Here is a 52,501-nt window from a genome sequence, read left to right as displayed (position 1 = left end):
CTATAAGAGAAGGTAAGCTAGAGAGTTTGATTCTATTGTTAATGTAGGATATGCCAAAAGTAGGTTGTTCGGTAAATTAAACTTGTTTTGTAGTGACTTAAATTGCTTAAGTATGTTACCATCAAAGAGGTCACTAAGATACATACAACCATGTTTTCAGATTGAGATCTGGGATTAGAAAATATAGCACCTCTAGTGGAAATCTGGGGATTATTTGATCCTGATGGTCAGGAGTGTTTTACAAAGTACTCCCATGCCTTGAGAAATATTGCGTAGGCAGGGGGTTTGCATTTTAATAGATTACTAACTTAAATAAATAAGGTTCAAAACTAGAATTTTCTCTTCCAGTTAAGTTATCTCACCAATGTTTTGAAGTTTCTAAATTAGCCGCAGGATAATGTTCAATAACAGGGAAACCTAGACCTAGTTGTCTAGGTAAAAATATGCAAATTGTGGCGCTATTGCAGGCTTTTTACCTACCTTAATTCCTTGAAAATGTAGATCTGAAAAATTACATGAATTGGAATATGGGATAGTCCTAAAAAGGTATATGTTTGGGATTATAAACATTTTTAGTGCAGCTATTCTGCCTGAGCAAGAGTATAGATTTGTTCATAGACATGCATTCTATCTTAATTTTGGATAGTAAGGGGACAAAATTAATTTTAAAGAGGTCGGCTGATCGTTGGGCTAGTTTAGTTTAATGCCCAGATAAGGAACTGATGAGTTTGTCCGTGAGAAGGGATAATTAGAAATATGATTTTGTAGGGAATCAGATGTTTAAACAAAGATTTTTTTGCATTAAGTTTGTAGTATGAGGCCTGGGAGAAATTTTCAATATCTTGTAATACATGGTCTAGAGATGTAGAAAAATCTGATAGAGAACAAAAGTTGGTCAGAAACTCAACTAAAATAGTGAAACTAATATAAGAAAGACTTTTTACATGCAAGGCAAGATCTTTCAAGCCTTTAAATTTGATTATTATGGCTTACATTTTAATGAAAACCCCAAAATTCTAAATAAAACATTAAGGTAGCCATACATTGGTCGATTTGCCATCAAATTCGACCAACAGATAGATCCCTATCTGATCAGAGAGGAATCGTATGGCTACCTTTACTGCAAACAGATTGTAAACCGATTGCATCCTAAAACCGTTCACAATCTGTTGTGCTGGTGCTGCTGCCGCCACTCCCCCCACCGCCGTATACATTACCTGCTCCGCCGGCGCGACTGCCCCCAGTCACCGCTGCTCTGTCTCCGCTCTAGTCTCCAGGTCCGGCATGCTTTACTTCTTCCTGCCCGGCAGGAAGTTTAAACAGCAGAGCGCCCTCTACTGTTTAAACTTCCTGCCGGGCTAGAAGAAGTGAAGCATGCCGGACCCGGAGACCAGACCAGCGCGGAGACGGAGCAGCGGTGACCAGGGGCAATCGTGCCGGTGGAGCAGGTAATGTATGCGGACTATTGCGTCTGTCACTCGAACGCCACTAGCAACGCACTCCCTACCCGCACGCGATCGACGGTAGTTTTCCGCACGATGGGATCGGATGAAATGTATCAATTCAGCGTGTTGCGGGAACGATGTGACAGCTGATTCGATCCCAGTGATCGAATCTGCTGTCGATCTGGCAGGAATCGGCCTAGTGTATGGCCAGCTTTAGACCATTGTTAAAAAGGTTCAATATTCCAGGCTCAAAGTGTCAGACTCTAATCAGCTAATTAATCCAAAACCCCTGTAAATGGTTCCTGAGCCTTTAAGTGGTCTCAGTCTGGTTCAGAATTACTGACAGCAATGAACTTTTTTTTGCAGAATATTCTAATTTTGCGTTTCACCTGTATTAGAGACAGAAAATGAGCTGGATAGCCAGGCAACTTGCATTGCTCAAAGCTCCTTTATCATAAAGCAATGCATTCTTGTGGGGCTATCACATTCATTGCGGTGCAATACGGCAGTTTTAGTCTGAATAATGCATTGTGTTTACAAGATCATGGTATGCACTTACAGTAAAGCATACTTTCATTGGACTGTATACCTTCCTGTATAGATGCACTGCGTGATGCAGCTTTTCAGCTACATGGCAATCAACTTTCTCACTGTGAAAGGAGACTTAAAGTAAATAATCATAGCAGCCTCCATCTCCCTCTCACTTCAGTTGTGCTCTAAACTATTCAAGAAGATACCAGCACTTCCGGTTAAAACTTCTTAATCCAATGTTTTGGAGACACAATGGCCTCAATTCACTAAGCAGTTTAGACTAGTCTACAGATGGTTTTTAGCCTACTGATGTTTGGTGTAATGTTTTAGACCTGGTCTAACATTTAGGCAGGGAACACACTTGACTGTTTTCCTCGCATGTTTTTCTGCATACTTTTTCTGCACACCAAGTGTGTTTCCATGGAGGAAAATGCTCATTTTTTTCACAGCAGCTGATATAATTTATAGAGAAAACTGCCAAAATGTACAGAGTCATCATGCAGAATGTCAGGTTTTTTTCTGCGCGCGAACGAAGTGTGTACTAGCCCATTGATTAACATGAGTTCAGTTTTTCTGCGCAGAGAAACGGGCACGGAAACCGTCAAATATGTTCCCTGCCTTAGTAATTACACAATTCACAAAGGCAAACAAGTAGTAATCACGCCCACTTTTTCTGACAGATTAAACCAGCTGATTTCTGTAGGTAAAAGTACTTTTGTGAGGTATTTTAGATGTGAGGATGGAACCTTTTGAATTAATTATGCAGGAGTTTAATTGTATGCAGAGGAGAGCTCATCAAAAGGAGAAGGATGTCAGTCATAGCTACCTGTTTGTGAATTGCATCTTTTGATCATTTCCCCTGCTTTACCCACCTAATTACCGAATAGTTTAGACCAGGTCTAAAACATTTGGTAATAGTGAATTTGCCTTTGATGCAACTGACCAAACCATCAGTAGACTAGTCTAAACTGCTTTGTGAATGGAGGCCATTAAGTCCCTTTTATAAAAGGTAAGGCTTACCGTATTTTTCAGCATATAAGACACTTTTTCTCCCCCCAAAAATGGGGAGAAAGTCCTTGCGTCTTATATGGCAAAGGCGGGGAATCCCCAACCTCCAACCGCCACCAGTCAGGGATTCCCTGCCTGTGTGCAACCTCCCGTCTCCCCATTTATCCTCCATGTCTGTGCTGCGTGCATGCCTCCCACCACCATGTATTGTCTGCCCCCCCTGCTGTGTGTACAGCTCCCCCTGCATGTTGCCTGCCCCCCCCCCCCGGTGTGTAGCGGCAGCCGCTTACATCCATGTTGCCCACGGAGACTGCAGACCTCTGTCCTCTATGCGCGGTTTCCTCTAGTGCTGGGCTTGTAATGTGTCAATGACGCGTCATTGCAAGCCCGGCACTCGAGGAAGCTGCGTATAGAGGACAGAGGTCTGCAGTCTCCACAGTCATCATGGAGGAGGTACGCAGCTGCCGCTACACACCCGGGGAAGCTGTGCAGACCGGGGGGGGGGCAGGCAACATGCGGGGGGGGGGGAAGACATACACACAGCGGGGGCAGACAACACACGGGGAGAGTCGTACACACAGCGGGGGAGGGGCAATAGGGCAGACAGAACACTGGGGGAGCCGTGCACACAGCAGGGGGCAGACAACACGTGGAGGGAGCAGACAGAGGATACAGGTGGAGGAGACATGAGGGGGACTGCTGGACGAATGGGGGAGACGGTAGGTGGCCTGGGACAGACTGGAGGATGCATAGGGGACACATGGGCCAGACATGGAGGACACAGGAGGTTACCATTAAGGCACTCCTGGAATATGGACATACCAGGTTTAGGTTTTTTTTCCCTGGTTTGTGCCCTCTAAACCTGAGTGCATCTTATATGGTGGAAAATTACAGTTAAAATATACATAACCAAATGCACCTAGCAGTTGTAACCTAAACACCGTGGCTCTACCGCAAACCCATCACCAAAATTGTTATTGAACACTTCTGTGACATCTCAAGGTAACACCAGTAGCCAAACAGGGTTCCCAAACATTACAATGATATAAGGCAGTGACACGCAGGATTCCTCACTATGTTGTTAAGAGCATAACCAATTACACAAGTGTCACCTTTTTCCCCCTAGAGAGCCACTGTATGTGGCGATTGTACCCTGACAACCCTAAGACTTAGAGTAGCAGTCCTCAGGGACCGAATGCAGCCCACTGAGGTTTTTTCACTGCCCCCCCCCCCCCCCACACACACACACACAAAATGTATTATAGATGCGGTCAGCTGCACCTTTATGTATTATATACCACCAATCCGCATAGCAGAAGTCATTTGCTGGCTTCAAATCTAAATTCCACATTAGGTGACACTGCTGTCCAATTGGACGGCAGATTGTCACCTGGGTATGCTTTTCTGTCTGATGTGTAAAGATGTTCTTGAACCACAACTCAGTGGCTGCTACTGGGAGTTTCGGGGGGGGGGGGGGGGGGTGGAATCAATATCTAGATTCGATCTAATGTTTTTGTTTTTTAGAACATTGTATATGTGCTCCAGCCCCCCAGCAGTCTGAAGTATGTTGACCCAGCCCTTGACCAGAGAGTTATGCTACCACTCCCCAAACAAGAATCTGTGTGGTATGGATTTTTTTTTTTGCGCTCGTTTTGTCACCAGGACAATTAGAAACAGGCTCAGGACTTGTAGTAAGCAACTGAGCTGCACTAAAGCCTCTAGCACACTACATGCGATTCCGAATACACACTATTTTTGATTCAGATTAAAGAACGTAGCAGCATGCAGTACTTTATCTGAATCAAAAATCAGGTCGGGGGGGGGGGGGGGGGCATATATATAAGCGGGTAGCACATGTAGTGTGCAAGAGGCCTTACTCAGCAGCAGAAATAATCCGTAAGATACAAATAACTCAGTTTATGCAACTTGAAAATAGACCAATAAAGTTCCAACAACGTTTAAAAATGAGTGGTCTCTCTTTAAAGAGACTGACAAAATTGTAAGCCTTATTTCTTTTATCTTATAAACTCATATACTTCTAATGTGTAGAAGTATATGAGTAATATGTTGGCGCTTTATAAATACAACAAATAAATAATAAATGTGGCCTGTCTTACTGCAGCCTTTCCTACTTGCACTGTCTCTCTAATAAATCTTATCTCCTTTCCTCTGTCGTGTCTGTCGGGCTGAGGCTGGAATGTGTGGGATGTGCAGCACTGCTTGTCATTGGCAGAAGCTTTACACACCCCCTCCAAGCTCTGCATAAGTCACACAGTAAGCTAGTTCTCAGCCTATGATCCTGTGGTTAGAAGCCAGTCTTTTGTTTGTAAACACTGCCTAAAACTGTTCATTACAAGCCAGGATTGCAGCAGGGCGTGGCAGTAACAGCACAGAGGGGCACAGGAGAACATAAGGAATAGAATGGTACGCTTTTTATTGTAAGAATAAAAGCCAACACTATGTCATCTGGAAACCAATGGGCAGTACCACTGACCCAGACAAAGCTACCCAAGGTAAGCAGAAGTATGATCATGCTTTATTCATATACTGTAGCTGTGTATAGTGTCCTATCCTCAATTCCCATAATCTCTTCTACCCTGAAATTTGGTGACATTTACAATTAACTTGAAAAGAAGCTACCATAGACTTCAATGCAAATTACCATTGAAATTTAAAAAAAAAAAATCCAATGAGTTTACCAATTGTAATCATCCCCAGTCCTGATATATTCCACACAATCAAACAAGCTTGAATTTAGCATTGATTTTGAACAACTCGTTAGTGTTTAGCTGCTTTCTAAGGGATGAAAAATTAATTTTGATAATAGTGTGAAACACTCACCCGAAAGACCAGAACCACTAGAAAAGTGCAAAAAAAAAAAAAAAAAAAAAAAAACAAAGACCATCTAGAAGGTATTTGCAATAGTTCCACTTTAAGTGAATAACTGGTTTCCCATAATGCATCACTCCTGAATATGCAAATTTTCTACACCACAGAAAGCAAGATGGCCTATAGAGATTTGGGAGGGATCATGGCAAACCACAGTTGCTCACTTTAAGCTGAATTATCCTAATTACCTTCTGTTTTAATGCAAGATTTAGTATTTTATACATAGGCTACTTTTCCAATACAAAGGAGTGCTGTGGAATTGCTTTGTAAACGGGTCTTCATACTTTACAGCTTTTATGGTTTTCTCAACCGATTCAATTCACAGGTGAAGCTTTTTCAGTGTGTACGTTGGATTATAGAACTTTTCAAAAATCCATCAAAGGACCCAGTCTATAATGAGGACTTTATTGGAGGTACTGTATTAGGTTTGGATTTTAATGCCATTTTAAAAATATTTATACTTACCTAGGTGGCTTCGGAGGCTTCCAGCACTCTCATTCCCCACCACTGTCGCACACAGACCCTCTGAACATAACCAACAGGAGGGAGGTTGTCTGATACCATGTTTCCCCAAAAATAAGACACGGCCTCTTTTTTTTTTTTAATACGCTAGGTCTCATTTTCAGGGAAGTCTTCTATATTTTGTTAGGGCAACAAGATCCCTATTCCAAGAGCCTCGTTCCCCCACCGCCATTTTACCTCCTGATAACCCCTCATCCATAAAGTTGCATCTCTATTCTCTAGTGCCTGACATACTGGTAATTCAAGATGCAGATCAACAGTAAACTGCTGATGATTCCCCCACCACTGCTTTATAACGTGCTGTTCTCTATTGCCGGCTAGCATAATGCAAACCGCATATCAGCGGTAAACTGTGTAGAAGGCAGCTTGTTACACTGTCTTGTAACAAAGAAGCAGGTACATGCCCCTTCTGTCATTCAGCGTCATTTAATATCAAGTGAAGACATGTGTGACATCAAGAAAACATCAGGCAAACATCACCTTGTCACGACGTGGTAGCCAGTGCGGGGGTGGAAGTGGGTGTCGGCTGCAAATGGATCGGGACGGCCGGTTCGCATCCAAAAGGACGCTTGGTCACGCTGCGTTCCACACCTTCACTTCATATTAAATGACGCTGAATGACGGAAGGTGCATGTACCTGCTTCTTTGTTACAAGATTGTCATGAGTCTCTTCCTACATTCCAATTACGGTGCACACGTCAGTAGCCATTGTGAATTCCTGTGTGTAGGAGAATTTATTGTGGGGAAGATGAGGCCAAACAGTATCCACCCACAGATCCTCCATTCATTGTTCATCAGGAGTGTCACACAGATCTTTTCTTCATCAAGCTTGTTACACTAACAGCACTTCCGTGTACAGGAAGTAAACATGTCACTTCCTGTACACAGAAGAGCTGTTACAGGATAATGAGCTGCCTTCACCGGTGATATGTGGTTTGAATTATTGCGGCGGGCAATGGAGAACGGGGCTAGCAGGCAATAAAACAGCGGTGGGGGAAACAGTTTACCGCTGATCTGTGTCTTAAATTACTGGTACGATTTCATTCAAAGAAAGGAAAATATGTGTGGCACATCTCACAACTGCACAGGCTATCCTTGATGGCTGTTGCAGGCTAATAAAGATGGACCCACTGCTTGCACTCTATACCTCTATGTCACTGGACGTGTGCTCCGCGTAAACAGACGTGAAGAAAGTACTACGATTTTCAAAAAAAAGAGCAAAGAAGCGTGCACCTTCCGTCCTATGATTTATTTCCACATTGTGACATATTAGGATGTATTGACACTGAGGTACACAATAAGTATTTCACAGAAACAAAGCCTGCTAGTGACAGAGTGCAAGGGTATCTTACATGTCCTGGAACAAGTGGGTCACATCATTGGAGGTGGGTGGTGGGCATTAGGGTGGCTTGGCGACGGCCGTTTCGCGTCTCCTGACGCTTGGTCACGCTGCGTACCACGTACGTACCCACTTGTTCCAGGACATGTAAGATACCCTTGCACTCTCACTAGCAGGCTTTGTTTCTGTGAAATACTTATTGTGTACCTCAGTGTCAATACATCCTAATATGTCACAATGTGGAAATAAATCATAGGACGGAAGGTGCACGCTTCTTTGCTCTTTTTTTAAATTACTGGTACGTCAGGCCAGAACGGGGATGCGTCTTTATGGGCGAGGGGTCATCAGGAGGTTAAGGGGTGGGGGAAGGTGGGGGGGGCGTACCTCTTGAGGTGGCCATACACTCGTTAGATTAGCAGCAGATCATCAGATTTCTAATCTGAGGATTTTAGGAACATATTTTACTAGGAACAAATTTCCAATAGCTTTCAGTATGAAATCTATTCAAAAAAAAAAAAAAAAAAAAAAAATTCGATCTGATGGCTTTTACCATCAGATTCGCATTAGGTCCAATGCAAAATGATAAGCAATCTCAACAGATCTTCCTAAATTTTCCAGCATGTCAGATTGATTGAAAGCGATCAAAATTGGCCGCAAATTGATTTAATCGGCTCAGTGTATGGGCCCCTTTAAGTATCCATTGTTTTAAAACCTACCTTGCGTTTGCTTTAATATATACACGTGTCAGATCTGTACATTGGATACTTTGGGGGGGGGGGGGGGGGGGGAGGCAGGGAAGTGCAGGCGACCCCTCCAAGCATGGCCGGTGTCGGGAAGAGCCCCTCACACTGCCTCCCTAAAAACAGACACCTACTTTACAACGTCCATGTGTATCATTACACACTACCATATGAGCACAACTTGGGAGCGTCGCATGGGCCACCCCGAGCTTGTGGGGCTCAGGGGTGACTCCCATGCAACACACACGGGGGGTGGGAATATGGCGGTTGGGGGAAGGTAGGACAAACGCAGACAGCTCGCTTTGGGACTCACCATCCCGAGAAAGCCATCCACCACCTTCCTCCAAACAAAATTTGCACGAGCGATGCCTTTTGACTAAGCCAGTTATGCCAAACTTGGCGTTTGATGCACACATTCCTCTGCTGCTGTTTTCTTGGTACTGTATAGCCTATTGAGCAGTTTGTAGTGATGGTCAATAAGATACAAATAATTCTAAATCCCCATCTAGGTGTCTATGTACAGACAAAGCTTACATAGTCAAGCATATGCTTAATTTGCATCTCACCAATCATCCCTAGTACTAGAGCATTAAAAACCCACAAACCTTGTTTTCCGCAAAAGGACAAACATAATTGTCTTCATTCTGTTTTATTATCCACATATATACAGATTATACAGTGATGTAAACAGTGATTGTGCTTGATGCTAGGGAATCCAATCTTTTCCAGCTCCTCCAGTGAATTCCAGATGCCCATGCTGTGTGGTCTCCTTTTCGGTGCCAATCTCCGTTTAGATCTGCTGACCCACAGCTGCTGAACCACCAACCAGAACTAGTAATTTGTTTGCTGCAACTTGTAAATAGTTGGTCATCCACACGGCATCTGTGACACACTTCTGTACTAGAAACACAGGGGGAGCAGGCATCATGGTCTCTGTCCTTTGTACTGAAGTAGCTGCCATCTTGACTAAGCTCTCCATCTATGCCTCTAAAGGCATCACCTGTAGGTAAATCAGAGGTGTTGGCCTTTGTGAATATACATTCATGGTATATTTGTAGAATGCCATCAGGGGTATTTATATCATGTGTCAGGCTAGGTTCACAGTGGTCAGTTGTATAATGCGCACGTTAGAATGACTGAACTGCAATGGAGACTGGACAGACTAATACAAAGCCTGCATGTAGCAAGTTAGACTAACCCCAGTTGCAATGCAGTACTGTGAACAGCCCCATATAAATTTTATGGGCAATGAGCTGACATTAGGAATTATTCTGCAAACAAACTGAGCACTGTGAATGAAGCCCGACACCTAAAACTAGCCAAAAATAAGTTACCAATCTGATTTGTCCACTGCAGTAACAGGTTAATGGGGTCCTGGTCCAATGTGTAATCTGTCATAACTATTCTTTTAGTTCACCACATAGTGATTAAAGGGATTTAGTTGGTGTAAGGCCAATAGGAGCAGCTCAGAATTGGGACCTGGCATGAGATTAAAGCCATATAAGAAATGTATACAATTCCCCACCCCTTTTATTCTGAATGCATGTTTCCATATGGTTTGATGGGCCACCCCAGTATTTTGCTTTTCCTGTTTAGATGGATTGTGGGAGGGGTTAAGGATAGCTAAAGCTTGTGCGCATCTGTAAAGCCTGGTATACACCATGCCATTTCCCGTCAGGTAGATGGGCCAAATAGATAAGTCCATCTTTTTATTTTGGGCAGGCATTGTTGGAAATCTGAGAGAACATCAGGTCCACTCAACCTATCAGCTCTTCCATTGTGAGGGATGCTGAGAGCTCAGATCTTAGAAGACCTGGAACTCAGAACAATTTAACAGTATCTTTAATATTTCTGGAATAGCATTTTAGATTTACAAAGAAAAAAATTAAAAAGAAGTTATAAAATATCTGGTTACCGGCAGTGCCTGTATAGTTTCCAAGAGACAGCTGATAGAAGTCATCCTCCGAGTAAACAGTAAAGTAGCTGTAAGACGCAAATGTTTCTCCTCCATCAAAATCACTAAGCTCAACACGTAGCTGAGACACCTTACTGGTCTGATTTGTCAAGAGGTGAATCTTGTCCAGGCCAAGCCAGTGTTCACCTAGGGGTAAGGAGGAGGGTCACAGCTTAGTATGCCATTTACTACAAACCGTGACAGAAGTAAAAAAAAAAAAAAAAGAAGAAAAAAAAATGAATAAGGATGGAAATAGACTTAAGTGAGTGGTCTGCAGATGGTAGGGTGGCTGTAGGTTTGTCTGCCTTCTGCAATCCACAGCCACGCTACCATCTGCAGACTATCCAAGAATCCTGGTAGAGCAATGGCTGAAAGGGGAGACATAGAAGTTATAATTGCACCTGGACCCAAGGGCCCACGTCTTTCAGCCACTGCATTGGCTCCAAAGCAGTGACAATCAACATTATGAACACTCAATGGTTGGTAATCATTAAATTGTTACTTTGCTGCAGTCCTTCGAATGAAGGTTACAGTAGTGTGGACAATATATTAATACTTTACACATTGGGGTGTGTTAAAGATGTGAGAATATATATACACACACACTTTTAAATTAGTCCTGCAAGCCACTTTCGGTCTACATGCAAACACATACATGAGCACTATAATTGAAGGCAAAAGAAGGGGCACCGCTTCTTAAAATTCCTTTATTCCGGTGGGGGAAGTAGCAGGTACACAGCAGTGGGGGTGGAAAGAGCCTGACAGCTGTTTCGCTGGCTTAAACCAGCTTCTTCAGAGGCAGAGTGTACAACAAATGACATAAAAACGCTTCTTAAATACTAACATATGAGCTGCTAACCCATTCCCCTTCCTCCGTGCGGGCAAAGCCTATCATTGGTTCATAGGGCCTAAAAACTTCCTCCTTACCTATCCACCAGCTGGTCCTCCGGCTTACAGCCAATCGCTGTCCTTCGCTGTGACCTGCCCGGAAGGCTTTGTGTCATCGGAAGCTATATGGTCCAATCACCTCAGAGCGGGGTCGGGTCGCAGCCCCTATGACGTCAAGAGAGTGGAGAGCATTGTAATAGCGTGGAGCGCATGCAACGCGGAAAAACTTCCGCTATGGGCGGCGTCACGGTGACCAAAAGTGAATTCAGGAGAGTCAAGTCTTCAAATTGGTTGCAGAGATTCACTCCCAGTGGAAATCACAGGTGTGGCAACTGCAATCATTGTCACCAATTTAAATCAGGACGCAGTATACAATTGGGGGGTGTAACACTACAGAGATTTTTTACATTGCAGGTCCAATCATGTGGTATACTGTATAGTATGCAGGTGCGGTTCCTTTTATATAGGACATACCACCAGAGCATTGTGCACCCGATTCCAAGAACATATTATTTCTATAAAAACAGGAGTGGGTGCGGGGCGATTAATCAAACATGTGAGGGATGTACATAATGGAAATGCAAGATGTTTACAGTTTTGCGGTATTTTGACGGTTCCACCACCACGTAGAGGAGGTAATCGAGAGGTGATCCTGTTGCAACAGGAGGCTAGAGTCATCTCCCTTACAAAAGCCTGTGGTCCACTGGGCTTGAATGATAGAAATGAGCTCCACTGTTATCTATGTCCATACTGAGACTCCCTCACTATTTTCCGATATGACCCAGGCTACATGATTTCAAATATCGTTATGATGTACTGTTTACTTGTGTATGTCGCTCTTCATATGAATAGGTCTAATTGGTAATATTAGAAGCCACGAAGTAAAGCTTTCTCATCATGTTTTTAATATTACTCAGTCCTAAGTGAGGGAAGACGAGACCGCAGAGGAGGGGGTGTAGCAATTTGTGGCAAAACAACTCTGCAGCTCAGGGCCCTGAATGTTGGCTCAACAAAGTCCTTTGAATGTATAGGTGCCCAGATCTCAGCTGGTAAAGGCTTCAAAATTTTAGTGGTTTATCGTCCCCCCGGAGATGCTGACCCTTTCCTACAGGAATTCCCAGAACTTCTGGCCATGCTGGCTCTGTCTTATCCGAGATGGATCATCCTTGGTGACTTCAACATCCGGGCTGATAACACTCAATCACAAGATGCAAATGAACTAATAAATCTCATGGGTGGACTAGGCTTCACACAAGTTGTAAAATCAGCTACCCACAGAGGAGGGCATACTCTAGACTTACTGTTCCACCTTGGAATGGACATTAGTAACATAACAGTAACCCCAGTGGTATGGTCAGACCATCACATAATACAGTTTACTATTGAACATCACCCTATCAAGCAGCTCCCTAAAGAAACAATCAAAACCCGTCCCCTGAGTAAATTAACACCGGAGAGGATAACTGCCAACCTGGATTTTACAAATCTGCTCCACAGTCAAATGGACCCAAACTCTCTAGTAACCCAGTACAACACCACGATATATGAAACACTTGACAGTATTGCCCCATGGCGCACCAAATCAGCAACCAAAAAGCAGAAAGCTAATTGGTTTGACAAAACCATCATGGATCTAAAAAAGAAAGGGCGCAGACTAGAAAGACAGTGGCGTAAATCAGGGACTGGGGAGCACAAATCTAGCCTAGTTCAACACCTCAGACAATACCAACAAGCAATAACCAAGAAAAAAATAAGACTTTATCTCGCACAAAATATCTACAGCCAACAGAGCTGCTCAACTCTTCCACACAGTGGAATCACTCTGCAATCCTTCCTGCCTAAAAGCCCCAACCACATACTCCAGGGAAAGGTGTGAAGAATTCTCTGCCTTCTTCACAAACAAGGTGTCTACCATCCGTGCCAGCATTACACCAACAACATCAATTGACCACTGGACGTTGCATATGCCTACTACCGTACCACCATGGCAAGTCTTTGACACTCTGAGTGTAGAAGATTTTGGAATTCTCATTCAAAGTCTCCGCCCCACTACCTGCGACCTGGATCCTGGCCCAACTGGATCCTTAATGCAGTGCCCAGCGCTGTTCAGGCCAGCACTTCACAAAATCACTCAGTGCTCCTTGCAAAGTGGACTTTTCCCAGAAGAACTAAAGAAAGCAATCATAAAACCCCTCCTGAAGAAACCATCACTAGATCCTGATTCTGTAACCAACTACAGACCTGTGGCGAACTTACCATTCCTATCAAAAGTTATCGAGAAAGCAGTCGCCAACCAGCTAGAAGCCAGGCTTACAGATAACATCTTTGATACTTTTCAGTCAGGATTCAGGAAAAGGCACAGCACTGAAACAGCATTAGTCCGAGTAATGAATGATCTACTTACTGCAAGGGACAAGGGTGATTGCTCAATTCTGATTCTTCTTGACTTGTCAGCAGCATTTGATACTGTGGACCATGAAATACTAATCCAGCGACTGAAGAATTACTGTGGCCTAAGGGGTACTGTTCTTAGCTGGTTTCAGACCTTCCTATCTGGCAGGACACAGCAAGTATGTCTGGGCACACACTACTCTAATCCAGTGCCACTTGCCTATGGAGTTCCACAGGGTTCTGTACTATCACCATTACTCTTTGCAGTCTACATGCTCCCACTGGGCAAAGTAATCCAGAACTATGGTTTAGGATACCATTGTTATGCAGATGACACACAACTGTATCTGTCCTTCAAGCCTGGCACCCAAGACCCATCAGCATCCATAAATGCGTGTCTAGTGGATTTACAAAATTGGATGAACACCAGCTGGCTGAGGCTGAACTCTGACAAAACAGAGGTGTTGGTGGTAGGTGGTCCACACATGATGGATAAAGTTCAAAACGCTCACCACCTCAAACTAGCAATTGGGGGAGATACTGTACAGTATAAAGACTCTGTGCGAAACCTTGGGGTGATCCTGGATGGAAATCTAAAACTCAGACAGCAGGTATCAGCTGTCGTCAAGTCTTCCTTCTTCCATCTAAGAAATATAGCGAAAATAAAACACCTAATCCCAGCTGAAGACCTACCTGCCCTGGTTCACGCATTTGTATCCTCCCGCCTAGACTACTGCAACGCCCTGTTAATCGGATCTACAGATAAGGTTCTGCGCCCCTTACAGCTAGTACAGAATGCTGCAGCCAGACTCCTAGCCAATGCCAGCCGCAGCTCACACATCACCCCAGTACTGCAAACTCTTCACTGGTTGCCAGTAAAATGGAGAATCAATTTTAAGATCTGCCTGCTGACATTCAAGGCTCTACACCACATGGGACCCAAATACATAGCGGATCTATTGGAACTTTATGCCCCTCCACGCACCCTCCGCTCTGCCAACAAGATGAAGCTGGTTATTCCCAGGATACACTTAACATTTGGTGCTCGGGCCTTTTCCTATGCAGCCCCTACTCTATGGAACTCACTTCCACAATCAGTACGAGAGGCTCCTTCTCTGGACAGCTTTAAAAAAAAAGGCTAAAAACTCACCTCTTTTCCCTAGCCTTTGAGACTGCATAATGCAGGGTCACAGCGCTTTGAGTCCCCAGGGAGAAAAGCGCTATATAAATATTATTGTTATTGTTATTGTTATATATGTCAGTTTTATGAGAGTGAATCTGCATTGTTTACTTTTAGCAGGAAGGCGTGTCTATTTTTGGGCAAGCATGGCCAGTGACCAGTCAGAGTCCTGGGATTTATGATGCGGGGAGACTCGCTGCTCACCATAGGTTAGAGCATCCCATGTGACTCAATGAGGTAGGCTGACGCCACCCATAGTGCAAGTTTTTCTGCGTTGCATGCGCTCCACGCTATTCCAATGCTCTCCACTCTGACGTCATAGGGGCTGCGACCCGACCCCGCTCCGAGGTGATTGGACCATATAGCTTCCGATGACACAAAGCCTTCCGGGCAGGTCACGGCGAAGGACAGCGATTGGCTGAAAGCCGGAGGACCAGCTGGTGGATAGGTAAGGAGAAAGTTTAGGCCCTATGAACCAATGATAGGCTTTGCCCGCACGGAGGAAGGGGATGGGGTTAGAAGCTCATATGTTAGTATTTAAGAAGCGTTTTTATGTCATTTGTTGTACACTCTGCCTCTGAAGAAGCTGGTTTAAGCCAGCGAAACAGCTGTCAGGCTCTTTCCACCCCCACTGCTGTGTACCTGCTACTTCCCCCACCGGAATAAAGGAATTTTAAGAAGCGGTGCCCCTTCTTTTGCCTTCAATTATATTGGATACAACTAACTCGTGGATGTGCACGCTCCTTGGTTCCACGCCCGGTGTGTCTGCCCTGCTGCATTTTGGTGCCAGGTACTGTGCTTTTTTTCTCTCCGAATCTACATACATGAGCACTATTAGTTACAAGTCTTTACTTGCCCAGCTAAAAAAGTACCATAAGTCTTCCCAACAAACAGGCATACAGTATTTCACAAGCCAATAAAATTCTTACCATTAAGACTACCAAATCCCTGCTTATAAGACTCCCATGATCTACTGAAGCAGAGCCCATCTTCTCCATTGTGTCTCTGGATTACCGTCCACCCACCATCACTGGTCATTTTACAGGAAACCTAAACAGAAAGGGTGTTAGGTTTTTGCATTAGACAATACTTAACCACTTGAGGACCAGTCTTTTCGCCCCTTAAAATGAACTTTAAGCCAGAAAAAAAAAAAAAAAAAAAAAAAAAAAAAAAAAAAGTTTTACTCACCTGGGGCTTCTACCAGCTCCCTGCAGCAGTCCTGTGCCCTCGCAGCCACTCACTAATCCTCTGGTCCCCCGCTGCCAGCTAGTTTAGTTTTTGCCGACAGGCCCGTCAGGACTGGCCACATGTAGCTTTTTCCGCATTCCTGACTGTAATTAGCGCTATTGCGGGCCGCAACGCGTACAAAAATACGCGTTGCCGCATATCTATGCATGCGTAATGCGACAATGCGTATTTTTGTATGCGTTGCGGCCCGCAATAGCGCTAATTACAGTCAGTAATGCGGAAAAAGCTACGTGTGGCCAGTCCTGACGGGCCTGTCGGCAAAAACGAAACTAGCTGGCAGCGGGGGACCAGAGGATTAGTGAGTGGCTGCGAGGGCACAGGACTGCTGCAGGGGGCTGGTAGAAGCCCCAGGTGAGTAAAACTTTCTGGCTTAAGTCTCTTTAAGGACCAGAGCCTTTTTTTCCCCATTCAGACCACTGCAGCTTTCACGGTTTATTGCTCTGTCATACAACCTACCACCTAAGAGAATTTTACCTCCTTTTCTTGTCACTAATACAGCCTTCTTTTGGTGCTATTTGATTGCTGCTGCGAGTTTTAGTTATATTCATCAAAAAAAAAAAAAAAAATTAACTCTGTTGTGACATTTTTCAAATAAAAGTAAAATTTCCTATACATTTGAGCGCAAAGGTTATTCTGCTACAAGTCTGATGGAAAAAAAAAAAAAAAAAATTACATTCAGTGTATATTTATTGGATTGGGTAAAAGTTATAGCGTTTACAAACTATGGTGCCAAAAGTGAATTTTCCCATTTGAAAGCATCTGACCACCTGTCATGTTTCATGAGGTGCTAAAATTCCAGGATAATCTAAATACCCCCAAATGACCCCATTTTGTAAAGAAGACATCCCAAAGTATTCACAAAGAGGCATGGTGAGTTCAAAGATTTTATTTTTTGTCACAAGTTAGTGGAAAATGACACTGACCCAAAAAAAAAAAAAAAAAAAAAAAAAATTGCCACGGACTTACTATGCTCCTCTCTGAATACCTTGAAGTGTCTACTTTCCAAAATGGGGTCATTTGTGGGGTGTGTTCACTGTCCTGGCATTTTGGGGGTGCCTAATTGTAAGCACCCCTGTAAAGCCTGAAAGTGCTCATTGGACTTTGGACCCCTTAGCACAGTTAGACTGCAAAAAAGTGCCACACATGTGGTATTGCCGTACTCAGGAGACATAGTATAATGTGTTTTGGGGTGTATTCTTACACATACCCATGCTGGGTGGGAGAAATATCTCCGTAAATGACTTCACACACACATACACACTTGTCTATTTACACAGAGATATTTCTGTAACTCAGCATGGGTATGTGTAAAAATACACCCCAAAACACATACTACTGAGTACGGCGATACCACATGTGTGGCACTTTCGCACCCTAACTGCGCTAAGGGGCCCAAAGTCCAATGAGTACCTTTAGGATTTCACAGGTCATTTTGCAACATTTGGTTTCAAGACTACTCCTCACGGTTTAGGGCCCCTAAAATGCTAGGGCAGTATAGGAACCCCACAAGTGACCCCATGTTAGAAAGAAGACACCCCAAGGTAGGAGTATGGTGAGTTCATAGATTTTATTTTTTTGTCACAGGTTAGTGGAAAAGGACACTGAAAAAAAATTAAAAAAAACAATTTCCGCTAACTTTTGACAAAAAATAAATTCTATGAACTCGTCATACACCTAACAGAATACCTTGGGGTGTCTTTTAACCACCCTGGCGTTCAGTTCCCCCAGGATTTCCGTGCAAAAAGTGTTTCAATTAATTTCCAATAATTTGCAACCATTTTTTTTGCAACCAATTTTTTTTAATATTAAATGTAATACAGATTATTGTATTGAATTCAATTTAAAAAAAAAAAAAGTGTTTTCTGCAAGATGTTGATGACGCTGTGTGACCCTGGTGTCATCAACGCCGATCAACGGGGGACATGTGATCGCTGAGGAAGAAGCAAAATCCGCCAAGGGACATGGAAGAAGACACTGGGGAAGCTATCAGAGGTACGCGACGAGGGATCAGCATGCCAATGGTGAGTATAAGACCCAGATGTATAGGTAGAAGATGTGCAGCCAGGTATAGTTAGCCAAGTATAGTTAGCCAGGTATATAGTGAGCCAGGTGTTTAGCCAGATTTATAGGTAGCCAGATGTCCCCCTCCCGATCCTCCCCCCCCCCCCAGCACGCTGTGGGTAGCGATCTGTGCTACCCACAGCATGCAGAACAAGCATCCAGCCACCCTAGGGAATCCCTGGGCAGCCAGCGGGGCAGAAAATGTGCGGGGGATCCCCTTGTATGTGGAGGCTGTGCTGGCGGGGGATCCCCCTCTGTGCGGGGGGGGAACCCCTTTATATGGTGGCTGTTGCGGGCGGCCTATCCCCCTCCTCCCCCTCCCTCCCGATGTCCCCCCTCCCGATCTCCTCCCCCCCCCCCCCCCCTCTCTAAGCCCATTGAGTAAATAGATTTACTCACCGAGGGCTTTCTCCAGCGACGGCAGCAGCACTTCATCTCCGAAGTCTCGTTCTCTGTACAGTTACATTACAAGACTTGGTGACGTCACCAAGCCTCGTAATGTAACTGTACAGAGACCGGGACTTCGGAGATGGAGAAGGAAGTGCTGCTGCCGTCGCTGGAGAAAGCCCTCGGTGAGTAAATCTATTTACTCAATGGGCTTAGAGAGGGGGGGGGGGGGGGAGGAGGAGGAGATCGGGAGGGGGGACATCGGGAGGGAGGGGGAGGAGGGGGATAGGCCGCCTGCAACAGCCACAATAGAAGGGGGATCCCCCCACCCACACAGAGGGGGATTCCCCCGCAAAAGCCACAATAGAAGGGGGATCCCCCACCCGCACAGAGGGGGATCCCCCACCCGCAACAGCCACCATATAAAGGGGTTCCCCCCGCCCGCACAGAGGGGGATCCCCCGCCAGCACAGCCTCCACATACACAGATCGCTACCCACAGCATGCAGTCAGGCATCCAGCCATCCTGGGGAATCCCTCTGATAAGTAAAAAATGCAGCCGGCGGGGCAGAGAAACAGGAAATCTCCCTGTCGGCATGGACGAGCTCAGCTCGTCATTAACGTTTTTTGCAAGTTTTTGCTGGACGAACTCAGCTCGTCCATACCGCCAGGGAGGTTAAAATGGGGTCACTTGTGGGGTTCCTATACTGCCCTGGCATTTTACAGGCCCAACACCGTGAGTAGTCTGGAAACCAAATTTCTCAAAAGGACTGTTCAGGGGGTATAAGCATCTGCAAATTTTGATGACAGATTGTCTATGAGGGGGCAAATTTTTTGGAACCGGTCATAAGCAGGGTGGCCTCTTAGATGACAGGTTGTATTGGGCCTGATCTGATGGATAGGAGTGCTAGGGGGGGGGGGGGTGACAGGAGGTGATTGATGGGTGTCTCAGGGGGTGGTTAGAGGGGAAAATAGATGCAATCCATGCACTGGGGAGGTGATCGGAAGGGGGATCTGAGGGTTTGGCCGAGTGATCAAGAGCCCACATGGGGCAAATTAGGGCCTGATCTGATGGGTAGGTGTGCTAGGGGGTGACAGGAGGTGATTGATGGTGTCTCAAGGTGTGATTAGAGGGGGGGGAAATAGATGCAAGCAATGCACTGGCGAGGTGATCAGGGCTGGGGTCTGAGGGCGTTCTGAGGGTGTGGGCGGGTCATTGGGTGCCCTAGGGGCAGATAGGGGTCTAATCTGATGGGTATCAGTGACAGGGGCTGATTGAATGGCAGAACAGATGTAAACAATGCACTTTGGAGGTGATCTGAGGGTAGGTCTGGGGCAATCTGATGGTGTGGGTGATCAGATTGCCCGCAAGGGGCAGGTTAGGGGCTGATTGATGGGTGGCAGTGACAGGGGGTGATCAGTGGGTTATTACAGGGGGGGGGGGTAGAGGCATACAGTACACAGGGGGGAGTGATCAGGAGGGAGCAGGGGGCAGTTTAGGAGAAAAAAAAAAAGCGCTGACAGAAAGTGACAGGGAGTGATTGATGGGTGATTAGGTGCTAACAGTGGTCTGGGGGGTGGGCAATGAGGGGGCAGGGGGGGGGGGGAAATCAGTGTGCTTGGGTGCAGACTAGGGTGGCTGCAGCCTGACCTGGTGGTCCCTCGGACACTGGGACCACCAGGGCAGGAGGCAGCCTGTATAATAGGCTTTGTATACATTACAAAGCATATTATACACATCCATGGCGGCGATCGGGCAGCTAGTAACCCGCCGGCGCTTCCAAATGGCCGGCAGGTTACAGCGCGAGGGGTGGAGCCAGTCACCGGCGGCTGATCGCGTCACGAATGACGCGATCGCAGCACATCCATGCCCGCAGCCGCCCCCCGCCGATGGGCGTACTGCGGTCGTTTAGGCCCGGTCTTTGCTGCCGCCCATCGGCTGGGGGCGGTCCTTAAATGGTTAATGTAAAAAACAAAACAAAAACAACTTTATATGATGTACACTAGTCTCATGTATGGCAAACTAGGCCTGCCTACAGTTTACAGTATCAAGTTATCCATACAGAAATAAGTCTTTCTGAAAGCAACATTTCAGAGACAATGAATTGCACCTGGTTTGCTTGGCACGCCTTTTGAAAGGGCACATCCAGTTTCTGAGTTAATGCAGTCATGCTTACTAAAATGGTCTTTATTTTATCAAAAATCGCTACTGCCAAGATGTACACACACTCTGGAAAATAAGACGCTGCAGTAAAATCAGGACAGTTTCTAGGCTAAATTACACCCAGGGCGAGGGTTTAAAAATTGCCTGTGGGATTGCAAGCCCTTACGCTTTAGGTCACAAGTAGATCTGCCTACTTAATAGTGACCAGCCGCTCATCCAGGACGAAGCAGGGACCAGGAAAACACAGACAAAGAGAGCCCATAAAGTCAACTCCACCTTGGGCGCCACGCACTGACAGCCTGCAGTCCCGCTACAGGACATAGGGTGTCACTGTGGTGATGTGATGACGACTTGACGGCAGATGCAGGCAGGCCAGGAGGAGTAAAGGAAGAGGATTGTGCTGGTTATCTTTCATTTGGCTGCACTGCACGTCACCAGCTCCCTAGTGTTTATGTCCTTCTGCCTGCGCCCCCCTTCTACTTGCCAGTCGGCACCCCACCCAAGAAACAGCCCTGAGTAAAATAGGAGCTACAGTAAGGCCTTGTTTCCACCTTTCCGCTTCTGTCTGCTTTTCAGTAACATGAATCTAACACTGACGTGCTGATAAGAGGACAGGAGCGTACAGATGGAAACAAGGCCAGGATTCACACTTGTTAAAATCCATGTGCATTTTGTGAAAATGTGAACACATTTTCCAGACATTTAATGAAAGTCAATGGAGATTTGCTCATTGTGCACATTTCCATTACATGCAGTAAAAACGCTGCTGAAAAATCTCAGCAATGTGTGAATCCTGCCTTAGGCCTGGAACCCACTAGGAGTGCTTTTCTGAGTGCTTTGTGATTTGAAAAGATCTTACTAATGTAATTCTATGGGTGTGATCCCACTCGAGCAATAGGATTATATAAAAATCCCCCATAGCATTGCATTAGCAGGAGCTTTTTCAAATCACTAGCGCTTAGAAAAGGCTTTTAGTGGGTTTGAGCCCCAAGGCTACATTCAGTGGGGCATTGTCAGCCAATATATTTCTATTGGAATGCAATTGCAGTGAGATTTGAAATGTGCGATGCATGCAGTTACTGGTTAATGCACACATTAACAGTTGCAGTGAAGCATACTTTCAATGTACTGTATGCATCACACCATAGTCATAATTGCCAATAGGACTTTTCCTCTATGTTGCGATACTGTATTTCAGGGGAACGCAACTCCCAACACTGAATGTAGCCCAAAGGTTAGTGGTGTATGGGGGGAAAAAAAAAAAAAAAAAATGTAATCAGAGTGAAAAGCTTTCTGCAGATTATAATTTTGCCTGCTGTGAGCAGATCCCAGACTATTGGTGTAATTGCAACTGGTGTCCAGACAGCTTGCTTTTCACTCCCATACTCAGAAGGGAGTGCCACATCCTGAATCTGTCAGTCATAGCAGTGTAGGGACAGGGCTACCCTAGGCACTTCAAGTTACTCTATGTGCAATTTGACATCGGATAATCAGAGAGCCTAGGAAGCTCTAGGAACACAGCTGCACTGGAAACAGGGTTTTAAGATAACTTTGTTGTAATGCCTTACCAGAAATGACGTCTTGGCTCCTTCTGGCTGGATCACATAACACCCACTTTTCAATGCATTATTTTTATTCCAGATGTCTGAGCAGTCACTTCCTAAAATGAACATGAGCTTCATTGGCTTGTTACATTCTTTACCAAAACCAACAGTTTCTGTAGTCTGAACCTTTGACTGATAGGAAATTATGTTTATTGCTGGCTTTTAAGGATTCACATAATTTTAGTCAGGATAGAATAGTCAAAAGCCAATAATAAACCATCCCTGAGGTTAGCTATTGAAAAGCGTTAACAAACCTCTAAAGTAAAGCTTAGCATACACATGCAAATTTTGATTAGCTAATCACTGGCCAATTTTACCGACACCATAAAGCATGAGAGTCAACAGATTTTGAATACTATGGACTGTGCATGCAAGTTCTCATTATATGGAAATTGTAAAAATCAGCTAAAGTTGCATGTGTGTATGCACCCTCAGGCTGCTTTCACAGTGGGACGTTACAGGCGCATGTTACAGCAGCCTGTAACGCAGCCCAACTCACAGTAATGAAAAATCAATGGGCTGTTCACAGTGCCCACGTTGCGTTACATTGTAACGCTGGACGTTCAGAGAAAGTGAAGCATGCTGTGCGTTATGTGTTTTTGGTGCGTAGACTGTTTGCACATGCTCAGTAAGGGGAAAGTTCGCTATTGTTCGTAGCCACATGGCTAATTAATATTCACTGCACTGTAGTGTTGTCCAGATCATTAACGATTCAGATCTTTGATCCTGATCTTTTTTGTGAGTCGAATCATACGGACCACCACAATGAAGGATTCGGTTCACAGTTGATGTCTGGAAGAAACGGGAACTGCAGCTCCTGTGCACAAGCACAATCTTTTTGCTGCATCTCTCCCTTCACCATTAGCACCCTCAATGTGCCTTCATTCTCCTGCACATCTCACTCTGCTGCACCCCTGCTTCCCTAGTAAAAGGATTCAAAGATTCGGTTCAAAGATCCGGATCTTTTCAATGATCCGATTCGAATCATCTGAATCATTGAAAAGATCCAGACTTCCCAGGATAGCACCAAGAGCCTCATAATGCGGCTCAATCTGACGTCCAACTTCAACACCACCATGCGTTGCGTTAGGGGCACGTTATGTGACCTTAACGTCCCCTAAATGGCAACGTCTTGGTGTGAAAGAGGCCTCAATGCCTAGTACACACTATACAATCTTCTGTAAGATTTTCCTGCCAGATAATTTCCAACATGTTGGAAATTAACATCCATCTGCAATGCAATTAACCTCTTGAGGACTGCAGTTTAAACCCCCCCCCCCCTAAAGACCAGGCAATTTTTCATTAACTTGGCCACTGCAGCTTTAAGGCCAAGCTGCAGGGCGGCACAACACAGCACAAAAGTGATTCTTCCCCCCCCCCCCCCCCTTTTCTCCCCACCAACAGAGCTCTCTGTTGGTGGGGTCTGATTGCCCCCCCAATGTTTATTTATTTTATTTTTTTCAAAAATTGTCTTTTTATTCAGTGTAAACCCCCCCTCCCTCCCCCCGCTAGCCAATCCCCGTGATCAGCTGCCATAGGCTTCAGCCTATGACAGCCGATCACCTCTTGCTCAGGAGGGGACAGCCGTGTCACAGGGCTGTTCCTAGTACAGTGTTGCTGCTGATCGCAGCGCTGTACCTGTAAATAGACGGTACGCCGGCTAACAGTCTCCCGAGCGGCAACCGCCGCTTGGAGACTGAAGGCAGAGCTCTGCTCCGCCCATTAAGCGGGAGATATGCGCGCGCACCCTGCGTGAGATCTCCTGCAAGACATAGCCCTAGGACTTTACACCAATTGGCGTTAGGCGGTCCTGGGGCTGCCGCCGCGGCCACGCCCATTGGCGTGACGCGGGCGGCAACAGGTTAAGCATTGTTCTACTCAGCAGGAGATAACCAGAAGACAATGCACCAGAGATAATCACCAGTCTCCCCCAGTACTTTACAGCAAATCTGATTACAGAAAATTGAATGGTGTGTACTAGGCATAAAGTTGTCTACACACATCCAATCTTACAAAACAGGTTCAACCGCGCTTTGGGCATAAATTGCAATCTCAATAAGTGGAGAGCAATGCAAAAAGTCACTTAAACTTTAAGAATCCAATATGATACAAACAATCGCGCTACAATCTCACAGTCCCTTTAGATGAAGACGACCTCCAAGGCTCACCCAGATCAGTCCATCCAAATCCACTTTGTTATCACTAAGAGATAAAAAAAGAGTTCCATAGTGTAATACTGTAAAGCTCAGATCATATCCTTCACCAACAATATACACCAGGTGGATTCCTCTCCCCTTTTACTGGTCACCGAGTATAAGGCACCCCCCCCCCCCCCCCCCCCCCGAATAGCCCGCACTCACCCAGTAAACCTCTTTACTAAGAGGTATGCATAAACGCTCAGAGGGGGTCACAATATATCCTTCATTTGTCAACTTTTGCATCCAGGGAGGGGGTCCGTTACAGACCTCAATAATCCAACCACTGGGACTCGAATTTAAAATAGTGAAGTACAGTTTAATAAACATATAGGCCAGCAGTGTTGCACTTACAGAATGTCGGAAGTCTATGCGCATGTAACAGGTTGTGTTCCCGGGACACTGCTCTCAATGCCTCCACCTCCGCCCGTTCATAGCAAGTCAAGCCACGCTGCCGCAAATGGATCCCTCTCCTCGCTCCTTTCAGGCTCCACCCTATATGTTTATTAAACTGTACTTCACCATTTTAAATTAATTTGAGTCCTAGTGGTTGGATTATTGAGGTCTGTAACGGACCCCCTCCCTGGATGCAAAAGTTGACTAATGAAGGATATATTGTGACCCCCCTGAGCGTTTATGCATACCTCTTAGTGAAGAGGTTTACTGGGTGAGTGCGGGCTATTCGGGGGGGGGGGGGGCCTTATACTCACTTGGTGACCAGTAAAAGGGGAGAGGAATCCACCTGGTGTATATTGTTGGTGAAGGATATGATCTGAGCTTTACAGTATTACACTATGGAACTCTTTTTTTTATCTCTTAGTGATAACACAGTGGATTTGGATGGACTGATCTGGGTGAGCCTTGGAGGTCGTCTTCATCTAAAGGGACTGTGTGATTGTAACACATCCAATCTTGATGGGCCAGTTTTACCACTTCCCAGTAGTATGAGGACCAAGAGATTTTGAGTGCTTTAAACAGATTATGTAAGCAAGGTAACATTGGATGCAAGAACCAGGCTTAAATCTGCAGAACACAACTACAAGCATCACTTTAAGGCAGCCATACGATCCCTCTCTGATCAGATTCGATCAGAGAGGGATCTATCTTTTGGTCGAATCTGATGGCAAATCGACCAGTGTATGGCCATCTTTAGTTTCCAATCCATGTATATAGAGAGACGTGAACAAAAGTACTGTAGTCATACTCCATATCATGTTCCACTTACCAGCTACATTTCCATCCACAGCTGCCTGTAATAAAGAAATTGACTGAATTACAGAGTATGAGGAATTACTCCAAACAATATTCACAAGATCAGACTATGCGGTTTTTGGCCTACTTCAAAACGCATGTTATGTTGCCATGGCCTCATGCCTGCAGTGTCCCCAACCAAGACTGAGCTCCAGAAATTAGATTAGATTAAAAAAAAAAAAAACTGAAGGCTGCAACTCAACCAGCAAGGTGCTTGCTAGTGCCCGGCAAAGACTGTGCACAGTAGCCCCCCCCCCCCCCACCAAGTCAGGGGTGCAGCTAAGGTTTGTGGCCCCAAGCGGACTGTAGGAAGTGGCCCTATCCTGCGGCGCGCGAAGCGGCGAAAAATGGGCGTGGCTATCCCACATAAGTGGGCGTGGCCATGACATGTGTGTGGAGCTGGAGGGCAGATTGGGGCGGGGCTGTTTGCGGGGAAAATGGATGTGGGGGTGATTGAGGCGCGCGCCGCGCCGAAAGATGGATTTGGCCATGACATTGTATGGGCGGAGCTTAACCGTAGCACAGCAAATATAGCCAACTATGACCATTAAATAATAAATGCAGCAACAGTTATCCCAGACACCATAAAAAAAACGCAATTTGTGCAACATTTCAGCAGAAAACAAACAGAATTAGGGGCACAGTTCAGCAGAAATCAAACACTATTCGGGCACATTTTCAGAGCTGCAAAAAGAAAAGAATTTACTCACCTGGCACTAGCAGAAGTCTTCTCTCCCCGTCTCCTCTGCTGGCCGGCTCCTCAGGCACGCAGTTCCCACGGAGCTCCCTCCCTCCTCCAATCTCCCGCGCTGATTGAATCAGGGCTACGGGAAGATGGCCACCCGAAGCCCTGTACTGGAGACAGTCTCCAGAGCAGGGCTTCGGTGGCAGCCATCTTCCCGTAGCCCTGCCCTACTCTGCTCTGCCAGCCCCGCGGGTCTGCGGGAAAACAGTGACGTCACGCCGACGTCACTGAGCCGCCGAGGCCCCTATGATCTTGAGGCCCCAAGCGACCGCTTGGTTCGCTTTATGCCTCGCGGCGCCCCTGCACCAAGTTGAGTGTGAACATTGCAGTTGCTGCGCTTGTCAAAGGTTACTCATGCATGTTACAAACGCTGCTGTTTGGCTGCATGTCTTTTCAGCCAAATGGCATTTGTGGCTGGCAGCTGGGAAGCTGAACTGCTAAAAAAAAAAAAAAAAAAAAAAAAAAGTGGAAATAAAAGGCCTTAGGGCTTGTTCACACTGCCCTAACAGTGCTTACACCATGCTTTCCTATGTGCTAGTTCAGATTAGGGCATTCCGTTAGCTTTCAGATCTGAAAAACGGAAAATTGAATACTTACCTATCGGTAATTTTCCTTTCCTGATGCATCCATGGCAGCACTAATGGGTAGTAGTCCCACCCCCTACCCCTATAGGACAGGTAACTAGATAAATTAAAGGTAGGCCAACTCCACCCTGTCTATATTTCGGACTTGCCGAGACGTGGGTGGGTCTCCCATGCTGCCATGGATGCATCAGGAAAGGAAAAATTACCGATAGGTAAGTATTCAATTTTCCGTTTTCCTTATGCCTCCATGGCAGCACTAATGGGATTTAACTAGCAGTGAGAAATATAACATAGGGAGGGAGTCTAATTGCAAGTGCACGAAACCAATTTATTAGCATAATCAGTTTGAAAGAAAATATAATTAAGGACGAGCCGACAACACCGTCCTTCCAAATATTACAAAAGAAATAGCTGCAGGATCAACTTTATAGTGCTGTATGAAGGTGTGTATGTTTTTCCAGTTTGCCGCCTGGCAAATTTGGTTCGCCGACACCTTGGAGTAAGCTGCCCATGATGTCGAGATGGACCTCGTCGAGTGTGCCCTTAGATCAGATGGAGGTTCCAGACTGATAGCCTTGTAAGCAATCTGTATTGTTTTTACAATCCATGATGCGATTGTTCTTGGAGATGCGGCTTGCCCCTTCCTATACCCAGCCAGTATAATAAAGAGGTTTTCATCTTTACGAAAGTCCGCGGTTATCTCCAGATATTGCTTTAATATGCGTCCCATGTCCAAACTGTGCAGAGATTGTGACTCCTCGTCCTGGAAAGTGGGGAGAGTCCAGTCCTGATTAAAGTGGTAATAGGTAGCCACCTTTGGGATGGGGGGGGGGGAAAAAAAAAAAAAAAAAGTGGTGCTCTGCTTGCTATAACTGAATTGCTGTTTATCCCCTGCTTATTGCCTGAAGAAGTGGGCTGTGCCCGCGAAACGCGTTGCATCTTTGGGGTATTTTCAATAAATGTGTATATCTATATATTCAGTCCTTGGTGTCTGCTTTAACGGAGGCGAGGCCACCACTTCCTCCCAGCAATTTTTTTAAAAATTTTATGTACTTTTATCCTTCTGGCGCCTCTGTTCACCTACCAATACCTTTGGGATGAAGTTTTGCATGGGTCTAATGACCACTCTGTCAGGAAAAAAGCAAAGGTAAGGTTCTTTTGTCCCAATTGCTCTAAGACTCTGCGTGCAGATGACAGGGCTGTTAGAAAGATTGCTTTTAAGGTGATATGCCACAGAGAGGCTTCGAGAGGTTTGAAGGGGGAGGTTCTTAAGGCTTCAAATACAAGCGGTAAATCCCAAGCAGGGAACATGGTTTTTCTTTGAGGCCTTATCTTTATCACTCCTTTCAAAAATTGGATTACCAATGGGTTCAGTCCCCACCTCACGCCCGTCAGGGCGGACAAAGCGGTTACTTGTACTGTAAGGCTACTTGCACACTAAGACGTTGCGTTAGGTGCCACGTTAAGGTTGCATAATGTGACGCCTGGTGCTCTTCTATGTGGACGTCAGAGTGAGCTGCGTTGTGCAGCTCACTGGCGTCCGTGATGCGTACTCTTGTGCGCATGCGGCATCACGTGGTCCCGCCGGCCAATCACCGCACAGAGCGGCCGCTCCAGGAAGTAAACACTGCACATCACAACGTGCAGTGAAAATTAGCCATGTGCCTGGCCGCTCCTCTCCAACATGACTGCGCATGTGCAGACAGTCTAACGCGGCTTAAGCCGCTCTAACGCCGTAGCATGCTGCACTTTCGGGAGAACGTGCAGCGTTACATGTAACGCAACGTGGGCTGTAACGCAACGTGGGCTGTGTGAACCGCCCACTTGTTACATTGCTGTGCGTTGGGGGAGCGCTACAGGCACACTAACGTGCGCCTGTAACGTCCCTGTGTGTAAGCAGCCTAAGTGATGAATAACTTAAATTTTTCCAGACCTGTCTGAAGAAAATCCAAGAGATGGACCTCTGGATCTTTAGGATTAAAATTTTGTTCTCGCGAAAGACATGAATCTCTCCCAAATTCGATAGTACGTCTTATGTGTAGTAGTCTTTCTTGATTGCAAGACAGTATTAATCACATTTTCAGAGCAGCCCGCACCTTTTAACCTTTGTCCCTCAAGAGCCATGCCATCAAATGAAGTCTGCGGGGTTCCGGGTGATGTACTGGGCCTTGCATTAGTAGATCCGGGGTCACTGGTAACTTCCAAGGTGGTAGTATCTTCAGCTGCCATAGGAGGGGGAACCAGGGACGATTGTTCCAGAATGGTATAATCGCGATTATGGTTACTTTCTCCTGCTCTAGTCTCCTGAGTAAACTGTGGATCATGGGTAATGGGGGGGGGGGGGGGGGGGAGATTAGGGGAACACATAACCCAGAGTAAATGTCCATCTCGCTGTTATGGCATCCATGCTCTCTGCTTGACGACAATAGGTCCTGGAGATAGAGCGTTTGCACTTGGTGTTCTGGACTGTTGCCATGAGATCTATTTCTGGGGTTCCCCACTTCCTGCAGAGTTTGCGGTAGATTTTCTGATTGAGAACCCATTTGTTGTTGACCGACGTCCGACTGAGATAGTCTGCCATCTTGTTCTCCGTCCCTGGAATATACATAGCTTCTTAATGTGTTAGGTGCGACTCCGCAAACTGTATAATTCATGAAGTCTGCTGTAGTAAGCGGAGGCTGCGTGTACCCCCCGTCTGTTGATATAAGCATCCGCTGTCTTGTCGCTCTTCACTAGTACTGCTTTGTTGGTTATCTGAGAGGAGAACGCCTGCAAGGCCTGTAAAATGGCCCTCAACTCCAGGATGTTCTCAGGGTCTTGTGATGCTTCCTGATTCCATGTCCCCTGTACTACTTGCGTTGACAGGTGAGCTCCCCATCCCCTGGAGCTCGCATCCGTCATTATCAGAATAGGTCTTTCTTTCTGGATCGGTTGATATTTGTCCAGGTTGTTCAAGTCCAGCCACCAATACAAACTGTTTTTCATTGTTGGTGTTATCTGGATCCATTGTGCAAGATTCGACTTCCGCCACTGGGTTAAGAAACCCCATTGGAAGGGCCTGGAGTGCCATTGCGCCCCCTTCACCATGGGAATCGTTCATACCTCCCAACATTTCAACTTTACAAAATGGGACACAGTCCACACCCCCTAACCACCCCCCCAAAATCCCTAGTCACGCCCACCATTTTAAGAAAAATAATTATTTTATTTCCGGGGGGGGGGGGGGGGGGGGGGGGAAGGGAGAAAAACCTGATCGAGGCACCAGCCGCGGGGGATCCCGTATGCTATTTGGGATGGGTGGCCGGCGTGGCCGCTATTTCTCCCTCCCAATGTGCCCCCCAGTGTCCCCCCTGCAGAGATAAATGCGCAGCAGCGGAGCGGGCTGTCATAAATCTTACCATTGCCTCTGACTACCGGGATCTCATCTGGTCTTCTCGGCTTCCTGCGACGTCACCGGAAGCCTAGAAGAGCCAGATGCCGGTAGTCGGAGAGGCAATAATGACAGCCCGCTCCGCATTTATCTCTGCAGGGGGGGGGGGGGGGGGGGGGGGGGGGGGGGTTACACATTAGGAGGGAGGGAGAAATAGCGGCCACCCATCCCAAATAGCATATGGGATCCCCTGCAGCTGGTGCCTCGATCAGGTTTTCCCCCCAGGATCCCCCAGCGGCCGGGTCACAAGGGGGGGTAGCGCGGGATGGCGGGAGGGGCCCCCCAAATCGGGACTGTCCCGATGAAACCGGGACGGTTGGGGCCACTGAATCGTTGAGGTTAACAAACCGAGCAGACTTAGACATTGTCTCGCTCTCAAGTAATTGCAGGAAAGGACTTCCTGTACTTTTTGTAGAATCTTCCATTTCTTTTCCTCTGGTAGGCGCACCGCATTGTGGAGTGTCTGGAATCTGGCTCCTAGGAATATCATGTCTTGGGTTGGTAACAACTGACTTTTCCGCCAGCTGACTAGCCACCCATGCTGTTGTAGAGTCTATCAGTAGATCTCTTTGCTGGACTATTATCTGTCTGTCTTGAGCAAGCAGGATGATGTCGTCCAGGTAGTGGTAAATTCTCAGATTCTTCAGATGAAGAGCTGCTACTACTTGAACTAGGATCTTGGTGAAAGTTCTTGGGGCTGTGCTGATGCCGAAGGGCAGACAGGTAAATTGCAAATGTAAGTCTCCTATTGCGAACCTTGGAAACCTCTGGAAGTCTGGGTGTTTGGGAATGTGTAAGTACGAGTCCTCTAAATCTATGGACAACATCCAATTTGCTATTCTTGTTGCTTGGATTATGGACTGGAGTGATTCCATTTTGAATCGTGGAAGCGCTATGAAGTTGTTTAATGTTCGAAGATCCAACACCGGTCTTAGGTCGCCCGAAGATCCAACACCGGTCTTAGGTCGCCTGTTTTTTTACGACAAAGAACAGCGGGGAGTAAATTCCTGTTCCTCTCTCCTGCGGAGGGACGGGGACAATGACCCTCTTTGTCAGCAGTTCCTGTATGTACACTGTGTTCTTGTCTTGTGATGTCGGTATTCATGAGGGAGTAAAGAGTGTCTTCGGTGGTTCTTGTTTGAAGGTCCATCTGTGGCCCTTTGATACTGTTCTTACCACCCATCTGTTCAAACAGTTTTCCGCCCAGGAACGAAGTCTGCCCCCCCACTGGACACAAGTGGGTGAGCGCACCATCAAAAACTCTTGGGGGTATTCCCTGAAGCGCTGGAAGATTTCTGTTTGTTTAGCTTGCTTAACGTTGCCTGGCCACCTTGCCACGTCTTCCTATAGTCTTTGTTAGGTCTGTAACTTTGTGTTTCTAAATCTTGACTGTTGTGTCTTGGGTTGTTGTGACGGATAAGATCTTCTAGGTCTCCTATCACTCGGTATTAAACCAGATTTATCCCCGGTGACTCGAGATATGGCCTTGTCCATCTGTTCGCCGAACAGACTTTTCCCATTGAATGGTATCTTACACCAGTTCTGCTTTGAGTTTTGGTCTGCCGACCAGGACCTTAGCCACAGGGCGCGTCTCGCTGTCACAGCACTTAACATGGCTCTTGCCGTGGAACGGATGATGTCTACCGAGACTTCACCAAGGAAGTCTGCTGTTAATTTAAACTCCTGAAGAGCATCTATGAGTGTTTCCTTGTCGGAATCTTCCAAAATGGCCATTTCCAAATTATTCGTCCAGGCGGCCACTGCCTTCGCTACTGACGTAAGTGCGATAGCCGGTTTCATGGCACCTCCCAAGGATGTATATGATTTTTTTAGATCCATATCCATCTTCCTGTCGATCGTATCTCTGAAAGATATTGCGTCATCCAGCGGCAAAGTTACGTGTTTTGCGAGTCTGATGACAGACGCATCTACTACTGGTGGTTTATCAAAGATATCCACTGTCTCTTTGCGTAGGGGATAGAGTTTTGACAGTCTGTTAGCCATAGCGATCCTCTTTTCTGCCTTTTGCCATTCTTCTTGTATTACTTCGCTAATTTCATCCATGAAGGGAAAAGCTGTGCACGATTTTTTGAGATGTTTATAATAAGTTTTCCTCTTCTTTCTACGTTTTTCGGATTCCTCTTCGGAGTCATCCTCCCACTCTTTGGCTTGTCTCACTGTGTTGACGTAGGGTTCTACCAGTGCGAAGTTGAACCCTAGTGTATTCTCCTTGTCCACATCTCCCGATTGGTGGGAGGTCGATGGGGTTGGTTCGGTGGGTATAACCGGTTGCGGGAGAGCTGCTATGTATTGCGACATTGATTCTTGTACCGCCTGTCGAATAAGGTCAGAGACTTCTACTGGCCGTTGATCTTCTCTGGACATCTGGCCAAAGCATTCTGCGCACACCAGCTTTCCTGGGAGTGTGTCTTCTCCGCATGCCCAGTGTTTAGGGGGATGCTTGTTATGATGTTTTTCAGGAGACTTGCTTTTGGAACGATGTTTTCGTTTAGCAAAAGCCTTCCGGGGTGATTGAGGTTCTGGATGCTTGCTTGATTGTACTGTTATGGGGCTGTCAGTAGACAAATGAATGTCTTATTTTCGCACTCTTTTCCTAAACAGTGAAAAAAAAAAACAAAAAAAAACCTACCTTAAGTGCATCTCACCTATCAGTCTGTTGCAGGTCTATGACGGGCACAGATGGGGCCATGATCTGGGAGTGTCAGAGTGTAACTGCACAGAAAAATAACAGAAACACAAGACTTATTACTGTGCACACTCAAACCCCTCACTGAGGCACAAAGAGAAAAACACAGTAAACCACTGGTTCCTACCTTCTGCGGAGGAAAGATACTCTCCCTGAGTACTGGCAATTGGCAAAGCGTGTCCACGATGTCCCTGTGCTCCTGGGAACTGAGGACGCTGACTTCGCCATCTTGCCTGCTAAAGTAGGCTAAACCCAGCCTTTTCCTGAAGCCTCCTCCTTCCCCCCCCCAGCCGCACCGAGGCTTGGAACGCACAGTCTGCGGCGCCGCCAACGCATACTTCCATATCCCTGTCCGCGTGGAGCGCAAACCGGAAGTGACATGCGCGCACGCCCAGCTAATCCTCCCGGAAGCCGGAGCACGGCTCGCCGATCAATCTAGGGGACCCAGAGTCCCTGACCAGCATTTAGCCGGTAACAATGAAGCGCCCATACTGCTAAGGAAGCAATTAGCCTCCTACCCGGCAGTATCTGGCGTGCGACCCCCAAGACCAGCAGAACGGGGTCATGCACGAAAACCCTATTAGGGTCTGTTGCCACACCAGGAGAGGCCAACCTGATGAAATACCTGACAGGTGAGAGTGCACTTGACTGGTTACACTGTCGAGGCTTGAGGACGAAAAAAAAAAAATTAGACAGGGTGGAGTCAGCCTACCTTTAATTTATCTAGTTACTTGTCCTATAGGGGGCAGGACTACTACCCATTAGTGCTGCCATGGAGGCATAAAGAAAGTGCTGCATGGACCATTTTCGGGGCTATTCCACCTCAATGGAACATATAGGAAACCGCAAACGTTCTTAAACGCAATTGCTGCACAAAGCGATTTGTGAACACACATTGTATTTATTCTTTTCCGGGTCAAAGATTTCACTTCCTGACCAGTGAGTGAATTACAAAAACTCTGGAAAAGCGCTTTTAACAAAAACGCACCGCCCACCCAAGCGCCAAGGATATATATATAAAAAAAAAAAAGTTTACGTAAATCTAGAGTGACCAGACGTCCCGGATTGCCCGGGACGCGTCCTGGATTCGGGGTCCGCTGTCCCAGGCTGCATGAGGTCCTGGGAAACGTCCCGCTTTCAGCAGCGGGACGTCCCGGCCTCGGGACTCTGGCCACTGTATCCTCATGAACTGGCAGCGGCGTCTATAGACACCGTGCCAGTTCATTGTCCGCAGCCCCGCTCCAGCCTCCTTCTTCCGGTATCTGTTCGACACCGGCAGGTGAGCAGGGTTACGGCAAGATGGCTGCCGAAGCCCTGTACTGGAGACTATTTGTGTCTCCAGTACAGGGCTTGGGCGCCATCTTGCCGTAGCCTTGTCAGCGTAGGAGGATGTTTGCCCGCATTGCATTTCTTTTCTGGGGAAATGTTTGCCCGCATTGCATTTCTTTTCTGGGGAAAATGTTTGCCCGCATTGCATTTCTTTTCTGATGTTTTCTGATGAAACTATTTGTGTCTCCAGTACAGGGCTTCGGGCGCCATCTTGCCGTAGCCCTGTCAGCACGGGAGACGAGCAGGAGGAAGGTGGTCCCGGGAGCAGCGCGCCAGAGGCCGGAGTCTTCTGCCAGGTAAGTAAATGCTTTCTTTTCCAGGTGAAATTTTCTCGCATTGCGTTCCTTTTCTGGGGAAAGGTTTGCCCGCATTGCGTTCCTTTTCTGGGGAAAGGTTTGCCCGCATTGCGTTCCTTTTCTGGGGAAAGGTTTGCCCGCATTGCGTTTCTTTTCTGGGGAAAGGTTTGCCCGCATTGCGTTTCTTTTCTGGGGAAAGGTTTGCCCGCATTGCGTTTCTTTTCTGGGGAAAGGTTTGCCCGCATTGCGTTTCTTTTCTGGGGAAAGGTTTGCCCGCATTGCGTTTCTTTTCTGGGGAAAGGTTTGCCCGCATTGCGTTTCTTTTCTGGGGAAAGGTTTGCCCGCATTGCGTTTCTTTTCTGGGGAAAGGTTTGCCCGCATTGCGTTTCTTTTCTGGGGAAAGGTTTGCCCGCATTGCGTTGCTTTTCTGGGGAAAGGTTTGCCCGCATTGCGCTGCTTTTCTGGGGAAAGGTTTGCCCGCATTGCGCTGCTTTTCTGGGGAAAGGTTTGCCCGCATTGCGCTTTTCTGGGGAAAGGTTTGCCCGCATTGCGCTTTTCTGGGGAAAGGTTTGCCCGCATTGCGCTTTTCTGGGGAAAGGTTTGCCCGCATTGCGCTTTTCTGGGGAAAGGTTTGCCCGCATTGCGCTTCTTTTCTGGGGAAAGGTTTGCCCGCATTGCGCTTCTTTTCTGGGGAAAGGTTTGCCCGCATTGCGCTTCTTTTCTGGGGAAAGGTTTGCCCGCATTGCGCTTCTTTTCTGGGGAAAGGTTTGCCCGCATTGCGCTTCTTTTCTGGGGAAAGGTTTGCCCGCATTGCGCTTCTTTTCTGGGGAAAGGTTTGCCCGCATTGCGCTTCTTTTCTGGGGAAAGGTTTGCCCGCATTGCGCTTCTTTTCTGGGGAAAGGTTTGCCCGCATTGCGCTTCTTTTCTGGGGAAAGGTTTGCCCGCATTGCGCTTCTTTTCTGGGGAAAGGTTTGCCCGCATTGCGCTTCTTTTCTGGGGAAAGGTTTGCCCGCATTGCGCTTCTTTTCTGGGGAAAGGTTTGCCCGCATTGCGCTTCTTTTCTGGGGAAAGGTTTGCCCGCATTGCGCTTCTTTTCTGGGGAAAGGTTTGCCCGCATTGCGCTTCTTTTCTGGGGAAAGGTTTGCCCGCATTGCGCTTCTTTTCTGGGGAAAGGTTTGCCCGCATTGCGCTTCTTTTCTGGGGAAAGGTTTGCCCGCATTGCGCTTCTTTTCTGGGGAAAGGTTTGCCCGCATTGCGTTTCTTTTCTGGGGAAAGGTTTGCCCGCATTGCGTTTCTTTTCTGGGGAAAGGTTTGCCCGCATTGCGTTTCTTTTCTGGGGAAAGGTTTGCCCGCATTGCGTTTCTTTTCTGGGGAAAGGTTTGCCCGCATTGCGTTTCTTTTCTGGGGAAAGGTTTGCCCGCATTGCGTTTCTTTTCTGGGGAAAGGTTTGCCCGCATTGCGTTTCTTTTCTGGGGAAAGGTTTGCCCGCATTGCGTTTCTTTTCTGGGGAAAGGTTTGCCCGCATTGCGTTTCTTTTCTGGGGAAAGGTTTGCCCGCATTGCGTTTCTTTTCTGGGGAAAGGTTTGCCCGCATTGCGTTTCTTTTCTGGGGAAAGGTTTGCCCGCATTGCGTTTCTTTTCTGGGGAAATGTTTGCCCGCATTGCGTTTCTTTTCTGGGGAAATGTTTGCCCGCATTGCGTTTCTTTTGTACTGACCTGTTGCCCGCATTGCATTTATTTTATACTGAAATGTTGCCGGCATTGCATTTATTTTGTGCTGACATGTTGCCCATTGCGTTTATTTTCCGGTGTCCGGGGTAGCTGTTACTGCATTTATTTTTTAATGGTCATAGATGGCTATGTTTGCTGCTTTGTGGTTACGGCATACTATTAGCATCACACAGTTTCTGCACACCCATGATGCAAAGTCTCGTTTGTCCACATGGCGTAAACACTGCTTTCTTATGCCTCGCTGTTACATCATTACGTTAGCTCCGCCCATGCAATGTCATGGCCACGCCCATTTTTCACCGTAGCGCGCTGCAGCCCCCCCCCCCCCGGTCTTCATCGCTGTGCGCTCCTCAGTCCTCCCCACTTTGACGCGGCGCAATACGCGCTTAGCCCCCCCCCCCCTCCCTGTCCCAGGTTGCACCCACAAAAATCTGGTCACTCTAGTAAATCGGAACACAATGTGAGCAAGGCCTTACAATGGTGCTGGAAATCCAGTTTCCTCCTGTCCACACCATTCTGGCAGTTGGAAGACTGCCACTGCCATCCAGGGAATGCTTTTGAAACTAAAAATTTCCACTGTCAATTGTGAGGGACAGAGGGGAAAAAAAAAAACAAAAAAAAACCCACCACACACATTACATTTGAATTGGGACAAATTCACAAGCAATACACTTGTATTTAAAATTGAACAGAAGTTCATGATAGTGCTCCTGTAATTATACAGTATTTACAGAACTAACTAACTAACTTCTAGGCTAAGCATACATAACCTGCTAATAGAAAGAAAACAATGGAACAGGAAGTCTCAAAGAATGTTTGATAAACAGAGGCATCAGAAGTTACTTGAAAATGGAAAAATTTTACAACAAGCCAGACCTAGCTACAAAGGAAAGGAGGTATTGACTGGTCTAGCAGAGGCAACATTGTTAAAGGGAACCTTAAAGGGGAACTGAAGTAAGAGGTATACAGAGACTGCCATATTTCTTTCCTTTTAATACCAGTTGCCTGGCAGCCCTGCTGGTCTATTTCTCTGCAGTAGTATCTGAACAACACCAGAAACAAACATGCAGCTAGTCTTGTCAGATCTGACTTTAAAGTCTGAAACACCTGATCTGCTGCATGCTTGTTCAGGGGCTATGGCTAATAGTATTAGTGTAGTGATTGGTGTAGCAAACAGAAGTCTGGCTATTGTGTGATCTGCAGTATCACCAATAAATCAGACACTACCTGATTATATGGTGATCTGCAGAATCACCAATAATGCAAGTATAGCTAAGCTAACAAGGTAATAGCAAGTATACAGTGCTTGGTGCAACAGTAATACTGATTAGTTCTTGGCAGAACCTCACCAGAGGAGCTGGTGGGTACTATCAGTAAGGAACCTCACCAGTGACAAGGGCTCACTGGTAAATGGGTAGAGTGGTCAGACAGATCGGTTCGGCAACAGACAGAAGGATACAGAACAGAATCGGCAGGCAGAAGGATAGAGGTATTTCAGGCAGAGTCAGCAACAGGATCAGATGGGCAAAAGTACGGAATCTTTTAGCGTAAGAGTAGTCAGAAGAGAGCCAGAGTCATACACAGATAATCAAGCAATAATAAACAGTAGTAACAACAATTCCAAGTCTCGTGTGAAATCCCTGGTTTCCTCCCAGATCAAAGCACATCGGATCTAAGGTCTGAGTGCTCACACGAAGCATTCGCAACAGCAGACAGTTTGCAAGTGATTCTCGGAGGCTTAAGAAGCGGAGGAGTCCCCTCGGCCACACCCATCAGCCAATCCGAGCTGCCGAGAGTCTCCTCGGATGTCAGCCGACCGGCAGGTCCGCTGACGCGCCTCCTCCCCACATAAAGGTCCCGTCTGTGCACGCGACAAAGCCACCCTATGAGCCACTGACAATCCCCTCGGCATGCTAGATGCCAAGGAGACAGGAGAAACGCCCGACAGAGAAACCGAAGCAGCTGCGGGGGCATCCTGACTGCCCACAGCTGCATCTCCACAGAATGTTACAATTAGAGGCAGAGGATCAGCAGGGCTGCCAGGCAACTGGTATTGCTTAAAAGGAAATAAACATGGCAGCCTCCATGTACCCCTCTTCAGTTCCCCTTTAACTGAGAAGGATATAGATTTTTCCTTTTAAAATACCAGTTGCCTGGCTCTCCTGCTGATTCTGTGTAATACTTTTAGCCACAGACCCTCAACAAGCATTCAGATCAGGTGCCGACTGATGTCAGGGCTGGTGCACACGAGCGGTTCTGAAGCGTTTTTTAAAAGCTTGCAGAGTGAAAACCGCTTGGCGAAAGTGAATAGGATGGTGCACACCAGAGCGGGTCATTTTTTCCACAAACGCAAACTCGGGGGCTGCAGCATTTTTTTAGATTTCTGAGGAGTTTCTGCCTCAATGTTGAAGTATAGAAAAGTGGAAAACTGCTCTGAAGAACACTAGATCAGGCCCAGTGCACACCAAAACCGCTAGCAGATCCTCAAAACGCTAGATGTTTTTGAAGCCGATTTCAGAGCGATTCTATGCATGTTTAGAGACGTTTTCTAAACATGCCTAGCGTTTTTGGGAGTGTTTTTTGTGTAGCAGATTACAAATATTGTTACAGTAAAAGCTGTTACTGAACAGCTTCTGTAACAAAAACACCTGGAAAACCACTCTGATCTAGCATTTTTAAGAGCGGTTTGCGTTTTTCCTATACTTTACATTGAAGCAGAAACGCTTCTGCAAACCGCAAACGTGCAGCAGGAGGCATGTTTGCGGTTTGCTAAAAACCTCAAACTGCCGGTGTGCACCATCCCATTGAAATACACGCTCCTAAAACCGCTCGGTTTGCACTGGGCCTCAGAGTGGTTTTCCAGGCGTTGGTTACAGAAGCTTTTCAGTAACAGCTGTACTGTAACAATATTTCAAATCTGCTACACAAAAACACTCCAAAAACCGCTAGGCATGTTTAGAAAAAGTCTCTAAACATGCCTAGAATCGCTCTGAAATCTGCTTCAAAAACCTCTAGCGTTTTGCAGATCTGCTAGAGGTTTTTGGTGTGCACTGGCCCTCAGACTGGATTAGCTGCATGCTTGTTTCAGGTGTGCGATTCAGCCACTACTGCATACAAAAAAAAAAAAAAAAAAAAAAAAAAACACAGCAGGACTGGCAAGCAAATTGTATTGTTTAAAAGGAAACCTCCATATCCCTCTTAGGCCCAGTGCACACCAAAACCGCTAGCAGATCCGCAACACGCTAGCGGTTTTGGGAACGGATTTCAGAGCGATTCTAGGTATGTTTAGAGAGGTTTTCTAAACATACCTAGCGGTTTTGGGTGCGTTTTTGTGTAGCAGATTACACATGTTACAGTAAAAGCTGTTACTGAACAGCTACTGTAACAAAAATGCCTGGCAAACTGCTCTGATTTAGCGTTTCAGAGCGGTTTGCGTTTTTCCTATACTTTACATGGACGAAACGCTTCCGAAAACTGCAAATGCGCAGTAGGAGGCGCGTTTGCGGCTTGGCAAAAACCGCAAACCGCCGGTGTGCACCATCCCATTGCAATACATTAGACAAGCGTTTTTAGAGGCGGATGCGGCCGGCGGATCGCTCCAAAAACGCTCGGTGTGCACTGGGCCTTAGTTAAGGTTGACCCGTATTAAAAATACAAGATTTCAGAAATAAAATTTATTTTCTAAATTATAATAGAAGCCTTTTTTCAGCTGCATGACGACAAATATAAAATATTTTACATTTATTGGAGAAACCCCTCCCTTCCTTTCAAATTGCCGGGACAGAATCCGGCAAACTGGTGGAGTAGATGGTGTCCAGAAAAGGAGGAATTGCTAATGGTTGCCACCTGTATAACCTTAGTTTTGAAAAGAGAAGGGTGAAAAGCATGCACTGAAATGCTCATAGGCGTGAAGGAGTGTTTATCTTTGTAGGTGTCAGAGTGGTGCAACTAAATATTTCGAATTAAAAAAAAAAAAAAAAAAGTGTTTTGTTTGGGTGCGCTTTAATACCATACCATTTATACAATAGTCAACAAAATTTGAAAGTATAAACCTACCCATTTGACTTGAAAGCATAGGAATGTTAAGATGACACTTTTCAAGAAAATGGGTCCACACATGTTCATCTGTAATACATTGTTAAAGCAGGACATTACCAAATATTTTACTTTTCTGACATTTACATTCACCAACAAAGTCTTTGTAGTTAATCAAGGCAGGAGGAAGACTTGTTCTGCCAACAGATTTTTTTTCTCCTTTAGTAAAACACAAAGATGAAGGGCTTTCTCACATCTGAGATGGCGTTGGTGAAGGGCCAATGCGTACGTTTAGATGTATGCATTTTTGTGCATTTTACCGCAAAGTGTTTTTTTTTTTTATGGAGTTTTCAATCCATTACCCCACATAGGAAAAAATGCAGGTGGTAACTGTAACTGAGCATTGAAATGTTTTAAAAACTCACGCTCTTCTTGGAACTTGCATTTTACAATGATTTACATTGTAATGCATACCGCAAGTGTGGGACGATTAAAAGCTCCAGGAAGCATTGAAACACAAAAACGCAGCATTTGATGTGAAAGGTAAAATGAAAGTATGGACTTTCATTTTACCTTGGAAAAACGCACCAACGTGAGGTCAGCCTCTGCACCGGCTGGGACCCCGGGCCAGCAGCTGGGAGTGGAGCTCCTGCGCGGGACATGTTGGCTGCAAGGGGCTGGAAGAAGCCCCAGGTAAGTAAACGTCATTTTTTATTCTGCCGTGATATCCCCTTTAAGGTGGCCATAAATGGTTAGATTGCCATACAATGGGCTCTAGTCACAAAACTTCTCATAAATGACTTATCACCTAATTGATAAAAAATAAAACTTTCCAGCACATTTACAAGCAAAATAACCACTCAAAATAAGTTGCTCCTGATTAACTTCATTTCGATATTACTTTTACCTTAATTCTATTATATGTTTGCTCTTTTGGGAGCTTAAAAACATAGATAAGGTGAAAACAAGTGAAAAAGCTTTGTAAATCATGCCCAATGTGGCAAACAGATCACTCCCTCTGAGCTCAATCTGATCTTCCCATACACGGCGCAAAGATTTTCAGTAGATTTCACCATGAATAGAACCCCAGTTCTCACTGCTTACTACAGTGCAATTCGATGGATTGACACCAAAAGCCAATCAACTGTTATTTACAGTGCAGTCATAATAGCTATTAATTTTTGCCACGAATTGATAAAAATTATGGATTGTTGTGGCTTGTTGCATCTAATAACCGGCATATTTGTAAAATTGCAAACATGCAATGTATTTTAATGTCATTGACTTGTAATTGCAATTGAGTCTGAATTTGCATATGCAGAAAAAAAAAAAAAAAAAAAAAAAAACACAAACCACCAACAACAACTGCCCTCCCCTCCAAAGAAAACCAAAAACTTCATGTGATCTTAAATTTAATCAGGTATTGGTTATTGTAAAATTAGCAGCACTAGTCTACTTTAGGTGACTAAACAGAAAACCTCAGGGAAATTCAGATAACGTGATCGGCACCCCTTGGAACTGCTAGGTTTCCAATAGGTTTTAGTAAACTACACCCACATTATTTGGCCAATCACAACGCTTTGCACTGTGAGGCTTGAGACACACTGAGCGCTTTCTGAGCAATTTTCTGACCATCAGCGCTGAGCATAAAAAAAAAAAAAAAAAAAAAGTGGTAAACACTGCAAACACGATATAAATAAATAAAAATATATATAATAATCAGCAATTTCACTGCACATCATGGGAGCGTTTTTTTAAAAGAATGCTCAGGAAACACTAATTGTCAGAAAAATGCTCAGAGAGTGCTCAGTGTATCTTAGGCATAAGAGGGTACTGCGATTGGAGAACGGTCCCCTAAAGTAGACTAGCGACTAGTGGCATTCATGCAGAATTTTTATTGCAGTTTTTCACTGATTACAAATGCAGAATTATACAGGCTAACAAATTGCATGCTTATTCTGCAATAGGTAGTGTAAACCTATGAAGAAAAAAAAAAATATAAATTAAAAAAAAAAAAGCCATGCAGGTTTATAAAGATCATCTTAGATTAGAGGCATTTAGTCAGAGTGATGTGGTCAGAGGACAAAATCAGAATTAGCAGAGGTAAAGGTTTTAACCTACACTTATAAAATCATCATGACTATAAACCATGCTACATATACTGTATATATCTAAGCAAATCCACTTTCAGGGCTGGAACCCACTAGAGCAGGGGTGCCCATTAGGTAGATCGCGATCTACCAGTAGATCGTGAAGGCCTTCATGGTAGATCCTGACCCCATTATGCATATTCAAATGTGCTCCTAAAAATTGTATATAGGTAGATCACTTTGACTTGCTAATTTTTAAAAGTAGCTCACAAGCCGAAAAAATTTGGGCACCTCTGCACTAGAGCAATTTGAGGGTTTAGGGAGCAATTCAAAACGCTAGCGATTTCCCTAAACACTCAGCTAATGTTAATGGATGGGCCAAATTCCACCGGCACAATTAGCAAAATCGCAAATGCAGGACATGCAGCATTTTTTGAGTCTTAGCGTTTTGCATTAGCATTCCTGCAAGGTAAAGTATACAAACATCGCTCATGAATCGCTATACAGAGCAAGAGTTTAACCACTTGAGGACCCACCCTTTACCCCCCCTTAAGGACCAGCGCTGGTTTGATTGATCTGTGCTGGGTGGGCTCTGCAGCCCCCAGCACAGATCAGGGTGCAGACAGGGAGATCAGATTGCCCCCCTTTTTTCCCCCCTATGGGGATGATGTGCTGGGGGGGTCTGATCTCTCCTGCCTGCTGTGGGTGGCGGGGGGGGGCACCTCAAAGCCCCCCTCCGCGGCGAAATTCCCCCCTCCCTCTCCTACCTGCTCCCCCCCTGAGATCCGGGCTGCACAGGACGCTATCCGTCCTGTGCAGCCAGTGACAGGACGTCCCCTGTCACATGGCGGCGATCCCCGGCCGCTGATTGGCCGGGGATCGCCGATCTGCCTTACGGCGCTGCTGCGCAGCAGCGCCGTACAAATGTAAACAAAGCGGATTATTTCCGCTTGTGTTTACATCTAGCCTGCGAGCCGCCATCGGCGGCCCGCAGGCTATTCACGGAGCCCCCCGCCGTGATTTGACAGGAAGCAGCCGCTCGTACGAGCGGCTGCTTCCTGATTAATTAGGCTGCAGCTGGCGACGCAGTACTGCGTCGCTGGTCCTGCAGCTGCCACTTTGCCGACGCACGTTATGAGTGTGCGGTCGGCAAGTGGTTAAAAGAGTTTTTAAATTACAGCACACTAAAAAAATAAAAATTAAATTTAAAGGACCGAATCAGAATTAAAACCACTAATCACTACACAATCACTGGCAAAACTCTTACACTTTAAAACTGCTACCAAAAATCACCAGAAAATGCTCATGAAATAGCTTACAAAACACTCATTAAAGCGATTAGCAATAGTGCTTTGTAGTGGGGTCCAAGCCTCAAGGTTTTACCTTAAAGCTAAGCACGGGTCTCGCAAGCTCTATGAATCCTGACAGCCTGATGGAATTACTGAAAACATCTGCCTATCAGACCACTTTTAAAAAGATACAAGTCCCACCCACAGTGTTATTTTGAGGCCTCTTTTCTACAGACTGTTGAGCTGTGCGCTCACAGAGCAGTTACCAGGCAGTAGTGAGTAGTTACCAGGCAGCAACAAGCAGTTACCAGGCAGCAACAAGCAGTTACCTGGCAGCAGTGAGCAGTTGTGAAAGTTTGAGAGGCATTTCACTGCCTATCAACAGTCCATGGAAAAGAGGCCTAACTCATTTGAAGCTTTGCTGCCCTATAGTCAGTAGTAGGGATGATCAATGAGATACAAATTTTTCCGTGTTGATGCAAATATATATAAACCTGGGTTTAAATTGATTGGTCCATTTTCAAACTGCATATATTTGCATACAAAGTTTGCATAATCTTGCATCAACTCAGAAAAAAATTGCACCTCACTAATCATCTCTAGTCAGTAGAGATGGTCAATAAGATGCAAATAATTGAAATTATACTTCTGCATCAAATTTTTGTACCCTGACAATGGGCTCTATTCTCAATGGGCTCTATTCATAAAACATTTGCGGTAAAAAAAAAATCTTGGAGGGAAAACACCGCGGGCTCTATTCATAAAAGGTTACCACAAGTTTTCCGCTCAAAACAGCGTATTTTCCCGTCCATTTAGCAAAAATGGGCATTCATAAAAGCTGTTCCTGCATGAAAATCTACAATCCCCCAGCAGAGCGAGAAATTTCCGCCTTCTCCAGTGTTTTTCTAGATTTATCTAGAAAAAAGTAACAAAATGGCCATTCATAAAGTTTAGAGGAAGCGGTATGTGGACGGGAAATACCGCTTCCTCTGATTTTGCGGATTACATACAAGTGAATGGGACAGACCTCCCAGAGAGAGCAGTGCATGGAGGGACTCTGCCGGCTGAAGTGTTTCCAGCATGCCTTCCGACAGCTTACCGCCAGCCTTCAGCGGGAGATCTCCGCACTTGCATCGCAGCTGGCAAGATTTTTATGAATTACCACCCAGAAGTCTAAAATACCACTGCGGTATTTTCCCTGTTTTATGAATAGAGCCCAGCATCGGTATTTTACACTTTTGTGTGCTAATTCATATAAATGTTTACACTTGCGATAATAGGTCGGGGAATTCCTGCACTAAACTGGCGGTACTGGCTGAGTTGTTACATTTGCTGGCTGAGTTGATACATTTTCTCCTGCAGAGACAGCGTTAAGCTGAGTACACACGTACGATAACGATCGTTCGAAAACGAACGATAACGGCAATCGGACTGATAATCGTGCATTCCAAATTTTACAACGATCGTTCAATCCGACCGATGCAACCAGGCGGATTTTTTCAAAAGATAATCGTTCAATCGTTGCAGTGTGTACAAAGATCGTCCGATAATGATTATATGTGGAGTAGTACGCATGTTCTTATTGCCTGTCATAACGTCACTCCCGTTTGCGCACACATTTTTTTATCGTTCGTCGTTCAGTACTTTATACTTATATCGTTCACGTGTGTACACAATCGTTCATTACGAACGATCTTTTCGGTCTAATTTGAATATCGTAAACGTCACGAATCGTTCGTAACGAACGATCTTTATCGGACGTGTATACGAACCTTTAGTATAAAGGAGGCAGCCCCAGCATCCCTTTATATGTGCATTTTCTGCCTCTCCTTCTCCTGAATCTGCACTAAGGCCTAGTGCACACCAGAGCAGTTCGGCTGCCTTTTGCGATCCGCTTGCGGCTGCGGATAGGCTTGGGTAATTTATTTCAATGGGCTGATGCACACCAGAGCGGGAGGCGTTTTGCAGAAACACATACTCCCGGGCTGCTGCAGATTTTGGATTGCGGAGGCGTTTCTGCCTCAATGTTAAGTATAGGAAAAACGCAAACCGCTCTGAAAAACGGCATGTCAGAGCGGTTTGCCAGGCGTTTTTTGTTACAGTAGCTGTTCAGTAACAGCTTTACTGTAACAATAATTGAAATCTACTACACCAAAAACGCTTCACAAAACTGCAAAATGCTAGCTGAAACGCTACAGAAAAAGAAGAAAGAGCGTTTCAAAATTTACTAGCATTTTGCGGATCTGCTAGCGGTTTTTGGTGTGCACTAGGCCTGAATCTGTCTATTAGTCTTCCTAAACAATCTATTTAATTGCTGCAGCTTAGAAGAAGTTCCAGAAATGTTACACATGCAGGCTTTGTGATGTGAAATTTATCTGAAAACAGGTACCCAAGGGGTTAAAAAAACACAGCCTTCAGCCTTGGTATTCCGGAATGCCTTGTCTGCTCTCCTCTCACTGCAGCTGCCTGGGAGGTCTTTCTCATTCACTTGCTGTTATCTTGACTGTTACCCCTGGCTTTTCGCCTTATCTAAACAGTCGGGTTTCTCCGCACACATTCCGCCTGCGCTAATATTTATGAATTAACCTTCAGTGACATGTGTTGTGATAATCTCCACACAAGGGGCTCTATTCATAAAACTTTACCGCAAGTTTTCCGCTCAAAACAGCAGACTTTCCCGACCATTTAGCAAAGTGGGCATTCATAAAAGCTGTTCCCGCATGAAAATCTACAATCCCCCAGCAGAGCGAGAAATTTCCGCTTACTGCTGTGTTTTTCTAGATTTATCTAGAAAAAAGTAACAAAATGGCCATTCATAAAGATTAGAGGAAGCGGTATGTGGACGGGAAATACCGCTTCCTCTGATGTAGCGAGAAGCCTGCGGTTTACATACAAGTGAATGGGACAGACCTCCCAGAGAGAGCACGGAGGGACTCTGCCGGCTTAAGTGTTTCCGCATGTCTTCCAACAGCTTACCGCCAGCCTTCAGCGGGAGATCTCCGCACTTGCATCGCAGCTGCCAACATTTTTATGAATGCCCACCCAGAAGTCTAAAATACCGATGCGGTATTTTCCCTCCACGACTTTTTACGGCACAAATTTTTTATGAATAGAGCCCATGGCGGTAATTTCCCCGCACTGCACAGGAATGTCAGATTTTCATGTGGAAACAGCCTTTATGAATGCCCACTTTGCTAAATGGTCGGAAATGTCAGCTGTTTTGAGCAGAAAACTTGCGGTAAGGTTTTATGAATAGAGCCCAACATTTGCGGTAAAAAAAATCTTGGAGGAAAAACACTGCATCAGTATTTTACACTTTTGTGTGCTAATTCATATAAATGTTTACACTTGCGCTAATAGGTCGGGGAATTCCCGCACTAAACTGGTGGTGCTGCTGAGTTGTTACATTTGCTGGCTGAGTTGATACATTTTCTCCTGCAGAGACAGCGTTAGTATAAAGGAGGCAGCCCCAGCATCCCTTTACATGTGCATTTTCTGCCTCTCCTTCTCCTGAATCTGCGCTGAATCTGTCTATTAGTCTTCCTAAACAATCTATTTAATTGCTGCAGCTAAGGGCTCGTTTCCACTATCGCGAATCCGCATGCGTCCAACGCATGCGGATTCGCACATGGTATGCAAGTGAATGGGCCTGTTTCCACTGTTGCGTTGGTGATGTGCGGTTTTTTGAGCGGTGAAAAAACGCACAAAGGAGCCAACGAATTTGCCTTAGAGTGGAATGCATGCGAATCGCATGCAATGTATTTAATAGGGAAATCGCATGCGTTTTCCCCATGCATTTTTTGCTGCGAATTCGCATAGGTACCGATGTAAATTCACACAGGCAGTGACATGGTTAAAATCGCATATACCCTCACCTATGCGAATTCGCATGCGAATTCGCGGCAAAAAATGCCCACTTACCGTTTCCTCTAATATTTCTGAATTGACATTTTGTAACTTTTTCTAGATAAATCTAGAAAAACACCGCACAAGGCGGAAATTTCTCGCTCTGCTGGGGGATTGTAGATTTTCATGCGGAAACAGCTTCTATGAATGCCCACTTTGCTAAATGGTCGGGAAAGTCCGCTGTTTTGAGCTGAAAACTGGCAGAAAAAGTTTTATGAATAGAGGCCTGTGTTTACACATTAGCTGCTCTGCTGAGGCAGCCAGCTAGCACAGTGGAGAGCTCAAATTACAGTTGTGATTATTCACAGATGAGGGGGAATTAGACAGGCTAAATTATATACATACAGGGTGCATTTCTATATGTTTTCCTTCTGTCCTGTGCAAGAGTTGAGGTCCCACTTTAAATGTGACCGGCTTTCCTGGGTCATTTCTGTGTAATGGGTGGCAAGTATATGGGCTGCCCTACAGTGGTCAAAAAAGATTTATTTCCGCACATATTACTGACTGTTTTATCACCTGTTTATCACCTGTTTTACCGCACTTTTATCAAAGATTTATCACACTTGGTACATTTTTAGTGAATACTCACTATTTTTTTGTTTTACTGATATTTATTAAGAGATTTTCTTAACAGATAAAAAGAAGAAAAATATACAGTGTTGGGTAGACATAATAACAATGTAAAGGGTTAACGGCGCCTAACAGGGTGAGATCACTAACTGTAAACATGTCCATGGTCAGTTCATCTCGAAGTCGTTGATCCGGCATGGATAAAGTTCTGACGGCATGAAGTTGTGGTGAACCTGTGACTGTCCACTGGTAATACAATTATGTATTCTTGACCATCCTACAAGGTGATTAAGAAAAGCAGAAGAATTCTATGGAACATGTAAACTAATGTATGTGTATATAATGCAAAGGCACTGTTAGCCTGAAGAACACTGAAACTGGGGCATAACAAAGTAAGGGGTCACACCAAAGATCAATGAGTAATGGAGAGAAGGCCTATGCGTGAGAGATGAGAGAGGTGTACCATTGGCCTTCAGATAGGACAAAAGTCGATGATTATATATATGCAGGGGCTTAAAGGTACAAGTTTGAGTATTTGGCTCTTTGAAAGTGAGATGTTCCAAACATATCCATGTAGTGCAGGGGAATGGACATAATCTAGGAGTAAAATTGCTATATGTGACTTAGGGGGGCAGTAGGTCGGGAGAGTATAAGGACCAAGGGCTCCAGACTTTGTGGAAGTGAGATTCATTGGGTATCATTCATAAAGCATTTCCGCATGCGGAAATGCTTAACACCGGTGACTTTCCCGACCACTCAGCATAAGCCCCATTCATAAAGGCTCTTTCCGCATGAAAATGTGACAGAGCGATACATTTCCGCCTTGTGCGGAGTTTTTCTAGATTAATCTAGAAAAAGTAACAAACACATCCATTCATAAAGATTAGAGCAAGCGGTATCCGGAAGGAAAATACCGCTTGCTCGACAGTAGCGATAGGCGGGCGGAATACATATAAATGAATGGGAGGGACCTCCCAAGCAGCATCAGACAGAGCAGCGCAGGGAGGGAATCGGGCAGCTTTTAAGTTTCCGCATGTCTTCCGCCACGCTGCCGCCAGCTTCCTCCAGAAAACCTCCGCACTTCTTCCGCAACAGGCAGACTTCTTTATGAATGGCCACCCAGAAGTCTTAATTACCGGTTGCGGAGAAGAACGGTGTTTTCCCGCACTACCGACAGCCTGTTTATGAATGATACCCAATGTCTCTCACAGTGATGCTGTCATTTTTTCCATCTCTTTGGTCCATTCGATCTTGTGTTTAACATCTGTTAAATTGGGGGGAGCGATATTTTTCCAGAATGAAGCAATTGATAAACGAGTGGCTGTAAGAATGTGGGTGATTAATCGTACCGTATGCTTGGGGGTATCAGGAGGGGGTGAATACTCACTATTTTTACTATTTTTAGTGAATTATCACTGGAGGTAATTTTTCACCCAAAAGAGTTACCGCGCATGGTTTTATTGAACTAAATGATTTTACTAAACTGCCTTTAGTGAATGGAGGCCAATCTGTTCATAGGGCTGGTGCACACCAAAACCCGCTAGCAGATCCGCAAAATGCTAGCAGATTTTTAAACGCTTTTTTTTATTTTTATGAGGCGTTTTGCTAGCGTTTTGCGGATTGCTGCTGCGGTTTTCAGTATAGTAGATTTCATATATTGTTACAGTAAAGCTGTTACTGAACAGCTTCTGTAACAAAAACGCCTGCAAAACCGCTCTGAAGTGCCGTTTTTCAGAGCGGTTTGCGTTTTTCCTATACTTAACATTGAGGCAGAAACGCATCCGAAATCCAAAAAATGCCTCACCCAGGCATTTTTCGTTTCTGCAAAACGCCTGCCGCTCTGGTGTGCACCACCCCATTGAGATACATTGACCAAGCAGATCCGCAGCCGCAAGCGGATCTGAAAACGCCCAAAAAGCCGCTCGGTGTGCACCAGCCCATAGTATTCAATATCTGTTGACCCTCATACTACTTGGAGGGGGTAAAATTGGCCAATCAAAATTGGATGAGTATATTCACCTTGATAAAGGAGAGATTTGATATGAACATGGCACAACTAAAAGTGTGATTGTCGCATGTCAGTTAAGGCATTGCTTACCAAACACACAATTGGAGAACCTCACTCCCAAACAGTTCTCTGCTGCTTTATAAAGCCTGCAGGCTGCTTATAAGCCAATGAGAAGTGCACACATAATACACCTAGCTTGCAGTGATAATCAAGCAAAAGCTGAGCAAGTCAGCCAATTAGTAGGAGAGGGCTTCAGTTGCATATAGACAATGGCTATATGACCAGCAGGGGGGCACCAACGTGCAGGATATTCCCTCTCATCTGCCCCCCTCCTAACTAAACTGCATGGGATACTACAATAATTAAAAACAATGGTGCATGAGCCAGCCTGGGGCCCCGGGAACTCTCACTGCCCGGGGCCCCAGAACCAGCATCTAACACCATATGTGAGCGCAGCCAAAACCTTGGAGCTGCCACCTCCAAGGCCTGTCTCCTACTGCTCTAAAACTTACCAAACACACAATTGGAGAACCTCACTCCCAAACAGTTCTCTGCTGCTTTATAAAGCCTGCAGGCTGCTTATAAGCCAATGAGAAGTGCACACATAATACACCTAGCTTGCAGTGATAATCAAGCAACAGCTGAGCAAGTCAGCCAATTAGTAGGAGAGGGCTTCAGTTGCATATAGACAATGGCTATATGACCAGCAGGGGGCACCAACGTGCAGGATATTCCCTCTCATCTGCCCCCCTCCTAACTAAACTGCATGGGATACTACAATAATTAAAAACAATGGTGCATGAGCCAGCCTGGGGCCCCGGGAACTCTCACTGCCCGGGGCCCCAGAACCAGCATCTAACACCATATGTGAGCGCAGCCAAAACCTTGGAGCTGCCACCTCCAAGGCCTGTCTCCTACAGCTCTAAAACTTACCAAACACACAATTGGAGAACCTTACTCCCAAACAGTTCTCTGCTGCTTTATAAAGCCTGCAGGCTGCTTATAAGCCAATGAGAAGTGCACACATAATACACCTAGCTTGCAGTGATAAGGCTTTATAAAGCAGCAGAGAACTGTTTGGGAGTGAGGTTCTCCAATTGTGTGTTTGGTAAGTTTTAGAGCAGTAGGAGACAGGCCTTGGAGGTGGCAGCTCCAAGGTTTTGGCTGCGCTCACATATGGTGTTAGATGCTGGTTCTGGGGCCCCGGGCAGTGAGAGTTCCCGGGGCCCCAGGCTGGCTCATGCACCATTGTTTTTAATTATTGTAGTATCCCATGCAGTTTAGTTAGGAGGGGGGCAGATGAGAGGGAATATCCTGCACGTTGGTGCCCCCTGCTGGTCATATAGCCATTGTCTATATGCAACTGAAGCCCTCTCCTACTAATTGGCTGACTTGCTCAGCTTTTGCTTGATTATCACTGCAAGCTAGGTGTATTATGTGTGCACTTCTCATTGGCTTATAAGCAGCCTGCAGGCTTTATAAAGCAGCAGAGAACTGTTTGGGAGTGAGGTTCTCCAATTGTGTGTTTGGTAAGTTTTAGAGCAGTAGGAGACAGGCCTTGGAGGTGGCAGCTCCAAGGTTTTGGCTGCGCTCACATATGGTGTTAGATGCTGGTTCTGGGGCCCCGGGCAGTGAGAGTTCCCGGGGCCCCAGGCTGGCTCATGCACCATTGTTTTTAATTATTGTAGTATCCCATGCAGTTTAGTTAGGAGGGGGGCAGATGAGAGGGAATATCCTGCACGTTGGTGCCCCCTGCTGGTCATATAGCCATTGTCTATATGCAACTGAAGCCCTCTCCTACTAATTGGCTGACTTGCTCAGCTTTTGCTTGATTATCACTGCAAGCTAGGTGTATTATGTGTGCACTTCTCATTGGCTTATAAGCAGCCTGCAGGCTTTATAAAGCAGCAGAGAACTGTTTGGGAGTGAGGTTCTCCAATTGTGTGTTTGGTAAGTTTTAGAGCAGTAGGAGACAGGCCTTGGAGG

The 52,501-nt window shown here is 45.7% G+C and overlaps 1 protein-coding gene across 1 annotated transcript; it reads right to left on the bottom strand.

Moving 5' to 3' along the window:
• Positions 1 to 9,117: 9,117 nt before the first annotated feature.
• LOC137561407 (angiopoietin-related protein 5-like) lies at positions 9,118 to 44,196 on the bottom strand. Its single transcript, XM_068272701.1, has 7 exons — positions 44,126 to 44,196; positions 40,674 to 40,742; positions 25,771 to 25,795; positions 22,315 to 22,406; positions 15,817 to 15,937; positions 10,390 to 10,575; positions 9,118 to 9,474 (listed from the first exon to the last, which is right to left on the bottom strand). Exons 2-7 carry the CDS (start codon positions 40,740 to 40,742, stop codon positions 9,146 to 9,148), a joined length of 822 nt encoding a protein of 273 aa, XP_068128802.1. The 5' UTR covers positions 44,126 to 44,196; the 3' UTR covers positions 9,118 to 9,145.
• Between the last annotated feature and the right edge of the window lie 8,305 nt (positions 44,197 to 52,501).

The sequence above is a fragment of the Hyperolius riggenbachi genome, chromosome 3 (genome assembly GCF_040937935.1).
Source record: "Hyperolius riggenbachi isolate aHypRig1 chromosome 3, aHypRig1.pri, whole genome shotgun sequence".
In the NCBI taxonomy this organism is placed as follows: Eukaryota; Metazoa; Chordata; class Amphibia; order Anura; family Hyperoliidae; genus Hyperolius; species Hyperolius riggenbachi.
This window is presented reverse-complemented; position numbering and strand designations above follow the sequence as displayed.

Excerpts from the sequence above, each read along its gene's own strand:
- LOC137561407 (XM_068272701.1), bottom strand. The coding sequence starts at position 40,742 with ATGAACATGTGTGGACCCATTTTCTTGAAAAGTGTCATCTTAACATTC. Across the intron at positions 10,576-15,816 it reads GGGATTTGGTAGTCTTAATG|GTGAACACTGGCTTGGCCTG; the intron begins GTAAGAATTTTA and ends CCTTACCCCTAG. Across the intron at positions 9,475-10,389 it reads AAACTATACAGGCACTGCCG|GTGATGCCTTTAGAGGCATA; the intron begins GTAACCAGATAT and ends ATTTACCTACAG.